The 72,089-nt window shown below is 36.9% G+C and overlaps 2 long non-coding RNA genes across 2 annotated transcripts; both read right to left on the bottom strand.

The window, feature by feature from the left end:
- Nucleotides 1–51,707: 51,707 nt before the first annotated feature.
- LOC129887612 (uncharacterized) lies at nt 51,708–54,038 on the bottom strand. The gene is made up of 3 exons (XR_008766444.1): nt 53,845–54,038; nt 52,937–52,987; nt 51,708–51,840 (listed from the first exon to the last, which is right to left on the bottom strand). It is a non-coding gene; the product is annotated as an uncharacterized LOC129887612 (long non-coding RNA).
- Nucleotides 54,039–59,839: 5,801 nt separating this feature from the next.
- Nucleotides 59,840–62,146, bottom strand: LOC129887607 (uncharacterized). Its single transcript, XR_008766443.1, has 3 exons — nt 61,953–62,146; nt 61,045–61,095; nt 59,840–59,948 (listed from the first exon to the last, which is right to left on the bottom strand). It is a non-coding gene; the product is annotated as an uncharacterized LOC129887607 (long non-coding RNA).
- Between the last annotated feature and the right edge of the window lie 9,943 nt (nt 62,147–72,089).

The raw sequence follows: 72,089 nt of genomic DNA, 5'->3' as shown, positions 1-72,089 counted from the left end.
TGAAAGAAAACAAAATTGGATCTAGTTTAATGGCTACGTGCACAAAAATATGTTTTGTCTCAACCTTAATTGTGAAGACAATAAACAATTTTTAGAATATTTGAAAAGAATAAGTAAATACTATAATTATTTTACCCAAAAATTATCTTTAAGGATAATTCTCTTGAACTATTTTACCTTTAAAAAAAAGAAGCATATAAATGATAAATTTGTAGTTAAGGTGCGCACATGAAATTTCCTTATTTGTTTTTGTTTGGTTTCTCAATAATATTGCTAGTATTCATTTTTGGTTCCCAATTCAAGGTGTGTTAAATTATTTTAACTTGAATCTCATTGCTAGAGATTTTTATAGGTAAGGTGCAATATCTATGCACAAAGCAAGTAATTTTATAGTAGTAACAAAAGTAACTAATTATGTCACGGTCTGTTTCATCGAGTAATGATGACACCTACTATAACTCACCAGTAAGTAAGTCAACCTACCTCCCGGAACTACAAGTGATAGGATTAAGGGTAGAAACAAAACAAAGATTAAACAATAAAAGAAAATAAAGGAACAAGGTGGAAGCAAACCAAAAATATATACAAACGAAAGATCCCTTTCAGAACCTGAAATTCATATGTACAGAAATACTACAAAATGAATATAAGTTCCAAAAGTGGACCATAGAAACAAGACTTGTCTCAAAACAAAAAGACTAGTCAAATATATACAAAGGGAGATAGGTAAATTCTAGACACCATCTGCTCATCCTCGTCTCTGAATCAGTATGCTCATAGCTGGTACTCGGGCCTGCATCACAAAAACAGATTTAAAGTGTAGTATAATTACAAAAACAACAAGTACCCAGTAGGTATCATAGGTCAACTGAGCAGCAAAAGTAAAATTAATACGAAATGCTAGAATTTAAATACAACATGAGACAAAGGGTGCGGTAATCTAACTGGAATGCACACGAGTGTACCAAACTACAAAGAACGAGAAAATAACTACCTAAACCCAACCGGACCCTATAAGCTCAGAGGGTACACTTGTATGCAATTTTAAGTAAAACCTGAATAGACCCCATAAGCTCGACAGGAAGATAGAAGAGTTAAGACCCAAAAGAGAACCTAGAGATATTTTCAAGATCACCACCACCTTCCACGGACTTGAACCAAATCAACTACGTGCCCGAGATTTCATTTCACGGTTGAAAAGGAGATAAGGACTTGAACCGAAGTGAAGAAGGAATCAAGGACTTTAACCAAGATTGGGATAGTTGAGGACTCTAACTAAGGCTGAAGATAGAGATGAACTCGAACAAAAATTGTAAATGGTCAAGGACTCTAACCAAACCTGAAGATAGTGATGGACTCTAACCAAGACTGCAAATGCCCGAGGAATCTAACCTAGGCTGAAGATAGCGATAGACTCTAACCAAACCTGCCGATAGCAATGGAATCTAACCAAGGTTGAAAAAATGAGGGATGAACTTTAACCACATCCCGTTGAAGTGAATTAGGGAAATTGAACCACGAATAAAGGAAAGTTGATGTGGGATTTCACTGGGTTGTTGTTGTTGAATAAAGGAAAGTTGACTTGATTTAGGATTAGCGGCAAGACGAGCGTCAATGGAAAAATTTAAACCGAGTACCATCAATAAATCACTCCAATTTCAAACCAATTCCAACCTGCATCGATGAGAGGCTTATAAAACAAGAACCAAGGACATCGTAAACGGCATAATGAGGGAATTGTGGATATAAGGTTCCAAGAGTTGGGTCACTACCTAACTAAGGGTCACACTATCAGACTCAAGTCTTCTATATCAGTATGCCAGTCTTTGGGAATCACTAGTCTATCCCTAGACTAAGACCAATCAAGCTCCAACAATAAACATAAGCCATAAATAAGGCGCACCATAAGATATAGATGATCAACTAATGCTACAAACAAGCTATTGCTGCCCAAAATACCCAAAAAAAGATCTAACACATGGACTCTATGGGCTAAGCATTATAACCTTCCAACTCACCATCAAATTCACACAAATCAACACACATTCACATATTCATGCTCACTCAAAGGAGAGGCAAGTCGTAGCCTACCTTTAGGACAATTGTGCACACTCCAAATCAAGTCGCCAGAGATTTTACCTTTCATACTGGTATGAACACTGCCATGCTATCAAAAATAGTTTCACAATATTAATACGGTCGTTTAGACACCAAATTCACTAAAAATAAAATGGACCAATTGTGGATTGAAAAATGGAAATTTATGACAGGCGTCTGGATTTCAAGAATTGACTTCGTGAAAATGTTCAATTCACATCCCTGAACATTTATTAAAAAATGGAACACAATTCGGGCACGGGATAATGGACATTAATGATATGCAAGAATTTACTATTCAAAGAATGCTAATTTAGGTAAAGTAGCCACTAAACGTTGAAAATTACCTCTATCGAAGCCTCCCCAACACTCTCTGACTGATCACCTACGTAACTCCAAAGTTTTCGAACATACAAAACTTTGAATCACAAAAAGCATACTTAAAACAAGAGACAAATAGAGTTGGAAATATTTGCAATAGAGCTGATCACGTCTCTAGTATTATTAAAACACTAGAAAATTTATTTCCGAAAATGCTACAGGAGCTTGTGAACGCGGAGTGGAGGAATTCGTATCTTCATGAACACAGAGGAGCCTTCGCGAATGCGTAAGGCAATTCTCTTGACCTCAGAAAACACGACAGTCTTCCGGTATATGTGAAAGCCTCCCCAACACTCTCCGACTAATCACCTATGTAGCCCTGAAGGTTTCAAGCGTACAAAGATTTGAATCACAGAAATCAAACTTAAAACAAAACACAAATCCAGTGGAAATATTTCCAATAGAGTTGTTCGCATATCTGGAGTTAATTAAAAGACCAAAAAATTATGTTTTGCGAATGCAAAAATAAGAGTTTGTGAACACGGAGTAGAGAAATACAGAAATTTATGAACATGAAGGAGCCTTTGAGAATTTGGAAGGCAATACTCCTGGCCTCCGCGAATGGGGCAACCTTCCCATGAACACAAAAGGCAACCATCCAACTCTCTATGAATGTGGCTAGGGTTCGAAGAATGCAAAGGTTAGTCCATTTGGCCTCTATGAACGCATCCCTCTACTCGTGAACGAGAAGGGTAAAAGTACCCTGCAACATCAGTTGCTGCAATGACTGATATTGCCAACTTCAACATCTCCAACGTGGTTCTTGAGATTCGTTCGAAACTCCGTAAGCACAAAAAACCTATGCTACCCCATCAAATATGTTCCAAACTCAATTATGGACTCAAAATTTCCATTCGAGGTCATCTTGATAAAAAGTACGCCCTACACCCATATGTCATACTTAGCTAATTTCAAAGAGGCCTTGAGATTAGGTAAAAAGCCTTGAAAAGTGCACGAAAGGTTGTTATAGACCAAAATCGACATTCTGGAGCTAACCGCACTTAAGCAATTTTTATCCAAACATATTTTCCAAGACTGTTGACCAAGGCCAAACTTAGGCCAAATCTTAAAAGGTAACACTCGTAATGATTCAAACTCGCACCGCAAGCCTTGGAGCTCGAGCCGACCATGCCACTAATCTAAAATTGTCAAGACCCAATTTTTCAAGTCATGATTGCACTTACCACAACCTCCGGTAGGTAAGCATAACCCAGAACTACAAGTAATGTGTATAAGGGGGGAAATACTAAACAGAACTAAAAAAAATCAAATAAACACTGAAATAATAAGAAGATTAATAAATATATACAAAATACACACAATGAAACCCTTCTAGGAAGTCACCAATATAGAGTTGCTACCAAAATAAAATGAGTACAAGTCCCAAAAGTAGACCAAAACTATATACAACAATAGCTAGTCTCAAAATTACAATAAGACAGGACATCCAAGCTAAAGGAGACATAAATGATCTAAAAATGGCAAGTGTTCACCCTGGTCTTTGAAACATTCTACAACATGCTCGATCTATCTGTGATGGTAGCTGGTGCTCGGTCCTGCATCACAAAAGTAGATGCAGAGTGTAGTATGAATACTAGATATAACGTACCTAGTAGACATCATAGGCCGACTTAGCAGGAAAAACAAAAACTAATATGAAAAAAAGGAGTAAGCCTAAACAAGAATCGTAACAATCATGTAAGGTAGGGAAGGTAAATACCCAAACGAATCAAAAGATAATATTTAGGAAGACTACAACTAACTACACCCAACTGGGCCCCATAAGCCAGTCAGGACACTCATACGCAAGTTTTAATAAAATTCGGGTGAACCGCCATATGCCCACCGGGTAAATAAAATAGCTATGTCTACAAAGGCTAGGAACTAAGAATATGTGATACCCCGGACTGAACAACCATATCATCCTCAAACCAAGAATCTCTAAAATTAGTTAACCATGAATGTTATAGAGGACGAGGCCGGGACTAGCCCCCGGATGCTCATCTGAATTCTTAATGTGGTCAAGGTCGGGATTAGGACCCAAATGCTCGCCACAAACCATTGGTACGATCAAAGCCAGGATTGGGACCTAGAGGCTAGCCATACTAACAAGCTGGTAGAGGCTGGGACTAGGACTTGGATGCTCCCCGATGGAATTTTAGAACAGAGAAGGGGACTAGTACCCAAATGCTCGTAGATGATTTAATCGATGGTGCTGAATATTCTCTTTTCCAACTGAATACTAATAACCATCGAGGATCTCTTCCACAATTAATCAATCTATATTTTTCCCAGGCCTCAACTGGAACCAAACAAACTGAACAAGAAGTATAGTATCAACGACATATATCAAAAGTTGCAATCATAGGAAATTATGGATAAGGTTGTTCAAAAGAGTAAGGTTACCGCCTAGCTAATTCCTAACTACTAGATACTAACCTGCTACGCCATTCTACTAGGACATAAGCCCATTAGAGCAACGCCGAGGCATCTAAAGCAAGTTCCACAACCTATAATAAGGCCAACATGTTCCACAATACCAAGTATATGAAATCAATGACACTTAAAGTATTAACATTTAACAGAATAGATCACATGCTCTCAATTACCCAAAAAACATGATAAAAGCCTAAAACATGATTTCTATAACTTAAGGTATATACATAAGCTACCCAACCCATATTCCATCTATCTCAATATGATTTCAGACCTTCCAACTCAATCTAAAGAAAGGAAAGTTGTAGCCTAACTGTAGGCTAAACACGCGCATTCCAAATTTCTTTGCTGGAACTTTTCCTTTTCGTACTACCTTGTAATACTGCCATGCTATCAAAAATAGGCTCAAAACATCAATATGCTCGTTATGACATTAAAATTATTGAATTCAGAGACAGGCCAATTTTAGAGTTAAAATCAAAATTGTGGGACACACTCTGTAAATCATAAAATTGACTCCAAGAACATGTCCTAAATGCTACGCCAAGCTTGTGTTCCCAAAAGGAACACAATTCACGCACTAAAACAGCCACAAACCAAACATGCATTAACAATCCCAAATTTAGGCTAAAGGCAAGGAAGGACAGCATTTCAGGACAGAGAATTACCACACATGAAGCTCCCACAATCCAAATAAGTCACACTATGATGTTCCTTGCAAAAACACCACAAATAAGCCCTAAAAATCGCTGAAAATGGAGCTAAAATGGTCGCGAAAAAGAACTCCAAAATTCATAACAATGTCAACTCGAAAATGCTAAAAATAGCAGCTAAATCCATAAATTTTTCTCACATAAAGCCTCCCTTTAAGATTTCGAGCTCACCAACGGATTCTTCACAAAATTTTCTTGAAGTTAAACATTTGAATCGCCAAATTTGAGCTAAAAATGAGGGATATATACAACAACAACAACCCAGTGAAATCCCACAACATGGGGTCTGGGGAGGGTAGAATGTACGCAGACCTTACTCCTACCAAAGTAGGACGGCTGTTTCCTGGAGACCCTCAGCTCAGTAAAAGCATAAATGCAAAAAAATGTTAGTTAAGAATAGAAAATTAAAAGCTTTATGAGAAAAACAACAAACAAATAAAGAATAGATAACAAATAAATACAAATAAATAAATACTAATAACAAATAACGATTAAATAAATAATGAAAGCGTCACAGGTAAAATTGAGTAATCAAAGCATAGAAAGTAATAAATAATAACAGAAATAATAGAAATCAGAAGTCAAAGCGCAAGAGATCGTAATGCACTACTACACCTATGAATAGAGAAGAATAACGAGACTATGAACTAGCCTTCTACCCTAATGTGGGTCCTCCACACCCTCCTATCTAAGGTCATGTCCTCCGTAAGCTGTAACTGCGCCATGTCCTGTCTAATCACCTCTCCCCAATACTTCTTCGGCCTACCCCTACCTCTTCTGTAACCATCCATGGCCAGCCTCTCACACCTCCGCACTGGGGCATCTGTGTCTCTCCTCTTCACATGTCCATACCATCTCAGTCGTATTTCCCGCATCTTGTCTTCCACCGAGGCTACTCCTACCTTGTCCCAAATAGCCTCATTTCTAATCCTGTCGCTCCTGGTGTGCCCACACATCTATCTCAGCATTCTCATCTCAGCAACTTTCATCTTTTGAATGTGAGAAGTCTTAACTGGCCAACACTCCGCCCCATACAGCATAGCCGGTCTAACCACCACTTTGTAGAACTTTCCCTTAAGTTTTGGTGGCACATTCTTGTCACATAGCACTCTGGAAGTGAGCCTCCATTTCATCCACCCTACCCCAATACGATGTGTGACATCATCGTCAATCTCCCCGCTGCCTTGCATGATAGACCCAAGATACTTGCAACTACTTCTCTTTTGGATGGCCTGAGCACCAAGCCTAACTTCAACGTCAACCTCCTGAGGTGTCTCACTGAACTTGCACTCTAAGTACTCTGTCTTTGTCTTACTCAACTTAAACCCTTTAGACTCCAAGGTATGTCTCTAATCCTCTAGCTTAGCGTTAACTCCGCGGCGAGTCTCATCGATCAGGACTATGTTATCTGCGAAAAGCATACACCATGGCACCGCACCTTGAATTTGTCGCGTCAATCCATCTATCACCAAGGCAAATAAAAAAGGACTAAGAGTTGATCCTTGATGCAACCCCATCACCACTGGGAAGTGCTCTGAGTCCCCTCCTACTGTCCTTACCCTGGTTTTGGCTCCCTCGTACATATCCTTGATCACCCTAATGTATGCCATAGGTATACCTTTAGCCTTCAAACATGTCCATAGTATTTCTCTTGGGACTTTATCATAAGCCTTTTCTAGGTCGATGAATACCATATGCAAGTCCCTCTCCCTCTCCCTATGCTGCTCCACCAGTCTCCTCATAAGATGGATGGCTTCTGTAGTTGAGCGTCCCGGCATAAATCCAAACTGGTTCTCTGAAATAGACACGTCTCTCCTCACCCTCATCTCTACCACTCTTTCCCACAGTTTCATAGTATGGCTTAGTAGCTTAATACCTCTATAGTTGTTGCAACTCTGGATATCCCCTTTGTTTTTGTATAGAGGGATCATTATGCTCGACCTTCATTCTTCGGGCATCGTTGCCGTTTTAAAGATGACATTAAATAACCTAGTCGACCACTCCAAACCTACCGAACTCATGCTCTTCCAAAATTCCCCAGGAATCTCGTCAGGTCCGGTTGCTCTTCCCCAGCGCATCCTACGAACGACACTCTTAACCTCCTCGGCCTTAATACTCCTGTAATACCCAAAATCGCAACGCCTCTCTGTATGTTCTAAATCTCCCAACACAAAGTCTCTGTCCCCTTCCTCATTCAAGAGTTTATGGAAATAGGACTGCCATCTCTGTTTAATGAGGGTCTCGTCTACCAATACTTTTCCATGCTCATCCTTAATGCACTTCACTTAGTCCACATCGTGTGCCCTTCTCTCCCGCGCCCTGGCTAGCCTGAACACTTTTCTATCCCCACTTTTCTCTTCTAGTTCAGCATAAAGGCGTTCAAAAGCTGTTGTTTTTGCCGTCGAAACCGCCGACTTCACCTCCTTTCTCGCTATTTTATAAAGTTCCCTATTCGTCCACTTCTCCACCTCATCTGTGCTTTCTATCAACTTTGCGTATGCCATCTTCTTTGCTTCCACCTTTTCTTGCACTTCTCCATTCCACCACCAGTCTCCTCGATGCCGACTATGGCTACCAGTTGAGACTCCCAACACTTCCCTTGCCACAGTCCTAATACAACTAGCCGTCCTATCCCACATACTGGTCGCATCCCCATTACTATCCCAGGACCCCATGGCCTTCAACTTCTCTCCCATCTCCAGGGCATTTGCAGTGGTCAAACTCCTCCATCTGATCCTAGATCGATCATCCCCGACCCTCTTATTCCTCATCATCTTGATCCCTAAATCCATCACCAAAAGCTTATGTCGGGTTGTAAGGTTGTCTATCGGAATGACCTTACAGTCTTTGCATAGACCTCTATCGACCTTCCTCAGGAGTAAAAAGTCTATCTGAGTCTTAGCCACCGAACTATGGAATGTTACCAAGTGGTCTTCCTTCTTTGGGAAACTTGAATTGGCTATGACCAACCCAAAAGCTCTTGCGAATTCCAAAAGTGAAAGGCCTCCTACATTTCTGACCCCATAGCCAAAGCCTCCATGCACATCATCATACCCTCCTGAAATAGACCCGATGTGCCCATTGAAATCCCCTCCCACGAAAAGCTTCTCAGTAGGTGGTATACCTCCCACTAACTCGTCCAAATCCTCCCAAAAGCGCCTTTTATCCTCCTCTCTTAAGCCCGCTTGTGGCGCATAAGCACTAATAATGTTGAATGTGCTCCCTTCAACGACCACCTTAATCGACATCATCCTATCGTTGACTCTCCTAACCTCCACTACCTGATCCCTTAGATCATTGTCTACTAAAATGCCTACCCCATTCCTATATCATCCTTGGAAATAATTTGCAAAGGTTGAAATGTGTGGCCTTTTATTGAAAGTAACAGGCCAAAAAATTGGCCTTCGCGAATGCGGCCTAAGTGGCCCACAAATGGAGAGGTTAAGAGGATTGACCTTCGCAAACGCGGTCTAAGGTCCACAAAAGCGAAGGCAAAGGGAGAAGACCTCCGCAAACGCGACCCAAGCCTCACGAAGGTAGAGAGTACCAGCCCAAGGCTCCGCGAAAGCGGCCTAGGGCCCGCGATCACAGAGAGCAATTCCTCATGCACCAACTATCAGCTGAAATGATGAAATTGACCAATGCGGCCTAGGGCCCGTGATCGCGGAGAGCAATTCCTCCTGCACTAGATATCATCTGAAATGTTGAAATTGACCAAGTTCAAATACTCTGACGGGGTACTCAAATTCATTTAGAATCCTGTTCGCGCAAATGCGATATGCTACCCCACTAAATTTGACATTTCAGACTCAATAGCGTAGTTGAAATTTTCATACGAGGTCATTACAACTAGAAGTAGTCTCACATCCAAATGTTATTTTGAGCCTAATTCCCCAACGGGCCTCAAGATTAGGCTAGAAGCCTCGAGAAGCGAAACGAAGGGTCGTTCTAGATCACGCTAGATATTTTGAAATTAACCGCACTGTCAGAATTTTCATCCAAGCGCATTTTCCAAGAATATTGACCAAAGTCAACCATAGACCAAATTTCAAAGGCAAAAGCGCCAAATGGCTCTAAACTCATACTGATTGCCTCGATACTCATGGCGACCATGCTTATAACCTAATTTGGTCATTTCGGAGCTGATGAAATCATTGAAATTTCATTTATAGGTCGTTTCTCTGAAGTTATGACCTAAGTAAAATTTTTAAGTTATAAAAGCTCCAAAATAAGGAAATGGGCCTAAAACCCAAACAAACGACCAGACGAATGAGCTACCGGTGCTAGTAGGTCATAAAGGACATAGGGTCGCTACAGAAACGCTTTAAACGACAAAACAGAAGCACTATAAGAAAAATGACCTGGAGGATTCTTACCAAAATGATCATTCTGAAGTTGATAAAACCATCAGAATTTTATTCTGAGGTTGTTTACTTGAATTTTTGACCAAAATCAACTATTCAAGTTTCAAAAATCCCAACACAGAAAAGTCGATATAAATTTCAAACAAACGATTAGGCAATCAAAAAATCAGTGTCGACAAGTCATAAGTGACTTGGAGTTGTTATAAAAATGCTTTAAACGACGAATGAAATGCAGTTACACAAAAATAACCTGGAGATTCATTACAAATTAACAATAAAATTTGAACTTTAATTTGACTGCATGATAAAGAACATGTATAGTAAAATATGATAGAAATAAATGAAGTTTTTTTCGCCCTTTTTTCTCTTTGAGAAAACTCTAAGGCACAAAGTCAATTTCTAAATAATGAGTTGCGAATTTCCATAGATACTAAAGATAGACATACACGCTAGGCTTAATTCACTAAGGGGGATTTGGTTTGGATACAAGTTATAATGGAATTAGTTATGTTGGATAAGTTATGCTGAGATAAGTTATGTTGGGATTAGTTATGTTGAGAGTAATTTTTGTTGCTTGTTTGGTTTGTCATATTCAAAATTATATTCATTACATAATTTCAAAGAATAAGTTGTGTATTTACAAAAATACCCTCCACCTTATTTAGTTTATTTTTACTTACATTTTCTTTGCAAGCTTTAATTATTCATTCTTTAAAATAATTTTTTCATCTTATTTAACTTAAATATCTTTGTGTATGCATTTTCATGATTGTACCGTGTGTTTTTAAAATTAAACTTTCATCTTATTTAACTTAAAATTAAAACTTCTATCGTATTGAGTTTTAAATATAATTTTCATCTTATTTAATTTAAAAATAAAACTTTTATCTTATTTAGATTAAAAATAAAACTTTCATCTTATTTAGCTTAAAAATAAAACTTTCATCTTACAACAACAACAACAACAACAACCCAGTGATTTCTCTTACAAAAATAAAACTTTCATCTTATTTAGCTTAAAAATAAAACTTTCATTTTAAGTTTATTAAAGTAAAATAAATTTTATTATTAAAATTATCTACATTTTAAAGTTATCTACGTTTTAACTGATATATAAAATATAATTTTTAAGTGAATAATAAACAATTTAATTAAAAATATGTAATTTTGTAATGAAGTGAATATTTTAAGAGAAATCAAAATATAAATAAACATAAGAATTAGATAAATAAATTCAACTTATAATATATTAATAAATAGAAATTGTATTTATAAAACATAATTTTTTAATAGAAAAATATGTTATCATAAAAATAACAATTAATTAAAATTGTGAATGTTATTATAAATGTTGTTAAAAATTATGTTAATATACATGAATATAAAAAATGGTGTATAAAAGAGAGTTTAAGGGGGTATTTTTGATATTTTATCTACTTTATCCCAGAGTAAGTTATCCTAGGATTACTAATCCACCCTCCCTAAGGGATAACTTATCTCAGTTCTAATTATTAATCCTGGAATATGTTATCCATTCTTTGCAACCAAACAATAAATTTAAAAGCACTTAAAAATTATCCCAAAATTAAACCCTACTATCCATCACACCAAACAATCCCTAAGAGCTATTATAATAAATAATACCTTTTCTAGAAAGTTTTCTATTTGCTGCTCAGTATTCTATAACATTTAGGACTCTTTTTGTCGGCTTATTTTCTTATTGTTGATTCTAATTTTTCCTTCATAGGTAACTAAGATGCTTTTTTAATTAAATATTAATATAATCACATTTAAGACATCTAGTAACACATAAATTTTATATTTGTTTCTATCAATATATTCATATTCAAATGAATTAGTTTTCTTATTGATGTCCAGGCAAAAAAATCATTGCTAGGACAATATATAAGTCAAATGAGGATATTAGAATTTTTTGATAAATTCTTTTCTTTTTGCTAAATCTTATAAACTTATTAGTTGCATATTCATGAAGTATACATATGTCAAAAACTTTTGATCGTATTATTTATGGGCTTGATAATAAAAAAAAATCGGCATTTGTTTACAAGTTATTTGAATAGATTGAAATTGATTATTTAACAATCTATTTTTATATGATCTTCTCTATTCTACATAATCCAATTATTTATCCAAGATAGTACTATATATTACTTTATTATGTGAACTTTTATAAGAATGTACACAACGATTATTATATAAGTTGATTAAAATGCACTACTGCATGAAATAAATTGTAGCAATATAACCTGAAAATTTTTAATTGAATTTTTATAGCCTTTTGAAAATTGTGTACAATTTTCATCACTGACTTTTAAAAATTACTGACACAGTTACAACGACTGGTACTACTTCAGCAGCAACGTTAATGCTTTCCAAAAAAAAAGAAAAATTCGATGTGATAATAATCAATGCCCTCTTTGGACCTCTTAGCTAAGGCTGTGGCTATGGATATAATTTCACTATGTAAGTATTTATTCTACTCTTCCACTTATGACGTCTATTGTGGGTAAAATATGTTATTAACTAATACACTATAAAAGATTAGCTATAAAAATTTCTTCATTAATCTGTTGTTAAATAGTTCATAACCAAACAAATTTTCTATGATCTATCGCTAAATAGGATTAACAAAGAAGTTTTTTGTTTAGTGACATAAATTATCGATAACTCATTCCTACTTTCTTATGTTTGTGATAACTAGTTATTTTATAATATTATTGTTATAATGAATATGCATGAAATTAACTATTCACATAATGCATGATATAATATAATTCTAATTGCTTGTTTCTCAAAATAATTATGCAGTTGTATGTGATGAACACAATGAGCTCGTAGCAAAAAAAGCTTTTGAAGAGGGGGCTTATCTTTACCTTAAACATCCAGTTGACACGGAGATTTTGAAATACTTATGGCAATTTGTATTGAGGAAACAAATACAAAGACAAAAAGCGAGAGAAGGATCAAATATAAAAAGAGATCAAATCAGGAATGTTGTTGATATTAGTAACATTAATATTTTTGGAGAAAATGGAGAATCTGGAGAGATGAAAGATATGTCTACTACTGAGGAACAAAAAAATGATATTCAAGAGGTTAAAAATAATGTGGGATCGAAAGCACAGATGAGATTGATGAAAGAGAAAGCCAAAGTAGTGGTATTAATATGATTATTAGGAAAAAGGCTTGCACATTTTGGAATGACGATCTTCATGCAAAATTCATGTAAGCTGTAGAAAAAATTGGTAAAGAAAGTAAGTTTACTTCACTATTAATTAAATATTTTGGCAATTCATTTATATGGAACAATATAAATAGTAAGACTTCATACATGTAGTTAATGTCAACTTATTTTATATTAAGGTATAATGATTGTTGTATTTACATGTACCCCAACTTGATTTAGAAATATTATAGTTATTAAATTAAACTTAATTTCTTATGGAATATGTAGAATGCCAGCCTAAAGAAATTCTTGAGGAGATGAAGGTGCTTGATCTTACCAGGATGCAAATTGCTAGCCATCTTCAGGTACATATCTAAAAAGATATTAATGGTAAATTATGTATCATTTGTATGTGTTTGCTACGAGAAAAATTAATTTTCAAAACAAAATCTTTTTTATAATGTTATTTTCTCGTATTTCGTTACTAGGTTTTTTTTTCTTGAAAAGTCTTTTCATCAGACACTAATGCGAGAAGTTATTTTTTCTACAACAATTATTATTTTAATTTTATATCAAAAGTAAATCAAAAATATTTAATTTGAATTACTTTAGCATATAAATATTTATACATTATTTTTATTATTTTATACCGAAAAATCTTATCAAAGCACTGACTAAAAGAGAATTAGTGCAAATTTTTGTTACTTGTTTAGTGATAGAAGTTAATTTTTCGTTTCTCACTTATATTATTTTGTAGTTCAATGAAATAATATTTTGTAGTTCACTTTTTAATTCATATCGATTCAAAAGATTTTTATCATTCACTAATTATCAAATATCAAAAATATTTTTTTATTAAAATGACTTTGATCATTTCAAACACACCTAAACAACAGTGAATTTAGATGATAAACATATTTATGTTTTAACTCTCTTTTTATTTTTATTTTTATTTTTATAACATCTCTTAGAGTTGTTGTCTCAACAATTGGAAACTTTCAGAAGAGCAAAAATCTACTCGTCACTCATCAGGCCACATATCGCCAAATAGTTCTCAACAAAAGAATACCTTTCAAAAAGTTGGGACAATTCCTTTTCTTCAAGCAAATGTACCAAATCTGCAACGTAACTCAAATCAAATCCAAAAGGTTCCGGAGTTTCCATTTCCACCTCTCAATATTAATAATAATTTTTTGGGAGAGAATTCAATTCAACAACTTTATCGCCCACAACTTCACGCTCAATCACACTGCCGCACCATTGACAATCCATTCAATAGCCCATTTGTGTCGACCCAAAATAATTTTAATGGTGGGCTGCAGCAACAACATGGACTATTATTTGGAATGCTAGGTTCACAAGAACTACAAAGATTAGTTATTGAGAACACTAGTTACAGACCTAACCTGGCGATCAACAGTGTCTATTATAATACTCAAAGTGATTACAACTTGAATCACAATGTGTCTCAAGGAGCAATATATTCAGGTAGCAAAAAAATATCTGGTACAAATACTGAAAATACGGCAATTCATGACAACACCTTGAATGCCAATGCAGACAATGCGACAACATATTTAGGTAGAGGAATGATAGCTGATACACATGATGGAAATACAACTATTGATGGATTGGGAGCAATAAATAAAAATTTTAAGCAAGATAGTAGTAAATCAAACATGCCTAATCCAAGCAATATTGTTGCTGCATCATATGGAAGTGATGTTAAAGAAAGTGATTCAAATAAGAAGTAAAATTGGGATGCATATTTTGATTTTGATAATATAGATCATCTCTCACAGAATCTTGAACCTCCGGGTACTCACCCACCTAATGAATAAGGCAGTGAGTTTGGTTATGTTTACTCTGATGATTAGGTTGTTACTTCTATCTAATTTGGTATTATATAAATTTCGTATTTTATTATTGATATACGGTAAAACAAGTATAAATTTTAAATTACTTTTTTGTATGATATATTCATATCAAACACGTATCAAATTTCATTTTCCCCGTGTTTGGTTTGTTTTAATATCTCGAATGTCCTTCGTCTAAATCAAATGAATCCTTAGCAAATTGGGTAGTGTTTGGATAAAAAGTTTTAGTATATATATATATATATATATATATATAAATATGAAGTACTTATTTTACTGAAGATAATGGTATCTTCTGTTGACTGAAAGCCGATTTATTTTCAATTTTTTTTGTCATACCTATAATATCTTCTGAATTTATCTTAAATCTAGCTACATATGCAGGTGGCCGCAATCGAGAATCAAGTTTTCAAGAATAGAAAAGCATTCAAGAAGTCTAATGCCATCAAGACTATCAATGACAACTATTATAAGTGCTCTTTCCAGTAACAAGTTGTTTTACCAAGTGGAAAGTTCATCTTCAATATTTTTAGAGACTATTTTGTTCGGTATGGATTGTTGGTTAATTTTTTTATTTTATTTTTTCATTTGTAACAACTGGCCAGTAGATTATAGTCTTTCATTAATTTATTTACTTGGCCTTATTGCTTTCTTTAGTATCGAACCATTTATTTTGCCATTTCATAACTTTTTGGTTGACTAATTATATATTATATATGGGATTAAACTTTTGTGGGACAAATTATTTGCATATCAATTTAGCATAATAATTTATGTATCGTTAACATCTGTGGGATACATTTTTATTATTGCACTCATATTGGCTTTCATGTCAGCTCTTTGTGGCTTTTCTTTGTTTTTGTTGCTCATTTATTCATTCACATTGATCACATTGCAAGTTTCAGCAATATATATCTTCATTGTAACTAACTTTCACAACATCCAGTCATTTTCACTTTTTGTAACAAGTAAGTACCATTGGGAGAAGCATACGCTAATATTTCACAATAAGTAACGTACCATTGGGAGAAGCATACGCTAATATTTCATAATATATTATATGGGACTGATATCGAAGGAAGTTATTGAAATGAAGGAATTAAAATGGTGATGCGTATTTGGTTTTCAATGTTGTGGATCACCTCTTCAAGAACTTGGACCTCCAAGTTTATATTTATCATGGTAGTGTGTTTAGTGAAGTTTATTGATGGCTTATATGAGTCCACCACAAGTCAGGGGATCAGGTCCCTTGACACAACCAGTTAACAAAATACTCAAATTAGATGCAAAAGGTAAAATGGCACACAATGTTTACATGGAAACCTCCTGCTCAAGGGAGAACAAAACTGCGGCCTGTTTCACAAGATTTCACCAACAACTTCACCTACAATTGTAATGACCCGTTAGGTCATTTTTTATGATATTCATACAATGACCATTTTACCCCTCCCGATAGTTGTCCTGAGTCATATCTGATCAGTTTATGATGTTGTTTAGGGATATTCTTTGAAAAGTTGTGATTTTTGGAAGTATTGAGTTAGGTTGTGAAATAGTGGGTTTTGGTATCTTTAATAGTTTTGAATCTCAAAATGGAATTCCATCGATTCCATTTGCTCTAAAATATGGAATTCTGTCTATGAAAGTTGTCGGAATCAGATTTTGGGTTGTTTCGGAGAATCGAGGTCTTAAATTGGAAAATTGATGAAGTTTTAGCCTTAGAGTGGACTTTGGTCAACATCCGTAGTTTGGACGCTCAAATTGGATTTTCATCTATTCTGTTGGATCTGAGTGAAAATTTTAGGACTAGATGAGGTATTGGTTGAATAATCAGAGGCCCAGAGCACGATTTGATGTTTTTGAGCCTTAAGTTAGTTTAGTGCCAGCTAAACAGGATCTGGGTTAAGGAGATCTCAAATTTAAATTCTGATGGTTCAATTAAGTCTGGAGCATTAAATTTAGTGGGGGTAACATATATGATTTGTGTTTACAGGGTTTCGAATGAATTCCGAGGGTCCATCTGGTGATTTTTCTGCTAAGTGATGTTTCTTGTGATTTTTATGTTGCAGGCCTTGCGATCAGGAGGGACTAATCGTGAAAGTGACCATCGCTTAAGCGAGGGACGACATTTAGGTGGGGGTTCTGAAAGCGACTGGTGGGTCTTGAAAGCGGGCATCGTGAAAGCGATCCTAGACCGCTTTAGTAAGGTATGAGAAGGCTTGGTCGGGGCTTAACCCCATTTCCTCTATTTTTGAGTTTGGGAATGAATCTTGAGGCAATATTTGAAGGTGGTTTTACTCGGAATTAATTGGGTAAGTAGTTTTGTCCTTAAAACTTCAATTTCCATCATCCATAATGTTCTTAACATCAAGAATTGAGTTTTTAAATTGCCAAATTTGAGTTTTTCAAAAACTTGAATTTTCAAAAGAAAAATGGTGATTATGAGTTGAATTCAACTATATTTTTGAAATGGTCTTCAGTAATGTATTCTAAAATTTTTGAGGAACATTTTCATTTATAAATTTCCAGATTTAAACCTCGTTTTTGAAATCAAATTTTTTAGTTATTTTGACCCTTTTGTCTGAAATTTGTGAATTTGGTGTTGTTAGGTACAAAATCTTATTGTGAATCATTATTTGATTAGATTGTGGTTCGTTAGATACTATTTGGAAGGGAAAGTCTCAAGTGGTTGATTGATCGTGATTTCATTAAGGCAAGTGAACTCCTAAAACTCCATAAATCTTGAGAATCCCCAAATTTCCTTTCTTGTATAGATTGGGGAGTAATGTGAATGAGGTGATGAATTAATTATTCACATGAATTGACCTTAACAAATGAACGGGTTATCAAAAAGGCAATGTATTGCTAAAATTGTAATTGAAAAGTGTGAAATGCCTTGACCTTGATATGGATGTCTATTTGATGTAATGCTTTGATAGCTTTATTATTATTGTGAATTTAATGAACTTGTCATTTCTTTGTGTGAATACGCCGATATGAATTTTATTCTTGAACACTGTGATGAGATGAAATGTGTGATGCCGAGGTTTTTTCTAGTGAGAATGTGATGCTGAGGTCATTTCCTGTGAGAGCGTGATGTTGAGGTCATTTATGTTGAGAGTATGATGTCGAGGTCATTTCCAGCAAATATGTAACGTCGAGTTCATTTTCTTCGAGAATGTGATTCTTAGGTTATTTCTAGCGAGAATGTGGTATCGAGTTCATTCTCAGTGAGAGTGTGATGTCGAGGTCATTTTTGGCGAGAGTGTGATGCCGAGGTCATTGGAGGAAAATGTGATTAATGCTCGTTTATTGATTGTGAATGGACATCCTTGAATATTTATGTGTGGTGTATTGATTCATGTGACTAATCTATATGGTACTTTGATTTCTAGATTTTGATGACTTAAATGTAATTGTGGAACTTATTTAAATTGTGTATTGTGAACTCTAGGTTGTGCTAATTTCTGTGCAGGTTGTTATTATGAAGGTTCGGTAGGGATGAAAGAAGTTTTTGAATTCTATTAGAATTGCCTAGTTTTATTAGTTTCTTGTTGAGTATCGTGTTGTTTGGTACTCACTCCTTTCTTCTACACTTATGTAGTTTTCATGCCCGGAAAGTGAGTTTGAGTCATTGTTTATCCTCAAAGGCTTCAAGGTGACTTTGAAAGTAGCTGATTGACGCTCGATGATTTCCCTTATCCCTTTTACTTATGCTTTATTCTATTTGAGATACAAAGAATTTGAGACTTGTGTTTATCTCTTATTTCGTATTTACTAGTGGCTTTTATGCATGACAACTAGATGTTTGGGGTTATTCTAGTTTGTTTTAGTCCGCTTTTATTTATTTGATCTATGTAGTATTTTTATATTATTTTCCATAATTATTGGGTTTATGTTGACTTGTCGTGGTTGAATAGGACAAGTGCCATCACACTCGGTTTTGGGTCATGGCAATTGTGAGCTGTGTTTTTTTTACAAACTCTTACAACTTATGAAGTAAACTCTTAATCTCTTCCCCTTATAACATCTATATTACAAGAAAAAAAATAACTCTATTGCCCACCACACCAAGTAACTCTAGCTAATATAGACTTCAACAATACACCACATCTAACTCTAGTCACCAACACAGATATCAAACATAAGAGAAGAAACAAGCAACAACTCTATTGCATCCACACATCAACTAACTCTAGTTGATATTCCTAGGAAACTCTACCCACAAAAATATCAAACCAATGGTGAAAAGAATCTTGACTAAAACATAGATGATTCGACTAACTCACCCTAGTTAATCTGGCTCAATCTAAAAACTTAGATAAGAAAATGATCTACTATCCTTTAAAATTTAGAAGTAGATTTACAATATAAGAACACAAGACAAAAAACTCAAACACAACTTTAGACAACATAGCTCTGGATCAGTTCCCTGTTGAGTATAAGCAATGTTCTTCCTTGAAATGGATTTTGCTTTGTGTATGAACTTGATTTACAAAATCTTAATTTTTCTTGTCACAACGTTCTCTTCATAAGAGAGAAAAAAACCTAGGAGCAATGTTATTGGTCGGGATAGCCTGTTGTGGAAGCACCTTTATTGCAGTGCCCAACAACTACTACAGCTTTTGCATCTTTATAGTTGTACTACACTTTCTTATACTACACAGGCATTACTCATACAACCGGGTTCCTCTATCGGGTCTCATAGTTGTTAGATCATTAAAATGCGATTTTAATATTTCCCCCTTTTTTGATGATGACAAACTCTATCAAGCTTGTTTCCCATTTTCAATTAATGTCTCTGCTTACATATTACCCCTATCATTATGCTTCCCCCTGTCTCTCATGTTCCTCCTTGCATCATTCCATGTACAATAGTTGTTTAATCATAAAAACCTAAAATATAATATTTTCCTCCCTTTTAATATTTCTTATCACAATGTTCTCTTCATAAGAGAGAAAAAAAACCTAGGAGCAACATCATTGGTCGAGACAGTCGGTTGTTGCAGTGCCTCTGCTACAGTTTCCACCAACTACTACAACTTTTGCATCTTTACAGTTGTACTCCACTTTCTTTTCCTGGAAAGATTATTCATGGGACCAAGTCGCTCTACCATTTTCCATAGTTAGTAAAATCATAAAAAAAATGAATGTAACACTTTTTCCCTTTTTGATGATGACAAATTATATCAATCTTATTTCGCCTTTTTGATTATTGTCACTGCTTACATATTACCCCCATCAGTATGCTTCCCCCCCTCCCCCCTCTCATGTCCCTCCTTACATCTTTCCTTGCAATTGTTTGTTAAATAATTAAAATTAAAAATACCAAAAATTTCCACCTTTTTGATGATAACAAACTTTTCCCTCTATCGACATTATCTTCCCCTTGTCATATGGATCAGATCCCTTGATATGAATTGGATACCTATCATTAATACTTCTTCTCCTTTTTGACATCAGAAAAAAGTTAAAAAAAATAAAATATTATGCATTCTCGGTAAATTAATGGCCACTAGGGCAATGCTAACACGAATGAACTAGTCAAATGCAAGAAAGGAAGAATAGTAGACTAAAAGGTAAATTTTCATTCATAGTTCAATAGAATAGCATCATAAATATTGCATAAACAAAAATGAATAGGAGAACTGATCAGTTATAAATATAGAGATAATAAAGAAATGTTGAGATTTGGAGTAAAAATCGGAGGACTAGGAGGAGGAAGGCGGAGTGGCAAGTGAATGAAGGACCATCTATACCAGTGCGAATCTTGTTTTCAACAGTTAAGGCATGAACTTCTGCCTTCAAATCAGTATTTTCTTTCTAAAAATTCTCATCACTATGTAGTCCCTAAGCCAGGCCTTGTTGCTATGTGGCTTTTAAATATACCAATTTCAGCATCACACCTTACATTGCAACGGTCATCTCCTCCAAATCTGCCTTCAACTTCTCTTGGTTTTTCGAAAATTCTTGATATCTTAGACTTTGCTTTGTTTCTCATTCTTACCTCAACACACTCATATTCAATGAGAGTGTTTAATAAGAAGGATTGATTTACTGTACCTATTATCCCTTTGCCAAATTACGTCTTATTGTGAGAAACAACCTTGTTCAAGAAATAACCATATGCCAATCCATGTCTGTCATCCCTTACATTCATCACCTTGTGCATAAGAGTCTTACTCATTTGATTCAAACTCTAAACTATCCATCCTTTTTTTCTGGCTGTTAGGATATTTGACCTAATCCCCTTTTTTGGGTTGTTCACTCTCAAACATACATTCAGTTACACTTGATAGGATGGGAACAGGTTGAGACTAGAGAGCTGCCTCTAAGAGAGAGTTTAAGACAACTAAATATAGAACTAATAAAACCTTAAAAGGCATCTTGGTGCACTAAAGCTCCCTCTATGTGCAGGGTTCAGGGAAGGGCCCAACCACAAGGGTCTATTGTACGCAGTCTTATCTTGCTTTTCTACCAGAGGCTATTTTTAAGGCTTGAACCCATGATCTCCTCGTCACATGATAACAATTTTACCAGTTACTCCAAATATAGAACTAATGAAATCTTGAAAGGAATAATTGCCATCTTTGGAGAAGAAGGAGTGGGGGGACATTTCAGGTGTGGAAAATATTAGAGGTGCATCCTTTTTCTAAGTTAGGGATGACGTAAGCGAGATGTCAGAGAAGGGTTTTTGGAAGTTGAAGAAAGTATCAACTAGAGGAGATTCCAAAGATGGGGACTTTTTTCAAGGGATGACTTAGGGAGTAGATGGTTGAGACATTGTACGAGCTTGCACCTAGTACTTGATGGTTTGTTTTTTTTGAATTTTTTTGAAATTATGTGACAAAGCCTTAGAGAGAAGGAGAAGACACATGGAAATTTTTATAAAGTTCTCAAAGTTATTTAAAAAGGCAATAAGTTTGATACTAACCTTTGAGGAAGGACCTTTTCCCTCTCCTGAACATTCAAAATATTTGCCTTGAGTCTGTCCTATCAACTCCTCTTCCTTAGATTAATCCCCCATGCATGTATACGTATATAAGGTATGAAGCTAAATTAGAAAAAATGAAACATATTACTAATAAGGATACAAATTCTCTAAGCATAGCAAAAATGAGGGTTGATAATATCAACTCGAGTATGACAATGCAACTTGATCAGCCCCAACTTCAGCCCATTTTTCTCAAACTGGTTCTTATTTAGATCCTTTATAAATATGTTTATTACTTGGTGTCTAATTTTTCAAAATCTCATGAAAATATTTCCCTTCTCAACATTATCCCTAAAAAATGATGTCTCACATCAATATGCTTAATTTTCTTATAGTGTATTGGTTTTTTGTCGATGTTTAGTGCACTATGCCTCAATGGTAGTAAGAGCCATTGAATTTTGTTTCTTTGTGCCCCGTGAGATAAAAGATGAACCTAGAGAATGATCCATTCCCAAGGTTCTCTTTCTATAAACCAGGTACCCTGCATAATCTGCATCTTCATTATTAGAATTTGTATCTTCATGTTAAACTTCATCATTTCCGTCAAAATTGTTTTGCCGACTAGGTTCCTCCTGAGGTTCCTCCTCAGGTTCCTTATGTTCATCGTTCTTTTCAAGATCATTAGTTTCTTGAGTAAGATTTTCACCAACAACTTCTTCAATTAGACTATCCCTCTATATTTGAATTCGCTCTTCAATTTTTGAATCGTCCTTGTCTATCAAATTCTTTGTTCCTCTAAATTCATCAAAGATAACATGGACATTTTCTTCAATGCATAGTGTCACTTTGTCGTAAACTCTGTAAACCTTGTTGGTAGATGAGTATTTTGATTAAGCATCTGTTTGTGACATAATATGTAGAGTTAACAGCGTCAACCCAGAAATTCTTTGGAAGATTAGTATCAATTGGCGTGGTTCTAGCAATGTAAATCAACACTCTGTGTTCTTCCTTTCAACCATGATGTTTTGTTAAGGAGTTATAGGAACTGAGAAGTTGTGTCATATTCCATGATCTATGTAGAAATTCTCCACCTTTGTTGTAATGACCTTGAAGGTCATTTTCGATATTACCGATAAAATTACTATTTATTACTATTTTACCCCTTCTTTTAGTTTTCCTGAATCACTTTTGTTTGGGTCTGAAAGTTAGTTTTTGAAAATCTTGTGAAAATTTAAGTTTTTGCTAAAGAAATGAGTTTTAAAGGTTTAAGTTGTCAAATTTTGAGTTTCAGAGTTATTTGGAGTTTGGAGTCTCAGAATGAAATTCCATCGATTCCATCAGTTCTGGATGTAGAAATTGGTATAGAAAGGGTTTTTGAACCAGATTTGGAGTTGAAACGTGAATTTTAGGTACGAAGTTAGAAATTGAGTCAAAGTTTGATTCAAGCTTGATTTTAGTCAACATTTGGGGTTTGGTTGTTCAGATTGGATTTCTGATTGTTCCCATAGTTTTGGAGGTGATTTTAACGCTAGAAATGACTTCGTTGTAATTTTCAGAGGCCTGAATTTGAATTCTGATAATTCCATTGAGTTTGGAAGATACAACTTAGTAGGATTTCATATATGGTTTGTGTATACGGGATTCCGAACGAATTCCGAGGGTCATTTTGGAGGTTTTTGAGACTTAGTGAAATATGAAGTTGATTTGTTCTGGTGCTCTCGCTTAGACGAAGGGGTTGTCACTTTTGCAACCTCCGCTTTAGGGAAGACCCTTTGCAAAAGCGAAAGCATGGACTTTTTGCGGACCTCGCTAAAGCGAAGGGTGTGTTACGAAAGCGACCTTCGCTTAAGCGAACACTCTGTTGCTAAAGCGAAGTTTGAGATTTTTTTGGGCTTCACATAAGTAAACTCAGTGTCGCTTAAGCGACAACTTAGAGGTTTTTGGTTTGGGTTTAAGATATTTCATCATTTTTATCAATTCAAAGCTTGGGTTGGGCGAATTCTTCAAACTTTTTCACCACAAAACTATTGGGTAAGCAAATTTCAACCTATATTTTTTGATTTACATTAATTAAATGATGATTTTAACCATAAAATGGGTGATTTGAATTCAAGATTTTCTTTTTTTTTGGGGGGGGGGGTTGCCTAATTCAAAATTTTATTAAAAATGAGGATTTTGAACTTATTTTAACCTTCTTTTTGAAATGATTTTCACCATTAGATTCATGACTACTTGAATCTAAAAATATTAAGATTTCGAGTTCATTTTCTGACTTGGGATGTTTTTTTGCTATTTTTCCCTTTTCACCCTAACTGATTGATTTTAGTGTCATTGGCTTGGAAATATAATTGTGAGTCTATATTTAATTATATTATGGTGATTTGGATTATCGTCGGTGGGGAAAAGCTTTAATTTTGGATTGATCATGACTTTAGCTAAGGTAAGTGGATTTCTAACCTTTGTTATGTATGTTTAACCTTGTAGCTTCCTATATGAGTAGATTAGGGTGTATTTGGTTATTAGATTGAGATTCATTTATATGATATGAAGTATAATCGTGGAATTCAGATATGGCAAATTGTCTAAATGTTGTGAATTATGAGATATTGACTTATTGTGTGATTGTGGACTCATCACTTGCGCATAAATTTATCTATTATGGCTGAGAAAGCAATATGAGTAAGGTACTAGCTATTGGGACTGAGGTTTCTACCAGTTGAGGTAATTTTCCAAGGTCTTTTTCAGCGGATATTATGGACGATGTCTTTTATGGGGAATAATATGTCCAAGGTCTCTTTTGAAAATGATTATTGATAGATGGTCCATGCAAGGTCCCCACAGGTTTCAGTTTGAAGTGATTAGTGGATGTGTATAGTAGGACAAACAAGCATCACGATTATTTGAGATTGCATTTGCATCTATTTCATTCTATGGTTGTATATTATTGAGATTTCCTATGTATGGTTGAGTTTGGTGATGATAACCTATATGTATTGTCTACTTGTGAATTTTCTGGTATTTTGAGATAATTGTTGTATAAATGGTATAGACAAGGTTATCTAACTGCAAGTATAGTTATGGCGGTATGTGGTTATGATGTCAGGAGTACCTATATTCTGTATCGCTTTATTTAGGGTTTAGTTTCCATTTGTAGAGTGTCATGTTGTTGGTTCTCAACCCTTGCATCTATACTTTTATAAGATATGAGTCTCGTGCCTCCTTCTCTTAGAATTCTATTGATTGGACCGAGTTTTTGGATGTGTGAGAGGTAGCAATTTGTCTTCTCTGGCAGACTCTCAATGCCATTTACTTTATGCTTTGTTCTACTTGAGAACTGAGACATATAGACTCGTACCTTTTTCATTTCTATTTAGATAGTGACTTGTACATATGGCACCAAGTCTTGGCTGATTTAGATTTTTCTTCTGCTTTTATTTTAGTTTATTGACTTATACTCTTATGTTGACTTGCCTTTTGTTGGTTAGGCAAGTGCCATCACATCCATTTTTAGGTCTTGAAAAATTTGCATCAGAGCCCCAAGTTCTTAGGTCTCACTTGTCTACAAGCCCAGTTTAGTAAAGCCTTGAGGATCTGTGTGGAGACATCCATTACTCATCTTCAAGGGGCTATGCAGACTAGTAGGAATCCTCTTTTTACTTCATTCAATTCTATCGTGTATGGGTTCTTGTAAAAGTGTTGTGTTATCACGTGTTCTTTTGGCAGATGGCTAGGACTAGAACATCAAGTTTTACTGGAAGAAAAGAGCAAGCCCCCGAGATTGCTGTTGAGATCCCAGCTCAAAGTATAGGTCAAGGCAGGGCTAAAAGGCATACCAGGTACATCATAAACCCAAGTGAGGGTCCAGGTCCTTGGCCAGTGGCAGGCTCTCAAGGCTTAGAGATAGGCGGGATAGCCGTTGGTAGTTCCTATAGTTGAGATTCCTCCAGCACCAGTAGTTGAGTGTCAGGATGCACCAGTAGATGTATTGATGGAGGATGAGCAGCGCCGGTATGAGAAGTTTAGGAAGATGGACCCACCTCAATTTCAGGTGGGAAGACTAAGGACGCATATAAGTTTTTGACTACTTGCAGGGAGTTGCTTGAGACAATATGGCTGGCTGAGTCCCATGTTGTTCGTTATGTTACTCTTTAGGATAGTGGACCAGTTAGAGAGTTGTGGAGGACATATTTAGCATCTCTACCGGTCGGGTCTCCACTAGTGACTTGGGAGACGTTCACCAGTGCCTTTTATGATCATTTTGTCCCTTAAAGTGTAAGAAAGGAGAGTTGCACTAGGTTTGAGAGCCTGAGGTAGGATAGGATGTCCGTTTCTGAGTATGAGGGTTTTTTTTGTCAACTAGCCAGATATGTTACCGATATCATCTTTAATGAGATCGAGAGGGTTTGCCATTTCATGATAGGTTTGACTTATTCTATCAGACAGTCTATATTTTGGGTATCTAAAAATAGAGACTCCTTTCACTCTGAGGTTATTGCCACCAAAGAGGTGGAGTTGATAGAGAGGGAGGTATTTGGGGACCACAAGAGGGCCCATTCATCTGGTCAGTACTCTGGTGTCTCATCTGGATGCAAAGGTGTTGCATGTGGTAGTGGTTCTTTCCAGTGCCATGGGCTTAGTACATCCTTACTAGGTATCTGAGGGCGAATAGGGTCATCGTGGTTCATATAGTGTGGGTTAGAGTTCATCAGTTTTAGAGTAGAGTCATGTGGGCTGGGATGGTTATAGTATTATTCCTATTTCTTCGTAGCTACTTCTCTATGAAAACTCATTTTGTTCTACACCATTCTTATATAGTAGCGCCAATTAGAGGTTCGACACCCCTATCTAGAGGTTCTACCTCACTAACCCGGGTTTGTGGCAGAGGTCAGTTCAATAGAGGTGGTCATACCAGAGTAGGGGAGCTGGTGTTTCCCCAGTACATCAAGGTCATAGAGGAGTTTCCCAGATAGATGGTGGATGGGGAGCTCATTTTATGCCTTTCCAGGTAGACCCGAGGCTGAGGCCTTTGATGTAGTCATCATAGATACTATTCTGACATGTCATCGCACCGTATCTGTATTGTTTAATCTTGTCTCTACCTATTAATAAGTGTTTGCATATTTCTCTTATAGGTTGGACTTGCCATGTGATCTTATTCACTTGCCCATGCATGTTTCTACTCTAGTAGGAGAGCCTTTAGTAGTGGATCGGGTGTTCCAATCTTGTCTTGTAACCTTGGAAGGTAATAAGATGTGGGTGTATATGATTATTCTTGATATGGTTGACTGTGATGTTATTTTAGGTATGGACTGGTTATGTCTATATCATGTTATTCTTGATTATTTTGCCAAGACTATGACCTTAGCTATGCCTGGTAGGCTGCGGATACAATGGAAGGGTTTAAGTGGTTCTTATCCTAATAAGGTTATTTCTTATATTTGATACCAATGATTTATCAATAGGGGTTGTTTGACGTATTTGGCATTTATTGGTGACATTTTTATTGAGTTGCCTTTTATGGAGTCTATTCCTATAGTTCGAGAGTTTATGGATGTGTTCCCTACTAATCTTCTAGGGGTTCCACCTGATAGGGATATTGATTTGACTATGGACCTTAAGTCTGAAACTAAGCCCATTTCTATTTCTTCTTATAGTATGGCTATAACTTAGTTGAAGGAGCTAAAGGAGCAGCTTTAGGATTTGTTGAGCAAAGGGTTTATTCGCCCTAGTGTTTCACCTTAGGGTGCCCCAATCTTATTTGTGAAAAAGAAGGATGGGTGAATGAGGATGTGTATCGACTATAGACTTTTGAACAAGGTGACTGTCAAGAACAAGCACCCTTTTCCCCGTATCGATGATTTGTTTGATCATCTCCAAGGAGAGGCCTTATTCTCTAAGATTACTTTGACATTCGTGTATTATCAGTTTAGGATTCGACCTGGAGATATTCCTAAGACCGCCTTACATACCAAATATGGTGGCCACTATGAGTTTCTTGCTATGTCTTTTGGGTTGATTAATGCCCCAACATAGTTTATGGAGCTAATGAATGGAGTGTTTCATCCGTATATAGATTCATTTGTGATTGTCTTCAGTGATGATATCTTGGTTTACTCAAAGACTAAGGCAGATCATATGGAACACTTGAAGATTGTGCTCCAGAAGCTAAGGGATAAGAAGCTTTATGCCAAGTTCTCCAAGTATGAGTTTTTCTTAAGTTCGGTGGTGTTCTTAGGGCATGTCGTGTCCAAGGAATGTACTAGAGTCAATTCGACTAAGATTAAGGCAGTTCAAGGATGAACTAGACACAACTTAGCTTCAGAGATTCATAGTTTTGTGGGTTTGGTGGGATATTATCGCTACTTTGTTCAGGGCTTCACTATGATAGCAACTCCTTTGACTAGGCTCACTCAAAAAAATATAATATTTTATTTGTCTAATGAGTGTGAGGAGAGCTTCCAAAAGCTCAAGGTATTATTGACTATAGTGCCATTGTTGACCTTACCTAAGGATTGTATGTTCTTCATCGTGTATTGTGATGCATTGGGAGTGAGTTTAAGTTGAGTGTTCATACAAAAGGGAAAGGTGATTTCCTATGCTTCGAGACAATTGAAGACTCATGAAAAGAATTATCCCACCCATGACTTAGAGTTGGCAACAGTTTTCTTTGTCTTGAAGTTATGGCGGTGTTATTTGTACATATTTCATTGTGAGATATTGACCAATCATCGAAGTCTATAATACATCTTCAGCCAACGGGACTTGAAATTTGAGGTAAAGAAGGTGGATTGAGCTTTTAATGGATTATGACATGACTAATATATATCACCCCGGGAAGGCTAATATGGTGGCCGATGTATTGAATAGGAAGACTTCTTGCATAGGAAGTCTTACATCTATTCGAGCTGAGAAGCTATCCTTGGCTCAAGATGTTCAAAGATTGGCCAATAGGTTCATGAGATTGCAGCTTTCTAATAAGGGTCGAGTACTTGCTTTCATAGAGACTCACTTTTGTTTGACAGATTAGATCTATGAGAGACAGTTTGAGGATCAGAAATTGTGTTCCATTCGAGACAAGGTGATGAGAGGTGGAGCTAAGGAAGCAGTACTTGATTCAAATGGTGTTTTGAGGATCCTGAGTTATATTTATATGCCCAAGGTGGGAGATTTGATCAGATTGATATTTGAAGAGGCCCATTGAACTTGATATTCTATCCATCCCGGGGAAGCAAAGATGTATCACAACTTGAGTCAGCACTATTAGTGGTATGGTTTGAAGAAGGAAATCATCGATCTTGTGTCCAAGTATTTTGCATGCCAGCAGTCTAAGTGTGAGTATCAGAAGCCCTGGCTGAGTTGTAGAGGATGCCCATTCCTACTTAGAAGTTCAAGAGGATCACTATGGATTTTGTGGTAGGTTTTCCCACTATCGTGGGAACATATGACTTCATTTGGGTTATGGTCGACTGATCAACCAAGGCTGCTTATTTAATTATGGTTAAGGTTAATTTCACGATGCAGAGGTTGGCTCAAATATGTATAATTTCAGAATAGAGAGGTTGGCTCAAATATGTATAACCTCCTTCCACATTGGTTAGGTACTCGATTGGATCTGAGCACAACATTCCACCCTTAGAGGGATAGACAGTCTAAGAGGAATATTCAGGTACATGAGGATATGCTATGGGCATGTGTGATAGATTTTGGCACTCGGTGGGATTATCATTTTCCTTTAACGGAGTTCGCTTACAACAAACTATTCTAGTATCTAGATGGCTAGAGATGTAGGTATCCCTTGTATGGCTAGAGATGTAGGTCACCCATTGGATGGTTTGATTTTATGGTGGTGGATTGCCTAGACATTTATTTTCTCAGAGATGCCATGGAGCGGGTTCGGTTGATTCAGGGTAGGTTTTTGACACCTCAGAGTCCCTAAAAGAGCTATGTTGATAGACAAGCTCAACATGTGTTGTTCATAGTTAGTGACCATGTATGTTTGAGGATCTCACCCTTGAAGGGTGTTAAGAGATTCGGGAAGAAGGGAAAGCTCAGACCTAGGTATATTGTTCCTTTTGAGATCCTACATAGAGTGGGAGAGGTGTCCTACAGATTTGCCTAGCCACCCAGTCTATCTGCTGTACATTTAGTATTCCATGATTCTATGATACAACATTATATCCCAGATAAGTCTCATGTGATTCCCCTTAACTCCATTGAAATGAGCCCAGATTTGAACTATGAGGACGAACCAGTGGCTATTCTGGACATACAGGTCAAAAAGTTGACGACTAAGGAGATAACTTCGGTGAAGGTTCAGTGGCGGCATCGATCCATTGGAGAAGCTACTAGGGAGTTAGAGTCAAATATGCAGGACCGTTACCCCCATCCTTTTGAGACTCCTAGTATGTCCCTTACTTTATATTCGAGGAGGAATATGGTTTTTATTAGTGGATGATGTAATGACCCTAAAGGTCATTTTTGACATTTTCAACAAAATTACCATTTTACCTCTTTCGTTAGTTTCCCTGAGTCACTTTTGGTTGGGTCTGAAAGTTGGTTTTTGGAAATCTTGTGAAAAGTTGAGGTTCTTTTAAAGAAATGAGTTTTAAAGGCTTAATATGTCAAATTTTGAGTTTTGGAATCATTTGGAGTTTCAAGTCTCGGAATGAAATCCGTTGATTCCATCAGTTCTAAAATTTGGAAATTGGTCTAGGAAAGTTGTCCGAACCAGATTCGGAGTTGAAACATGGATTTTTGGTCCAAAGTTCGAAATTGAGTTAAAGTTTGATTCAAGTTTGACTTTGGTCAAAATTTGGAGTTTGGGTTTTCGGATTGGATTTCCGATGTTTCAATGATTTCGGAAGGTGTTTCTAGTGCTAGAAATAATTTCATTGTAATTTTCAGAGATTCCGAGGGTATTTTTGATATTTTAAGTATAGAAACGAGTTTAGTTGCGAGTTATCAGATTTTGGGCCAATGATGCATCGAATTTGAATTTCAATTATTTCACTAAGTCTAGAACATCGAACTTAGTAGGGTTGCATATATGGTTTGTGTACACGGGATTCCGAACCAATTTTGAGGGTCATTTTTTATTTATTTCAGACTTGGTAAAATTTGAGGTTACTGTGTTCTTGTGCCCTAGCTTAAGCAAAGGGGGTGTCGCTTTAGTGACCTCCTCTTTAGCGGAGACCCTTCGCTTTTTTGTGGGCCTCACTAAAGTGAAGGTTGTGTTGTAAAAGCGACCTTCGCTTAAGTGAACACTCTATCGCTAAAGTGGAGGCTGAAGTTTTTTTTGGGCTTCGATTAAGTGAACCCAATGTCGCTTAAGCGACTTCTGAGAGGGGGTTTGGCCGGGTTTAAGCCATTTCACCATTTTTATCATTTCAAAGCTTGAGTTAGGCGAATTCTTCAAAGTTTTTCATGACAAAACTATTGGGTAAACTAATTTCAACCGATATCTTCAATTTACATTGATTAAATAATGATTTTAACCCCAAAATGGGTGATTTGAATTGGAGATTTTGGGGTTTCTTGACTAATCTGAAATTTTATTAAGAATGGGGATTGTGAACTCATTTTATCCTCGTTTTTGAAATGGTTTTCACTATTATATTCCTGATTACTTGAAGAATAATTTCATCTAAAATATTCAAATTTTGAGTTCATTTTCCGATGTGGATTTTTGACTATTTTAACCTTTTCACCCTAATTGATTGACTTTTGTGTCATTAACTTGGAAATGTGAGGGTGAGTCTATGTTAAATTAGATTGTGGTGATTTGGAGTATCGTCGAAAAGAAAAAGTTTTTATATTGGATTGATCGTGACTTTAGCTAAGGCTAGCAGATTTCTAACTTTGTTAAGTATGTTGAACCTTGTAGCTTCCTATATGAGTGGATTAGGGTGTATTGGGTTATTAGATTGAGATTGATTTATATGATATGAAGTATGATCGTTGAATTAGGATATGGGAAATTGTCTAAATGTTGTGAATTATGAGATATTGATTTATTGGGTAATTGTAGACTTTATAATATTATATGTGAACGTTCATTCTATTTTCACTCATTACTTGTGGATATATTTATCTGTGATGGTTGAGAAAGAGATACGAGTGAGATATTAGATATTAGGAGTGAGGTTTCTACCGATCGAGGTGATTTGCCATGGTCTTTTTCGGCAGCCGGGGTCCTTTTTGGTGGATATTATAGCCAAGGGCATTTCTGGCAAATATTATGGCCGAGGTCTCTTCCAGCGATGATAATTTATACATGATCCATGTGAGGGCCTCATTGGTTCCTATCTTAGGTGATCAGTGGATGTATATCATAAGACAAACATGCATCACGATTTTTGACATTGCATTTGGATCTATTTCATTTTGTTGTTGTATATGATTGAGATTTCCTATGTATGCTTGAGTATGGTGATGAGAACGTATATTTATTGTCTACTTGCGAACTATCCGATATTTCTAAAATAATTGTTGTATAAATTGTATAGAATGGGTTTTTTGAGTGCAGGTGTGTAGTTCTCGGTGCATCCCGCTCTTACCATTCTATTGATTGGAACGAGCATCTAGACGTGTGAGAGGTAGCAGTTTGTCTTATCCGACAGACTCTCTCCGCCTATTTACTTTATGCTTTGTTCTACTTAAGGACTGAGACATATAGACTTGTACCTTTTTCATATCTGTTAAGATACTGACTTGTACATGTGATACAAGGTCTTGGGTGGTTTAGACTTTTCTTCCGCTTATCCTTATATATGTATGTCTATATATATCTTGTTAAACTTTACTCTTTCGCTTTTATTTCAAATTATTGACTTCCTGACTCTGAGGCCAACTTGCGTTTGTTGGATTAGGTAAAGGCATCATACCCATTTTTGGGTCGTGACATTTGTATTTTCGACTTTTGATCCATGGGCAGTCCTAATCCCTGTAATTTTACTGTTCAACTTCACCCGAATCTACTTGGTAAAAAATCACCAGGACTTCAAAAGTTTCATCTTTAGACCTTAGAGATGTGGCCCAAATTAATCTTGATAGGTCATTAATAATAACTAGGATATATTTCTTTCCTCCTCTACTTTGATCCTTTACAAGTCTACATAAGTCCATGTGAAGTCACTCAACAAACCTGGATGTGCTGATTTGCTTCTTTTTCTGGAAAGAAAACTTGGTTTGTTTTCCCTGGACACATGCATCACATATTTTTTCATTTTTCAAATTTAATCTGTGGTACACCACGAACCAAGTCCCTTGAACCAGTTTGTTGAGAAGAAAGACACTGCCATGTCTAAGTCTTCGATGGCATAAATTAGCACTCTAACTTTGTGCACTAAGACATGTAAGGTTATCACCAATAACTAAGTTCATTTCAGCCACATACATATCCTTGCACCTTCTTATAGTCAGGATCACATTTAAAGAAAAAAGGTTTTTAACAATGCAACAATCTGAAAGAAATCTGACTTCAACCCACTGACATAGTACATATATTCAATAGCGTGTTCAAGAGATCTTCTAATCTTTCCTACACACAGAATTTATTCCTTCTTCCCATTTCCAAAAAAAGAGACACCTCCACGTTGAAGTGCCTTCAGTCAGAAGAAGTTTTTAGTTTTTTTCCATCCATGTGCCGGGATCATTTACTATACATAAATCAACAATGGGTACTTCTACTGGAGTTTTCTAGGACCTGGTCCCTCCAATTGATTTTGTCACCACCAGTTTTAACATAATCCTTCTAATTAACCTTGTGCATTAGACAATCTCTACTAAAATGACTAGGTTTGCCACAATTGTTGACCAAGATCATTTCAATTTAATGGCTTGCTTGCACTTCCTCTTCTTATAAAACCTCAATTTATTCTTACCACTTTATGAAATCTTCGGGTAAGATAGTCCATATATTAATCTTCCTTACTAGACTCACTATGAGAGGCCTTGAGTGCCAGAGTTTTCTCTTTTCTCAAATCTTTCTTAGAGTGCTCTTGTTGCTTGTTCATCTCATGAGTTTGGAGATTTCCAATCAACCCATCCATGGTAAGAGTTTTCGGATCCCTTTCCTCTATGATGGCATCAACTTTACTTTTACAAGATTTGGGAAGAATTATTATAATCATTCTTACTAGCTTACTTGGATGAATTGCCTAACCCAGACAATGCAACTCATTAATGATGGAGGTAAGCCTTGTATGCATTTTCTGGATGGTTTCACCCTCCTTCATAGTGAATGTCTCGTATTGTGTGGTAAGAATATCCATCTTAGACTCTATCACCTAACTTGTTCCTTCATGGGATATTTTCAAACAATCCCAAATCTCCTTTGAAGACTCACAATCCAAGATTCAGTTGTACTCATCAGATCCTATCCCGCACACCAACAATTTCTTTTCTTTATAACTCTTCTCAATCATTTTTCTATCTGATTTGTTGTACTCTATTCGTGTTTTAGGAATAACACTGGTGCTTTCTCATTTGTTGTCTTCTTTTATATCCACATGTGCTACATCAAGAATGATGTACAAAAGCTCACTATCTTCAGCCATAATGAAGTCATGCATCCTAGTCTTCCACTACCCATAAGGGGGATCAAGTGGTTCACTGACCTTCTTCCACATTTGGTGGGGCAGCCATCTTAGAAGGATCCTCTCTAGGTGTTAACCTTATGGAGAGTTCAATATATGATACCAATTGATGGCTTATATGATTCCACCACAAGGTAGGGGACTAGGTCCCTTGACACTACCAGTTAACAGAATACTCAAGTTAGATGCAGAAGGTAAAATAATATACAATGTTTACGTAAAAACCTCCTTGTTCAAGGGAGAAAAAATCCACAACTAATAATTCTCAAATGACACTTCTTACGATTCAGAGTATAGGTGATCATTAGCAATATAAACCCAACGTGTGAGGTTAGGGTCGAATCTCACAAGGAACGATTAAGAATAGTCTTCAATTATGAAGTAATAACGTGCTCCAAACTATTGTAGCATAAAAACATGCAGATTGTAAAATAAAATAAATCTATAAATTTCATGATCAAAATTATGAGAGTTAGCAAGATTCTATACTAAAATAATTTTGCCAATTTGATTTATAACAAGTTGACAAAGGCTTCTAGGGGAGTTCCAAAGTTGAAATTGAGTGTCTAATAAGGGTAAATACACAACTCAACATCATTAATTCTCAATGAATAGACAAAAGTTAATCAATCATATGAGATAGAATCTATTGATCACTATTTGTTTCTATATGCAAGCACTTTCAAGCCTAAACATTCAAACTAATAAAACTAACCGATCCTTAGCAAAACTAGCTCTCATGAGAGAGATTACAATTGATAAACAAGAATCAATGGCTATTTGATAATTTGGTCACTTTACATTATAATTTCTAGCTGATAATGAAGATCTAACATAGAAATATATTTGTAACCATAATTCATAATTGATTCCACACCAAATTAGCAAAACCCATTTAAAATTAATAATTTATGAGCTGTAACAAAAATCCAAATGTAGAACAACAATCTAACTCAATAGCACCTCCCTAGAAGAAGGGGATTTAGCCACACATTACAGAAACTAAATGAACTATAATAGAGTAATTATCATCCATTTGATTCAGCAAAGCTTGAAATCCAAAATCCAAAGACCAAGGTAAAATCTCTAAAACAAATTCCCAAAACTCCCAAATAACTTCCCAATTTTTGTCTCTAAGTCTTAGCAGTGAAAAAAACGTTCCTCATTTCCTTTGAAAAATCTATTTATACGAGTGATAAACACAAGGAAATATTGACCCTTGGAACCATTTTGGCGACGTTAGTCGCTCATCGAAGTGGTTGGCATATCATTGATTTGTCCTTTCTCTTGCCTACTGGAACATTTCTCCTTCAGTTCATGATCTCTAATTAGGCGAGCTCGATCTCTCTTGCCAATGCATTTGGTCAGTCGCCATTTTTACCTCTCATAAGGTTCTTCATTCGCTTTTTTTCCTGAGTCTCTAATATATTAGGTGAGCTTAGACATGCTCGCCTTTTCTATCCATGAATTGCTGATTTGCTTGCTTACTCACCATTTTGATGTCCTTTCAATTCCCTTTCTTTCAATGGAGTTTAAGCGGTCGTGATATAACTTGCCCAAATAACTTTGGTGAATCGCCGAAATCCGCCTTCCTCTCCAAATGGTTCAGCCTTAAGTCTGATGCATTCGGCGCAGTTTTGATTCCTTTGGCGACCCGCGTAAAGATCTTTGTGATCTTCAGCTTCGGTTTTTTGCTCAATTTTTTCCTCTTTTACTTCTTTTTATCGATTTTCATGAGGCTGATCTTGAGTCGCCATCCAAGCGCGAATACCTTTATTTAAGAGAATATTATGTTTAACTCATGATTGATCTTCACACCTTTCACCTGCAAATAAACACTTTGGAGTTAGTTTTGGACACAATAAAGGCAAATAAGACACTAATTTCTTGTGTTTTGAGATATAAATGAGTCCAAATTCCCGACTCATCAACACCACCAACTTAAACTTTTACTTGTACTCAAGTAAATCAATAAGCTAATCTATTCAACACCAAAGACTACAAATAGTGCTACATGAGACTCAACACAAGAAGTGCACATGAGGTTTAAATTATCTCGCAATGTTCAATCGTGCACTCAAGGCGTTAAATGATGATTGATCAATTCCCAACGCAAGTTCATGCTTTGAATTGTTCGCTCCCAAGTGTAAATTTATGTCCAATGCTCAAACTAGAATGCCCTCACGTCAAAGGAAATGATTCCATTCCACACTCTCAATATGTATATCACATGTTATAGCATCAGAATCACATACTACTCTTGCACTCAGAACAACAAAAATATGTGTAATTCCACCTATAGACTAGCCCTTATTTTTCAATCAATCAATTAATCAGATCATGCAAGATCAAGAAGTAATTTAAGGCTTGTAATGGGGCTAACTGCAAGGTATGTTCATTCTGGTTTTAGTGACTTAGTTTTTCCAAGAGCATGGATAAATTTTGTAAGCATCACCCATTTTACTTTATTTTCCTCTTTTGGCATCACAGACCACCCCTTTTTCATTCATGTCACTCTTGTTATTTTTTCCTTATTCATTTGGACTCCTTTCTTTGTATTTTTTTATTTGAAAAGACCAACTTGAGGTGCATTTACTTCTCTCCTTTATATAATGGCATATGTAGGTGTTCCATTTCCTTCTATGAATCATCCAATGGTAACCAAAACAAACTGTTTTACCATTTTCCTTCTCAATTTTACCACAACCCTAACTTAGGCTTTAGGCCTAAGTTGGCTATTCAACATATCCAATGCTCTAAAGAGTTTATGGGTAGGTAGAGATAAGGTATTTCGAAGGTTGATTTTACCTTTTAGGCATGAGTTGTATACAAAGAAAATGTTAGGCTCAAAGGGTGACAAATTGGTTTCACACGCTCACAAAGGGATCACAATAGATTAGTGCTAATTTGGGCTTATTCATCTAAATTAAGCCTAAAATTATTTCCCTCAATCACCAATCAAAATCAACTAGACTAATAGGGCAAGTTCTAGGTGTCCTCATGCATGTCTTTCAGGCAGACCTCATCACTCATTGCATAACAATTATGAGCATCGAATATAACTTTACAAAATCAGCTCATATGTGTAAATCATTACACGACACACACTTGAAATACGATCAGTCATAACAAGATTCCAAGAGTTCACACAAGATTTATGCGTTCTCTTTGCCTTATTAGATTCATACAAAATATATCGTTCATCACAAGCACTATTCAAGTCATCAATATTGATCAAAACCGATTCTCGAATATGCAAATGAACACTGGACACAACCATAGTAATTTAAGTAGAGGTGAAAACCAAATGTTTTCAAAACTAAATATATATAAACTACTGAATTAACAAAATATTATTTATAAACCAAAATGAAACAAAAACTATTGGTTTTAGGTACCTAGGTACCCTCAACCTACCAAAATAAATAAGTAGTATCCTCAATGTGAAAAGTAAAACAAAAAGTAAAAGAGAGAGAAAAATGTCCCCCTATAAGCCTGAAGAGAACTTTGTATTGTAGCAGCGTCCTTAACTAGGGTATCAGTGCCCGGTGGCTCACTCATGTTAGTAGACGGCGGGTGTGGCACAATAGAAGGCACCTGAGATGGCGTCTCAGAAGAAGGATCAGTACTAGGCCGAGTGGAATTAGCAAGATAACTTTCCACGGCTGCCTGTAACCGCCATCCTCGAAATCGTCTAGGCCTTCATAGGTATCCTCAACCCGTAACTCAACTGACTACAAGTCCTCCTCATCAGTCTCAAAAAGCTCTTCATCATCAACACCAACCACAGAATTGTTATAACCTGTATTTTGTGCATTTGGACATTTAAGGATAATTGTAATAAGTTAAGGACAATTCTATGTTTTGATCTTGGTTGATACGTAAGTTGGTTATAAAAATTTTAGATGTGGAAATATTAAAAAAGTCTAAGGGCAAAATTGGAATTTCAAAAATAAATTAGTTAGTTTCATGAATTACAAAAAGAAATATATGGACTAAGTGATTGCGCTTGGAAAAAAAAAGAACAAGAGAGGCCCAACCATGCCTTGGTCCATAAAAAGGACCCAAGACCATGTAATTTATCTATGTGTTAAATGAATAAAAGGGCCACTTAGTCATCAACTTCATGGAACTTTCAAGAAAAGTTGAGAAAGGAGAATAACAAAAGAAAGAAGGAAAAAAAAGAAGAGAAAATCCGGCCATAGCTAGGGATTTTTATCCCTTGAAATCTTGTTTCAAAAATTATTTTCTTCTAGTATTTCCACTAATTCAAGGGTCCTCTATAACGTGGTGAAGTTATTTCGGAAGATAAGATGCTTGTTCATCAATTTAACACCTTGGTCAAGTGAAGAAGTTAGGAGGAAAAGGTAAGAATTAATCCTTTTTTATTATATTATGAAGACTTGCTTGCATTGTAGTATGTAGAGATGGGTAGAATTTATGGAAATATGGAAGTTTACATCGTGGTTGTACATATGTGTATATGGCCGTGTATATGTATGTTTATATAGGCATGATGAATTAATTTTATGCGGTATTCTACTTGTGGTTATTATGGACTTTATGTTAGAAATGGGAGTTGAATGAATTCTATTAAAGTTGGAAATTGATTGTAGGAAATTATGTCATTTTTATTTTATGATATTATGGAAATGAAATTGTTAGAGTGTGGATTGTTAAACGACAGATGTTTAAATTATTTCCTTGAGTCCCATAATATATTTTGAAATATAAGAATGATTTCAGAAAGACCATTTTGACATAGACCATCATGACATCTGAAAGACATACACTATGATTACCGCTCAATTTCTCTTATATGATTTTCATCGAAATTATGCTATCGATTCTCTATAAATGTTATATATTTTATATTGCATTTAATTTCTCACTACTCCACTCATGGATGCCTCAATGCTGATTTCACTGAGCTCGAGCTATGATATGTTATTCACGCATATTTCTCTATATTGTTCGCCGTGCCCCGACGTGAGGGGGCAGATATGACATATACATGGTTTATGGTGTATGTTGTGCGATTTACACATATGCTAATGTCTGGTGATATGATATGATATGGCTATCTGATATGATATGATATGATCTGTTACGGAAATGTTCCCTACTATGAAGTATGTTATGCTATGGCGCTGGTGATGGGAGGGAGACTACATTTTATTCACCAAGTCCCCTAATGGGGCCGGATATGACATATGTTTTTCCACATATATCATCTGGGTTTGTGATAAGCATTTTTATTTTCTTGGTATTTCGCTCATTTTCTACACATTCTATTCTAGTTATCACTTTATTTATTACAGTTCATGCTTTACATAGTCAGTACATTTTCCATACCGACCCCCTTGCTCAAGGGCTGCATTACATGCCCATAGGTACAGATGCTCGATTTGCCGATCCGCTTGCCTAGGATATCCATTTTGTTATTTGACTGTGCTCCCTTATCCGGAGCTTTATTTTGGTATTAACTTTTCTGTTGCATAGTTGTACACGTTGGTTAGTGGTATGATGGGGCCCTATCCCATCATATGATTATGCTATCATTTTGTAGAGGTTTGTAGAAATGTATTTGTGGGTTCTGTATATATGTTAGGAATTTGTGTTCCATGATGGCATTATCGGCTTTGTGTGTTGCATTTGTTTTCGTGTGCTATCTAATGACCTTATGTGATTTCTATATTTATATATTCTGATAATATGCTAATTTGGGCTAAGGGTACGTATGGGTGTCCAAATCAGGCACGAGTCACAGCCTACGATGTTGGGTTATGACAAAAGTGGTATCAGAGCGGTTTGGTCCTCAAAATATCTATAGACTGTGTCTAGTAGAGTCTTATTTATTGGTGTGTGGTGCACCACATCTATAAACAGGATGCTACAAGACATTTAGGATGTTACCTTTCTTTCTTTTCTTAGATTGTGCGATAGAGCTGTCTATCAGGATAATTCCTCCCCAGTAGACTACTATGTGTGTGGCCATACCTATAAAGGAAGCTTGTTTTTGACGTCCTTTCTTGCAGGTGGGTATAAGATGTGGTGGAAAATGAAGAGACCAGCTCTAGAAAGTAGAGAGGGTGCAGAGAAGGCCCTTAGGGTACACATGGGGCCTCAGGCTCCAAGACCAAGCAAGTAGAGCCCTAGTTATTCGATTGAGATTGATCCCTCCGAAGACCCTGATTATGTTATGGAGACCAATCCCTCAGAAAGCCCAAGGACAGGTTCCCCAGAGCATCTGATAATCAGGGAAGTGGTTCCAAAAGCCACGCCAGTAGTTCTAATGACTGAGCACTATGTCAGGCCAGCTCCTATGGTTAGTTTTACGATATATTCGAGACCTCTATCTTGGTCGTTGGTGAACTAAGAATTACCTGGTTATCTAGGTCTTCTAGATTTAAGCGAGAAAGATGACGAGGGGAAGATAAGCAAATGGAAACCAGATAGAGATGGGGAGCATACGTCACCTCCTAAGTCACTGGGTCAAACTGGGGACTGATCGTCTACAGGTATAGGGGAGTGATAAGTATAGTTTTGCAGGCTATATGGGGCAAATTGTCATTTTTTGTTTCGGCTTAGGGTAGGAAACCTTGTGTGGCTGTGATATGAGATGCTATAAACGTATGTATATATTGGCATTATGAGGTATTATGGATATGATATGGTATGATATGGATGTATATATACGTTGGCTTTGCATGACATTGTTGGTATTTCCTAAATGCAGGTTTGGGATAGTAAGGAATATAGAGAAAACTCTGCCAAAATTTTCTAGAATCAAAAAAAGAAATGAAATATAAGTTTATCATACAACTTGGAAGTCAATACCGACTACCCCTATTAGGATGAACTAAAGTTGTAGGGGTACCCTTTGTGATTGTTGGTAAAAGGGCCCCATGTTTACTTAGGAAGTTTTATGTCAGAGTAAAATTCTTGTTAGAGGAACAAGTGGTATGCACTGGGATGAAGATAGTGTTATAGCAGTGCTAGAAACATGAGTCACTAGAGTACAAGTACTTCCGAATGGAGAAATAGAAATGATTATGAGCGCTAGATAATAACTGATGGGGAAGAAAGGTATGTGTCTCTAGATAAACTACTACATTAATTATATAACTCAAGTACCAGTACTTAGACTAGATTGGTTACTAGTTATCGAGAATTCTAAGCACCTCATAGTTGTTTTAAGGTTTGTTACAGGGGAAACCTAAAGTATAGATGATCTAACAGAAGGTGTAAATATGGTGCAATAGGTTAAATGTGTTGGAACAGAATTATATACGTATGAACTGTTGAAAATAAACAGAGGATGACATGGGTACACCTTAAAGGAGGGAAGTGGACAAGAGAAATACAAGTGTGAGATGAAGTCAACTGACACTATCACATGTTAACAGAAACGCTTAAACTTCAAGCAACATCCCATGCTGGCATGAGGTAGCAAGGGCTGAAGGCCAGCAATAAATGGATAGAAGCCATTATATCTGAGACCATACAGAGAACTATTAGCAGCAACCCTAATAGATGGGTGCATACAAAAAGGGGTGAACACAATAAGAAAGTAAGACTGAGCAATCTAAGGACTATGTAAAAAGTAGTAAGGCCATGGTTGAGTAAAGATTAAGGTATGGCAATAGAGTTGTTGGCCGCTGAGATGTGACGTACAGGTAGCAAGGCAAAATAATAGAAAATCTCCTACGGTAGATAATGAGGAGATCAAGAAGTACCCGAAGAAACGAAAAGAAAAGGGTAAACATAATAACGTTAGTGAGAGCGACTTCTAGTATGAAGGTTATATGTAAAGCAATACGAGCAGGAGTAGCTGGTTGCTAGAAAATGGCGCACTAGTATGCCAAAGTTCTGCAACACTATACAAGTAATGATAGACAAAATACAGAATGGCTATGAAGGTTATTGTGTGAGGAAACTTCAGCACTACTCGGTAGCTAATCCTGATGGGTAAAAATAGCAAAATCCAAAAGGTAAGAGTACCCATTGATGTCATTTAACGAAAGAAAGAAGTAATACAAGAGGTCGAAGATTCCACAACACAACCTTGGCTATAAGACTCATTTTGCACTCCATGGACGGATGATTTTATATGGAATGTCATTCGCAGATTAACAATATCATCCTGTGTTCCTTCAATCAAGGACTACCTTCTTAGCCAAGATTATGTGAAATTATAGATCAAGAGAGTTGTGATACTTTACGGAGTTCCCATAAATATTGTCTTAGACGAAGGAGTCCGAGTTATAGCTAACTACGGAAGATCAACCTATGAAGAGATTGGGAAGACAGATAGGTCTTCGTACACCATTGTACCCTCATACCGACGAACAGACTAAGTTGACTAGCTAAATTCTAGAAGATATGTTGTGGACGAAGGACGTAGCTTCCATGAAGGTGTTTTGGCGAAATGAGAATCGCGAAGAAATGTCCTGGAAAGTTGAAAAGGAAATGAAACACAAGTATCCGTACCTATTCCTTATGTCTACATGTAATTCCAATTTCTGAAACTCTTAAGTTGATGAAAGTATATGTTATTTCAATAGAAAGGAATTTTCCCTATAATCTGTGTAAGATTTTGAAGAAGGTTTTATTTAACATTCGAGGACAAATGTTCTAAAGGGGGAAATGATGTTATTACTCATATTTTGCCCATTTGGACATTTTGGGATAATTGTAATAAGTTAAGGGCAATGCTATGTTTTGATCTTGGTTGATACATAAGTTGGTTATGAAAATTTTGTATGTGGAAATATTGGAAAAGGCTAAGCGCAAAATTGGAATTTCAAAAATAAATTTAGTTAGTTTCATGAATTACAAAAAGAAATATATGGACTAAGTGATAGGGCTTGGAAAAAAAGAAAGAATAAGAGAGGCCCAACCATGCCATGGTCCATAAAAAGGACCAAAGCCCATATAATTTATCCATGTGTTAAATGAATAAAAGGGCCACTTAGTCATCAACTCCATGGAACTTTCAAGAATAGTTGAGAAAAGAAAAGAACAAAAGAAAGAAGGAAAAAAAAGAAGAGAAAATTCGGCCATAGCTAGGGATTTTTATCCCGTGAAATCTTGTTCAAGAAATTATTTTCTTCTAGTATTTCCACTAATTCAAAGGTCCTCTATAACGTGGTAAAGTTATTTCGGAAGATAGGACACTTGTTTCATCGATTTAACACCTTGGTCAAGTGAAGAAGTTAGGTGAAAAAGGTAAGAATTAATCCCTTTTATGATGTTATGAAGGCTTGTTTACGTTGTAGTATGTAGAGATGGGTAGAATTTGTGGAAATATAGAAGTTTGCATGGTGGTTATACATATGTGTATATGTCCGTATATATGTATGGTTATATAGGCAATATATATTAATTTTATGCAGTATTCTACTTGTGGTTATTATGGACTTTATGTTGGAAATGGGAGTTGAATGAATTCAGTTAAAGTTGGAAATTGATTGTAGGAAATTATGTCATTTTAGTATGATTTTATGATATTATGGAAATGAAATTGTTAGAGTGTGGATTGTTATGGTTGACTATGGACTTGAAAGTAGAAAATGCATCGTGATAGTTTTGTTGCATATATACAGATTTCGGGTGAGATATGGAATGGCTGAATTGATTGTTGATGTTATTGGTATTATTGTTGGTATGGTTGTTGACATTTTGGCCTATTTGAAATCTCGGGGATGGTGTATGTATAGGGGAGGCGCTGCCCGAATTTCTATAGACAAGTATTGGCTAGAATTGAATTCTTAAAGCCTTATAGTTAATATTTGGTAAATATGACCAATTGTAGATTTTGGAGGAAACATGATTTGAATTTGAACAAGCGTGAAACAGCAATAAGGTATGTAAAGCTTTACCTTTCCTTCTCTTAGCATGTCCTAAGTGTAATAGATTTGGATACGAGCCTCGAGGAAGACTCTACTCTTCGGAATCTATGCCTAAAACTTGCATAAATAGGACCCGACTACCTTAAAACTCTTATAAGTAAAGTCATGATGTTTACCGTATGTAATTTGTGTATGTCACCTCATTTGGCCGGGGTGGATCCACTATTCCCGAATTTTCCTTTATTATTCCATTTGACTTATTTTTGCGTAGAATTCAAAAGAAACTCTTTGCTACTCCGCCAACTACTAAACGACAAATGTTTTAATTATTTTCTTAAGTCCCAAATATATTTTGAAATATGAGAATGATTTCAGAAAGACCATTTTGACATAGACCATCATGACATCTGAATGACATACACTATGATTACCGCTCAATTTCTCTTATATAATTTATCATCAGAGTTATGCTATCGAGTCTCTGTAAATGTTATATATTTCATATTGTATTTAGTTTCTCACTACTCCACTCATGGATGTCTCAATGCTATTTTCACTAAGCTCGAGCTAGGATATGTTATTCACGAATACTTCTCTACATTGTTCGCCGTGCCCCGATGTGAGGGGGCAGGTATGACATGTACATGGGTTATGGTGTATGTTGTTCCGTGTACACATATGCTGATGTCGGATGATATGATATGATATGGCCATCTGATATGATATGATATGATCTCTTATGGAGATGTTCCCTACTCTATAGTATGTTATGTTGTGGCGCCGGTGATGGGAGGGCGACTACCTTTTATTCACCAAGTCCCCTAATGGGCCTGAATATGACATTTGTTTTTCCCCATGTATCATCTGGGTTTGTGATAAGAAATTTTATTTTCTGGGTATTTCGCTCATTTTCTGCACATTTTGTTCTAGTTATGACTTTATTTATTACATTCCATGCTTTACATATTCAGTACATTTTTCATACTGACCCCCTTTCCTCAGGGGATGTATTACATGCCCGCAGGTACAGATGCTCGATTTGTCGATATGCTTACCTAGGACATCCATTTTGCTGTTTGACAGTGCTTCCTTATTCGGAGCCCTATTTTGGTACTAACTTTTCTATTGCATAGTTATACACGTTGGTCAGGGGTACGATGGGGCCCTGTCCTATCATATGATTATGCTATCATTCTGTAGAGGTCAGTAGAAATGTATTTATGGGTTCTGTATATGTGTTTGGATTTTGTGTTCCATGAGGCCTTATTGGCTTTATGTGTTACATCTATTTTTGTGTGCTATCTAATGACCTTATTTGATTTCTATATTTATCTATTATTATAATATACTAATTTGGGCTGAGGGTACGTATGGGTGTCCAACTCGGGCACGAGTCGCGGCCTATAGTATTGGATCATGATAAAAGTGGTATCAGAGCAGTTTGGTCCTCAAAATGTCTAATGACCATGTCTAGTAGAGTCTTATTTATCGGTGTGTGGTGCACCACATCTATAAAAAGGAGGCTACAGGACATTTAAGATGTTACCTTTCTTTCTTCTCTTAGATCGTGTAATAGAGCTGTCTATCAAGATAATCCCTCTCTAGCAGACTACTATTTGTGCGGCCATACCTATAAAAGAAACTTGTTTTTGACCTCCTTTCTTGTAGGTGGGTATATGATATGGTGGAAAATAAAGAGACCAGCTCTAGAAAGTAGAGAGGGTGCGGAGAATCCCCCCAGGGTACATATGGGGCCTCAGGCTTTAGGACCAAGTAGGCGGAGCCCCAGTTATTCGATTGAGATTGATCCCTCCAAAAACCTTGATTATGTTATGGAGACCGATCCCTCGGAAGGGCAAATGATAGGTTCCCCAGAGTATCTGATGATCAGGGAAGTGGTTCCGAAAGCCACGCTAGTGGTTCTAATGACCGAGCACTATGTCAGGCCAGCTCCTACAATTAGTGTTATGACATATTCGATCCCTTTATCTTGGTCATCGGTGAACTAAGATTTACATGGTTATCTAGGTCTTCTAGATTCAAGCGAGAAAGATGAAGAGGGGAAGACAAGCAAATAGAAACCAGATAGAGACGGGGAGCATACTTCACTTCCTAAGTCATCGGGTCGAACTGGGGACTGATCGACTACAGGTATAGGAGAGTGAGAAGTATAGTTTTGCAAGCTATATGGGGTAAATTGTCATTTTTTATTTCGGCTTATGGTAAGAAGCCCTATGTGACTATGATATGAGATGCTATAAACATATGTATATATTGGCCCTGTAAGTCATTATGGATGTGATATGGTATGATATGGATGTATATATACGTTGGCTTTACATTGTATTATTTGTATATCCTGAATCCAGGTTTGGGATAATAAGGAATATAGAGTAAACTCTGCTAAAATTTTCTAGAATGAAAAAAAGAAATAAACTATAAGTTTATCATACGGCTTGGAAGTCAATACCGAGTACCCCTATTAGGATGAACTAAAGTTGTAGGGGTACCTTTTGTGATTGTTGGTAAGAGGGCCCCATGTTTACTTAGGAAGTTTTATGTCGGAGTAAAACTCTTGTTAGAGGAACAAGTGGTATGCACTGGGATGAATATAGTGTTATAGCAGTGCTAGAAACACGAGTCACTAGAGTACAAGTACTTCCGAATGGAGAAATAGAAATGATTATGAGCGCTAGATAATAACTGATGGGGAAGAAAGGAATGTGGCTCTGGATAAACTACTACATTAATTATATAACTCAAGTACCAGTACTTAGACTAGATTGGGTACTAGTTATCGAGAATTCTAAGCACCTCATAGTTGTTTTAAGGTTTGTTATAGGGGCAACCTAAAGTATAGATGATCTAATTGAAGGTGTAAATATGGTGCAGTAGGTCAAATGTGTTGGAACAAAATTATATGCGTATGAACAGCTGAAAATAAATAGAGGATGACATGGGTACACCTTAAAGGAGGGAATTGGACAAGAGAAATACAAGTGTGAGATAAAGTCAACTGACACTATCATATGTTAATAGGAACGCTTAAACTTCAAGCAAGATCCCATAGCTAGGGATTTTTATCCCTTGAAATCTTGTTCAAAAAATTATTTTCTTCTAGTATTTCCACTAATTCAAGGACCCTCTATAACGTGGTGAAGTTATTTTGGAAGATAGGACACTTGTTTCATCAATTTAACACCTTGGTCAAGTGAAGAAGTTAGGTGAAAAAGGTAAGAATTAATCCCTTTTATGATGTTATGAAGGCTTGTTTACGTTGTAGTATGTAGAGATGGGTAGAATTTGTGGAAATATAGAAGTTTGCATGGTGTTTATACATATGTGTATATGGCCGTGTATATGTATGGTTATATAGGCAAGATGAATTAATTTTATGCAGTATTCTACTTGTGGTTATTATGGACTTTATGTTGGAAATGGGAGTTGAATGAATTTTGTTAAAGTTGGAAATTGATTGGAGGAAATTATGTCATTTTAGTATGATTTTATGATATTATGGAAATGAAATTGTTAGAGTGTGGATTGTTGTGGTTAACAAGGGATTTGAAAGTAGAAAATACGTCATGATGGTTTTGTTGCATATATAGAGATTTCAGGTGAGATGTGGAATGAGTGAATTGATTATTGATGTTATTGGTATTATTATTGGTATGGTTGTTGACGTTTTGGCCGAGTTGAAATCTTGGGGATGGTGTATGTATAGGGGAGACGCTGCCCGAATTTCTGTAGACAAGTATTGGCTAGAATTGAATTCTTAAAGCCTTATAGTTAATATTTGGTAAATGTGACCAATTGTAGATTTTGGAGGAAGCATCATTTGAATTTGTATAAGAGTGAAAGAGCAATAAGGTATGTAAAGCTTTACCTTTCCTTCTCTTGGCATGTCCTAAGTGTAATAGGTTTGGATACGAGCCTCGATGATGTTTACCGTATTTCATTTGTGTATGTCACCTCATTTGGCCGAGGTGGATCCACTATTCCCGAATTTTCCTTTATTATTCCATTTGACTTTTTTTTGCGTAGAATTCAAAGGAAACTCTTTGCTACTCCTCCAACTACTAAACGACAAATGTTTTAATTATTTTCTTGAGTCCCAAATATATTTTGAAATATGAGAATGATTTCAGAAAGACCATTTTGACATAGACCATCATGACATCTGAAAGACATACACTATGATTACCGCTCAATTTCTCTTATATAATTTGTCATCAGAATTTTGCTATCGAGTTTCTATAAATGTTATATATTTCATATTATATTTAGTTTTTCACTACTCCACTCATGGATGCCTAAATGCTTTTTTCACAGAACCCGAGTCAGGATATGTTATTCATGCATACTTCTCTACATTGTTCACCGTGCCCCGATGTGAGGGGGCAAGTATGACATGTACATGGTTTATGGTGTATGTTGTGCCATGTACACATATAATGATGTCTGATTATATGATATGATATGACCATCTGATATGATATGATATGATCTCTAATGGAGATGTTCCCTACTCTAAAATATGTTATATTGTGGCGCTGGTGATGGGAGGGAGACTACGTTTTATTCACCAAGTCCCCTAATGGGGCCTGATATGACATATGTTTTTCTGCATGTATTATCTGGGTTTGTGATAAGCATTTTTATTTTCTGGGTATTTTGCTCATTTTCTGCACATTTTATTTTAGTTATGACTTTATTTATTACAATCCATGCTTTACATATTCAGTACATTTTCCATACTGACCCCCTTTCATCAGGGGATGTGTTACATGCCCGCAGGTATAGACGCTCGATTTGTCGATATGATTGCCTAGGACATCCATTCTACTGTTTGATAGTGCTCTCTTATCTAGAGCCCTATTTTGGTACTAAATTTTCTGTTGCATAGTTGTACACGTTGGTCAGGGGTACGATGGGGCCCTATCCTATCATATGATTATGCTATCATTCTGTAGAGGTCTGTAGAAATGTATTTATGGGTTCTGTATATGTGTTTAGATTTTGTGTTCCATGAAGGCCTTATCGGCTTTGTGTGTTGCATCTATTTTCGTGCGCTATCTAATGACCTTATTTGATTTCTATATTTATCTATTATTATAATATGCTAATTTGGGCTAAGGGTATATATGGGTGTCAAACTTGGGCACGAGTTGCAGCCTACAGTGTTGGTATCAGAGCGGTTTGATCCTCAAAATGTCTATAGACCGTGTCTAGTAGAGTCTTATTTATCGATGTGTGGTGCACCATATCCTTAAACAGGAGGCTATAGGATATTTAGGATGTTACCTTTCTTTCTTGTCTTAGATCGTGCGATAGAGCTGTTTATCAGGATAATCCCTCTCTAGCAGACTACTGTTTATGCGGCCATACCTATAAAAGAAGCTTGTTTTTGACCTCCTTTCTTGCAGGTGGGTACAAGATGTGGTGGAAAATGAAGAGACCAGCTCTAGAAAGTAGAGGGGGTGCAGAAAAGGCCCCCAGGGTACATATGGGGCCTCAGGCTTTAGGACCAAGTAGGCGGACCCAGTTATTCGATTGAGATTGATCCCTCCGAAGACCCTGATTATGTTATGGAGACCGATCCCTCGGAAGGCCGAATGACAGGTTCCCCAGAGCATCTGATGATCAAGGAAGTGGTTCCGAAAGCCATGCTAGTAGTTCTAATGACCGAGCACTATGTCAGGACAGCTCCTATAAATAGTGTTACGACATATTTGAGCCCTCTATCTTGGTCGTCGGTGAACTAAGATTTACCTGGTTATCTAGGTCTTCTGGATTCAAGCGAGTAAAATGACGAGGGGAAGATAAGCAAATGGAAACTATATTGAAACGGGGAGCATACTTTACCTCCTAGGTCACCGGGTCGAACTGGGGACTGATCGACTACAGGTATAGGGGATTGATATGTATAATTTTGCAAGCTATATGGGGAAAATTGTCATTTTTTGTTTCGGCTTAAGGTTGGAAGCCCTGTGTAGATGTGATATGGTGTGACATGGATATATATATACGTTGTCCTTGCATGGCATTATTGGTATTTCCTGAATGCAGGTTTGGGATAGTAAGGAATATAGAAGAAACTCTGCCGAAAATTTCTAGAATAAAAAGAAGAAATGAGCTATAAGTTTATCATGTCTTGGAAGTCAATACCGAGTACCCCTATTAGGATGAACTAAAGTTGTAGGGGGTACCCTTTGTAATTTTTGGTAAGAGGACCCCATGTTTACTTAGGAAGTTTTATGTTGGAGTAAAACTCTTGTTAGAGAAACAAGTGGTATGCACGGGGATGAAGATAGTGTTATAGCAGAGCTAGAAACACGAGTCACTGGAGTACAAGTACTTCCGAATGGAGAAATGGAAATGATTATGAGCGCTAGCTAATCACTGGTGGGGAATAAAGGAATGTGTCTCTGGATAAACTACTACATTAATTATATAACTTGAGTACTAGTACTTGGAATAGATTGGGTACTAGTTATCGAGAATTCTAAGAACCCCATGGTTGTATTAAGGTTTCTTACAGGGGTAACCTAAAGTATAGATAATCTAACAGAAGGTGTAAATATGGTGCAGTAGGTCAAATGTGTTAGAACAGAATTATATGCGTATGAACAGTTAAAAATAAATAGAGGATGACATGGGTACACCTTAAAGGGGGGAAATGGACAAGAGAAATACAAGTGTGAGATGAAGTCAACTGACACTATCACATGTTAACAGGAATGCTTAAACTTCAAGTGAGATCCCATGCTAGCACGAGGTAGCAAGGGCTAAAAGCCAGCAATAAATGGATAGAAGCCATGATATCTGAGATCATGCGGAGAACCATTAGCAGCAACCCTAATGGATGGGTGCATACAAAAAGGGGTGAACACAATAAGAGAGTAAGACTGAGCAATCTAAGGACCATGTAAAAAGTAGTAAGGCCATGGTTGAGTAAAGATTAAGGTATGGCAACAGAGTTGTTGGCTGCTGAGATATGACATACAGGTAGTGTCACGACCCAACCCCGTAGGCCGTGACTGGTGCCCGAGTTGGGCACCCAAACGTACCCTTATCCCAAATTAGTCTATTTTTTTTCGAATAAACAAATATATTGATTAGTAGAAATTGCTAAATATATTATAAAAGTAAATATACGCACGAGAGTTGAAAGGCTGTCACAAAACACACAAAAATCCAAACCCCACGACATAACTGTCTACAGACCTCTACAGATGATAGCATAGTCATAAGACGGGACAGGACCCCGTCGTACCCCTGACCAATATATACAAATATACAGAGATAGAGTCAGTACCAAAATACAAGCTCCGAACAAAGGAGCACTGTCAATAACACAGCAGATGTCCTAAACAGGCGGCTCAGCACAACGAACGTCGGTACCTGCGGGCATGTAACGCAGCCCCCGAAGAAAGGGGGTCAGTACGAAAAATGTACTGAATATGTAAAGCATGCACGGTAATATATAAAATCATAATCTGAATAGTATGTGCAAAACATGAAATCAATATTTAGAATTTCAAAATGCTTATCAAAATCTCAAATCATATATGTACAGACATATGCCATATCCGGCCCCATTAGGGACTCGGTGAACAAAGTGTGGTTGCCCTCCCATCATCGGCACCACGGCACAGCATAACACCAGAGTAGGGAATATCTCCCTAACAAATCATATCATATCAGATGGCCATATCAAATCATATCATATCATATCATATCACAAACATATATGTACATGGCACAGCATAACTCCGTGGCATAATATTTACCACCCCATGGTACATGTCATACCTGCCCCCTCACGTCGGGACACGGCGAATAATGCAGAGAAATACGCACGAAAACATATCCTGGCCCAGGCTCAGTGAAAGAAGCATTGAGGCATCCACGAGTGGAGTAATGAGAAACTAAATGCAATTTAAATTACAAAACATTTATACAGACTCGATGGTATAATTTCGATAACAAATCATAAAAGGAACCTTGAATAATAATAATAGTACAAGTACTTCCAATATCACAATAGTTTACGTAAAAATATTATTTTCCGAATCGTCTCCGTACTTCTAAATATATTATGGAAATTAACGGAATAATTATTCATATAATATTAGGAAGCATAGCAAAGAGTTTCTTTCAAATTCTTCCTACCGTAATTCAAACGGAATAACGAAGAAAAATTCGGAATAGTGGGGCCCACCTCGGACAAATGAGGTGGCGTATACAAATCACGTGCGTTAGACTTCATAACATTATTTAGAAGAGTTTCAAGGTATTCGGAATTCATTTGTGAAAAAATCTAGAAGTTTAGACAATTTTTCCAAAACTATTCATAATTACCTAATTCAATTCCATTGAATAGAAAAGGGAAATTTTCGAACGTCGATTACGAAGAGTAGAGTGATCCCCGAGTTTCGTATTCAAACCTATTACATCTAGGACATGCCAAGAGAAGAAAATGTAAAGCTTTACATACCTTTTTGACGTTTTACGATTGTCCAAATTCAATTCTCGTTTCCTCCAAAATCTACAATTGGTCACATTTACCAATTACTATTCATAAGACTTTAAGAATTCAATTTTCCAATACTTGTCTACAAAAATTTCGGTAGCATCTCCCCTATATATATAGCAACCCCGAGATTACAACTCGGCCACAATATCAACAACCAAGCCAACAACAACACAAATTTCATCAATAATCAATTTAAACACACCATAATATAAATTGGTGTAATTTTCCAATTAGTGCAACAACTTTCAACCAAACTTTGCATTTCCAAATAAATATGAATATCTCATATCCATAATTAGTTTCAACTCATTCCAACATAAGTGAAAAATATTCCAAGTAAGCTATCCAATTTTTTTTTCAATTCCATACTTCACTTAAAAATTCCATAAATACAATAAAAATATTAAAAACTCATTTTCTTTCTTCAACTTCACAACCAACAACAACAATCCATACTTTTAATAACTTACCTCCATCTTCTTATAATATAACACTCAAATTATATAATTTCTACAAACTAGTTTAATACCAAATACACCATTTAAGTTTCCCTATTTTCCAAAAATTACAACAACAACTAGCAAGCTATGCAACCTTAATTTTTTCCATCTCATCACTTAACTCTTATTTCCAATTTCAATTAATCTCATCCAACTTTCATTTTCAACACCAAATAATTAACATAACCACCATCCAAATACTACACAAAAATACTACACAAAATTTACATAATTCTTACTCATATAAGAACATGTATACATGGCATCATATTACCATGAAAACTTCCATATTTTCATAAATTCCATACACCTCCACATACTACAACATACACAAAACTTCATAACATAATAAAATGAATCAATTCTTACCTTTTTCTTCTAACTTCTTCACTTCCAAATCAATGAAAAAATCTCCAAACTTCCAAAACAACTACACCATGTTGTAGAGCACCCTTGACTTAGTAGGAATACTAGAAAATTATAATTTTTGGGGATGAAATTTGGAGAGTTAATATTACTCTCTCATGGCCGATTTTCTCTCATCTTTTTTCCTCAAATTTTTCTTCTTCTAATTCTCTCAAAATGTCTAGAAATCTCTAGGATTTTATGACTAAGAGGTTTCCATGTGAAATTACCATTTTGCCCCTCACCTTTCCTAAAAATTCCAAGTTGAAATTCCACCTTTGCCCTTAACCTTTTATAGTATTTCCACATGTGAAATTCCAATTTTACCCCTAACCTTTTATGATATTTCCACATGAGAAATTCCAATTTTGCCCTTTAACTTTTCCAATAATTCCACCTCCCAACTTAATCAATAGAAACTTGTATATAACAAGACCAAGCATAGTCTTACCCTTGACTTGTTACAAGTATTCCCAACATGTCCTTAGGTGCAAAGTACGGGTTATAACATTCTTCCCCCCTTTTGAACATTCGTCCTCGAATGTTAAATTGATCTTATAGGTTTATAAATACAGCTGTTTCACATAATTTATTATACAACCAATATAGGTAATAAGGAACTTAAGTTACCTGTGGATGCAGAAAACAACTGAGGATATTTTTTCTTCATTTCTTCCTCCGCCTCCCAAGTCATTTCTTCTCGGTTGTTGTTGTGCCACAATACTTTGACAGATGCCACATCTTTGGTGCGTAACCTCCTTACCTGACGATCTAAAATAGCCACCGACTGTTCCTCATAGGATAGCTCCTCGGTCACCTGAATGCCCTCTACAAGAAATACTCTAGAAGGATCGCCAACGAATTTACGAAGCATAGACACGTGGAACACCGGATGTACTGCTTCTAAATCAGCTGGTAGGTCCAATTCATAGGCAACCTTGCCTACTTTACGGACAATCTGATAAGGCCCGATGTATCTCGGACTAAGTTTCCCTTTTCTGCCGAATCTCATGACGCCCTTCATAGGTGACACCTTCAAGAATACCCAGTCATCCACTTGGAACTCTAAAGGTCGACGCCGGTTGTCAGCATATGCTTTCTGTCTACTTTGAGCTGCCAATAATCGTTCTTGGATAAGCTTCACCTTCTCAACTGCCTGCTGAATCAGATCTGGGCCAATTAACTTAGTTTCACCCACATCGAACCAGCCTATAGGTGACCTACATTTTCTGCCATACAGTGCCTCATACGGTGCCATCTGAATACTAGAGTGATAACTATTATTATAAGCAAATTCAACAAGTGGTAGATGGTCATCCCAGCTACCCCTGAAATCAATAACACAAGCCCACAACATATCTTCCAGCGTCTGAATAGTGCGCTCGGCTTGCCCGTCAGACTGAGGATGGAATGCTGTACTAAGGCTCACCTGGGTCCCTAATCCCGCCTGAAAAGATCTCCATAAATTTGCTGTAAACTGGGCACCTCTGTTAGTGATAATAGACACAGGAACTCCGTGGAGCTTTACTATCTCCTTAATATATAACCTGGCATAATCCTCAGCTGAATATGTGATCCTAACCGGAAGGAAATGGGCTGACTTAGTCAACCTATCGACAATAACCCATATCGAATCGTACTTCCGTGGGGTGCGAGGTAAACCTGTAATAAAATCCATATTAATCATCTCCCACTTCCACGTTGGAATTTCCATCTCCTGTAATAACCCACCTGGTTTCTGGTGTTCAATTTTGACCTGCTGACAGTTTGGACATTGGGCCACGAACTCAGCAACATCTTTTTTCATACCATCCCACCAGAATAAACATCTAAGGTCATGGTACATTTTTGTTGTACCCGAATGAATAGAATATCGGGCATGATATGCCTCACCCATAACTTGTTGCCGTAGCCCAGCAACATCAGGTACGCACAACCTGTCCCTGTATAATAATACTCCATTAGATGTAATACCAAAAGGGGTCTTCTCTTTGTCCATACCTGTATCTCGATACTGTGCCAAAATAGGGTCTTCATATTGACGTCGCTTTATTTCTTCTATAATGGAAGATTCAGCAACATCTCGAACTAAAATCCCATTATCTCCCGATTCAGCCAACCGAACTCCAAGACTGGCCAATTGACCAATTTCACGAACTATTTCCTTCTTTTCTGCTGGAACATTTATCAAGCTACCCAAGGACTTACGGCTGAGTGCATCTGCTACGACGTTGGCCTTTCCTGGATGATATAGAATATCAACATCATAGTCTTTTAAGAACTCCAGCCATCTCCTCTGCCGCAAATTCAAGTCTTTCTGTTTAAGAATATACTAGAGACTCTTGTGATCTATATATATATCAACATGAACACCATATAAATAGTGCCTCCATATCTTCAGAGCATGAATCACTGCTGCTAGTTCTAGATCATGAGTAGGATAATTTCTTTCATGCTTTTTAAGTTGCCGGGAAGCGTAAGCTATAACTTTCCCGTGCTGCATCAATACACAACCTATTCCCACACCTGAAGCATCACAATAAATAACATACCCATCCGGTCCTTCTGGAAGAGTTAGAACAGGAGCTGTAGTCAACTTCTCTTTCAATAACTGAAAGCTTCGTTCACAGGCCTCAGTCCACTGGAACTTAGCTCCCTTCTGAGTTAATCTTGTCAGTGGTGCTGACATAGAAGCAAATTTCTCTACAAATCTCCTGTAATAACCTGCTAATCCCAGGAAACTACGTACCTCGGTAGGTGTCGTCGGCCTAGGCCAGTTCTTTACAGCCTCGATCTTCTGTGTATCTACCCGAATACCTTCAGCGCCGACAATATGTCCCAAAAATGCTACAGAGGTCAACCAAAATTCACATTTAGAAAATTTAGCATATAATTTCTGGTGTCGGAGTACTGTAAGTACTGCTCTCAGATGATCTGCATGCTCCTCTTTTGATCGGGAATAAATTAGAATATCATCAATAAACACAATCACGAACATATCTAGGAATGGTCTGAATACCCGATTCATCAGGTCCATAAATACCGCTGGAGCATTTGTCAACCCAAAAGACATCACTCTAAACTCGTAATGACCATATCGAGTCCGGAATGCTGTCTTTGGAATATCAGATTCTCTTACCCGCACCTGATGATAACCCGATCGCAAGTCTATTTTTGAAAACCACTTGGCACCCTGCAACTGATCAAACAAATCATCAATCCTGGGGAGGGGGTATTTATTCTTTATAGTTACCTTATTCAACTGTCTGTAATCAATACACATCCGTAGTGACCCATCTTTCTTCTTCACAAATAATACCGGAGCTCCCCAAGGTGAAGTACTAGGTCTGATGAAGCCTTTTTCTAGCAAATCTTTCAATTGCTCCTTCAGTTCCTTTAATTCTGCAGGTGCCATTCTATATGGGGGAATAGATATCGGATGGATATCTGGCAGCACATCTATGGTAAAGTCTATCTCCCATTCGGGAGGAAGGCCTGGAAGATCATCTGGGAATACATCTACAAATTTATTAACAACTGGAACTGACTGAATAGTTGGCGCTTCAGCCTGCAAATTCTGCACGCGAACCAGGTGATAAATACAACCTTTTCTGATCATCTTCCTCGCCTTAAGGTAAGAAATAAACTTCCCTCTCGGAGATGCTGTATTACCTGCCCATTCTATCACTGGTTCTCCTGGAAATTGAAGATAAACTACCTTCCGTTGACAGTCAACACTAGCATAACAGGAAGATAGCCAATCCATTCCCATAATCACATCAAATTCAGTCATCTCCAATTCTATTAGGTCTGCTTTAGTGCAATGATCACATATAATTACTGAGCAACTTTTATATACTCGCCTTGCTATAATAGAATCTCCTACAGGAGTAGCTACCTCAAACGGTTCTATCGGTTCGGGATTTACACCAATCTTATCAGCAATCATCGGAGTAATATATGATAATGTAGAGCCTGGATCTATTAATGCATATACAATCTGGGAAAAGATCAATAATGTACCTGTGATCACATCTGGAGACGCCTCTTGATCCTGTCGGGTGGCCAAGGCATAGGTGCGGTTCGAAGGGCCGCTAGAACCAGAAATTCCACCCCGGCCTCTACCACGGCCTGCTGGTGTAGACACACCCTACCCCGTAGGACACATAGCTACCGAAGAAGATGATGACCCAGCAAATGATCCTGTAGGCCGAGCTGCTCCACCTGAATCACCCTTATTCGGGCAATCCTTCATCGTATGGCCTTGACGACCACAAACAAAACAAGCTCCTGTAGCACGATAACACTCTCCCGGATGGTACCTACCACAATAAGAACACGGGGGCCTGGGTGGCCGCATCTGACCAGAACCTCTGTCTAACTGCGAACCGGAAGCCCTAGAGCTCAAACCAGCTCCCGAATATCCTGTGCCACCTGATCTCCTGCCTGAGGATAGTAAAGGCATACTCCGTGCTGGCTGGGTGGACTGTCTGCTACCCTGCTGCTGGAATGGCCTACTTCGGAACTCTCCGAAATATCCAGCTGACCTGGCCCTCTTGGGCTGACTTCTGCTAAAATCTCGGTCGGACTGGTGTCCTCTATGTCTGTCCTCCATGCCCTGAGCATATGCCTGAATACGGGCGATGTCCATCCCTGGCTGAGCAGCCATCACCAAACAACTATCCACCAGGTAACGATCTAGGCCTATCACATATCTGTGCATCCTGTCTGTCATGTCAGCTACCAGAGCAGGTGCATGTCGAGCCAATGAGTCGAACTCCAAACTATACTCGCGAACACTGCGGCCTCGCTGTCTTAACTGTAAAAATCTGTCCACTCTGGCTCTACGCATCTCAGGAGGCAGGAAATGACTGATAAATGCCTCTGTAAACTCATCCCATACTGCTGGAGAAGCTAGTCTACCCCTGGACAACTCCCAGGACTCAAACCAGTTAGCAGCTACCTCGTGCAATCTATATGAAGCCAACTCAACTGACTCAGTTGCAGAAGCTTTAATCAGACGTAAAGTGTGCTGCATCTCTCTAACAAACTCCTGGGGGTCCTCTTCGGGCTTTGTCCCGAAGAACTCTGGAGGGTTACAAGTCAGAAACTCACGAGCCCTCGAACTATCAGACTTGTGTACCGGATCTCTACTTAAACCGCGTCTGTGTTCCTGTCCAGCCACCAACCTGGTCAACAACTGCACCGCATCCTGCATAGCCCTGCCTTCCGCTCCTGACTGTGGAGCTAGAGGTTCGGGTGCTGGAGCTCCAAATACTGGTGAATCTGCCCTCTGATCTTCAGCTGGGGCTGCCCTAATTTCTGGTGGGGTCGCAGAACTGGCTGTCGGGGGCACAGTCTCCATCTCAGGCTGAGGTCGGGCCCTAGTAACTCTATGGACCTGACTAACCTCGCCTGGAGCCACTGATTTACCCTTCTGGGCAGTCGTCACTTTTCTCGGAGGCATTTCTGAAAATCATAATAATCGTTTCGCTAGGAGAGAATCATCCTAATAATATAGCTCTATCGCACGATCTAAGACAAGAAGAAAAAGTAATATCCTAAATGTCCTGTAGCCTCCTGCTTATAGATGTGGTGCACAACACACCGATAAATAATACTCTACTAGACACGGTCTGTAGACATTCTGAGGACCCAACCGCTCTGATACCACTTTTGTCACGACCCAACCCTATATGCCGTGACTGGTGCCCGAGTTGGGCACCCAAACGTACCCTTATCCCAAATTAGTCTATTTTTTTCGAATAAACAAATATATTGATTAGTAGAAATTGCTAAATATATTATAAAAGTAAATATACGCACGAGAGTTGAAAGGCTGTCACAAAACACACAAAAATCCAAACCCCACGACATAACTGTCTACAGACCTCTACAGATGATAGCATAGTCATAAGACGGGACAGGACCCCGTCGTACCCCTGACCAATATATACAAATATACAGAGATAGAGTCAGTACCAAAATACAAGCTCCGAACAAAGAAGCACTGTCAATAACACAGCAGATGTCCTAAACAGGCGGCTCAGCACAACGAACGTCGGTACCTGCGGGCATGTAACGCAGCCCCCAAAGAAAGGGGGTCAGTACGAAAAATGTACTGAATATGTAAAGCATGCACGGTAATATATAAAATCATAATCTGAATAGTATGTGCAAAACATGAAATCAATATTTAGAATTTCAAAATACTTATCAAAATCTCAAATCATATATGTACAGACATATGCCATATCCGGCCCCATTAGGGACTCGGTGAACAAAGTGTGGTTGCCCTCCCATCATCGGCACCACGGCACAGCATAACACCAGAGTAGGGAATATCTCCCTAACAAATCATATCATATCAGATGGCCATATCAAATCATATCATATCATATCATATCACAAACATATATGTACATGGCACAGCATAACTCCGTGGCATAATATTTACCACCCCATGGTACATGTCATACCTGCCCCCTCACGTCGGGACACGGCGAATAATGCAGAGAAATACGCACGAAAACATATCCTGGCCCAGGCTCAGTGAAAGAAGCATTGAGGCATCCACGAGTGGAGTAATGAGAAACTAAATGCAATTTAAATTACAAAACATTTATACAGACTCGATGGTATAATTTCGATAACAAATCATAAAAGGAAACTTGAATAATAATAATAGTACAAGTACTTCCAATATCACAATAGTTTACGTAAAAATAGTATTTTCCGAATCGTCTCCGTACTTCTAAATATATTATGGAAATTAACGGAATAATTATTCATATAATATTAGGAAGCATAGCAAAGAGTTTCTTTCAAATTCTTCCTACCGTAATTCAAACGGAATAACGAAGAAAAATTCGGAATAGTGGGGCCTACCTTGGACAAATGAGGTGGCGTATACAAATCACGTGCGTTAGACTTCATAACATTATTTAGAAGAGTTTCAAGGTATTCGGAATTCATTTGTGAAAAAATCTAGAAGTTTAGACAATTTTTCCAAAACTATTCATAATTACCTAATTCAATTCCATTGAATAGAAAAGGGAAATTTTCGAACGTCGATTCCGAAGAGTAGAGTGATCCCCGAGTTTCGTATTCAATCCTATTACATCTAGGACATGCCAAGAGAAGAAAATGTAAAGCTTTACATACCTTTTTGACGTTTTACGATTGTCCAAATTCAATTCTCGTTTCCTCCAAAATCTACAATTGGTCACATTTACCAATTACTATTCATAAGACTTTAAGAATTCAATTTTCCAATACTTGTCTACAAAAATTTCGGCAGCATCTCCCCTATATATATAGCAACCCCGAGATTACAACTCGGCCACAATATCAACAACCAAGCCAACAACAACACCAATTTCATCAATAATCAATTTAAACACACCATAATATAAATTGGTGTAATTTTCCAATTAGTGCAACAACTTTCAACCAAACTTTGCATTTCCAAATAAATATGAATATCTCATATCCATAATTAGTTTCAACTCATTCCAACATAAGTGAAAAATATTCCAAGTAAGCTATCCAATTTTTTTTTCAATTCCATACTTCACTTAAAAATTCCATAAATACAATAAAAATATTAAAAACTCATTTTCTTTCTTCAACTTCACAACCAACAACAACAATCCATACTTTTAATAACTTACCTCCATCTTCTTATAATATAACACTCAAATTATATAATTTCTACAAACTAGTTTAATACCAAATACACCATTTAAGTTTCCCTATTTTCCAAAAATTACAACAACAACTAGCAAGCTATGCAACCTTAATTTTTTCCATCTCATCACTTAACTCTTATTTCCAATTTCAATTAATCTCATCCAACTTTCATTTTCAACACCAAATAATTAACATAACCACCATCCAAATACTACACAAAAATACTACACAAAATTTACATAATTCTTACTCATATAAGAACATGTATACATGGCATCATATTACCATGAAAACTTCCATATTTTCATAAATTCCATACACCTCCACATACTACAACATACACAAAACTTCATAACATAATAAAATGAATCAATTCTTACCTTTTTCTTCTAACTTCTTCACTTCCAAATCAATGAAAAAATCTCCAAACTTCCAAAACAACTACACCATGTTGTAGAGCACCCTTGACTTAGTAGGAATACTAGAAAATTATAATTTTTGGGGATGAAATTTGGAGAGTTAATATTACTCTCTCATGGCCGATTTTCTCTCATCTTTTTTCCTCAAATTTTTCTTCTTCTAATTCTCTCAAAATATCTAGAAATCTCTAGGATTTTATGACTAAGAGGTTTCCATGTGAAATTACCATTTTGCCCCTCACCTTTCCTAAAAATTCCAAGTTGAAATTCCACCTTTGCCCTTAACCTTTTATAGTATTTCCACATGTGAAATTCCAATTTTACCCCTAACCTTTTATGATATTTCCACATGAGAAATTCCAATTTTGCCCTTTAACTTTTCCAATAATTCCACCTCCCAACTTAATCAATAGAAACTTGTATATAACAAGACCAAGCATAGTCTTACCCTTGACTTGTTACAAGTATTCCCAACATGTCCTTAGGTGCAAAGTACGGGTTATAACAGGTAGCAAGGCGAAAGAATAGAAAATCCCCTAAGGTAGGGAATGAGGAGATCAAGAAGTACCCGAAGAAAGGAAAAGAAAAAGGTAGGATAGAATAACGTTAGCGCGAGCGACTCTAGTGTGAAGGTTATATATAAAGCAAGATGAGCAGGAGTATCTGGTTATTAGGAAATGGCGCACAAGTTTGCCAAAGTTCTGCAACACTATACTAGTAATGATAGAAAAAACACAGAATGTCTATGAAGGTTATTGTGTGAGAAAACTTCAGCACTACTCTGTAGCTAACCATGATGGGCAAAAATAACAAAATCCAAAAGGTAATAGTACCAGTTGATGTCATTTAAAGAAGGCAAGAGGTAATACACGAGGTCGAAGATTCCACAACACGACCTTGGCTATAAGACTCATTTTGCACTCCATGGATGGATTATTTTATATGGAATGTCATTTACAGATTAACAATATCAGCCCGTGTTCCTTCAATCAAGGACTACCTGTTCAGCTGAGATTGTGTGAAATTATAGATCAAGATAGTTGTGATACTTTACGGATTTCCCATAACTATTGTCTCAGACGAAGGAGTTCTAGTTACAGCTAACTACGGAAGATCAACCCATGAAGATATATGGAAGATAGATAGGTCTTCATACACCATTGTACCCTCATACCGACGAACAGACTAAGTTGACTAGCTAAATTCTAGAAGACATGTTGCGGACAAAGGACGTAGCTTCCATCAAGGTATTGTGGAAAAATGAGAATCGCGAAGAAATGACCTAGAAAGCTGAAGAGGAAATAAAACACAAGTATCCATACCTATTCCTTATGTCTACATGTAATTCCAACTTCTGAAACTCTTAAGTTGAGGAAAGTATGTGTTATTGCAATAGAAAGAAATTTGCCCTATAGTTTGTGTACGATTTTGAAGAAGGTTTTATTTAACATTCGAGGACGAATGTTCTAAAGGGGGGAAGGATGTTATAACTCATATTTTATGCATTTGGATATTTTGGGATAATTATAATAAGTTAAGGACAATGCTATGTTTTGATCTTGGTTGATATATAAGTTGGTTATGAAAATTTTAGATGTGAAAATATTGGAAAAGGCTAAGCGCAAAATTGGAATTTCAAAAAACAATTTAGTTAGTTTCATGAATTACAAAAAGAAATATATGGACTAAGTGATTGGGCTTGAAAAAAAGAAAGAACAACAGAGGCCCAACCATGCCATGGTCCATAAAAAGGACCCAAGCCCATGTAATTTATCCATGTGTTAAATGAATAAAAGGGACACTTAGTCATCAACTCCATGGAACTTTCAAGAAAAGTTGAGAAAAGAGAAGAAAAAAAGAAAGAGGGAAAAAAAGAAGAGAAAATTCGGCCATAGCTAGGGATTTTTATCCCTTGAAATCTTGTTCAAGAAATTATTTTCTTCTAGTATTTCCACTAATTCAAAGGTCCTCTATAACGTGGTAAAGTTATTTCGGAAGATAGGACACTTGTTTCATCGATTTAACACCTTGGTCAAGTGAAGAAGTTAGGTGAAAAAGGTAAGAATTAATCCCTTTTATGATGTTATGAAGGCTTGTTTACGTTGTAGTATGTAGAGATGGGTAGAATTTGTGGAAATATAGAAGTTTGCATGGTGTTTATACATATGTGTATATGGCCATATATATGTATGGTTATATAGGCAATATAAATTAATTTTATGCAGTATTCTACTTGTGATTATTATGGAGTTTATGTTGGAAATGGGAGTTGAATGAATTCAGTTAAAGTTGGAAATTGATTGTAGGAAATTATGTCATTTTAGTATGATTTTATGATATTATGGAAATGAAATTGTTAGAGTGTGGATTGTTATAGTTGACTATGGACTTGAAATTAGAAAATGCATCGTGATAGTTTTGTTGCATATATACAGATTTCGGGTGAGATATGGAAAGGCTGAATTGATTGTTGATGTTATTGGTATTATTGTTGGTATGGTTGTTGACATTTTGGCCTATTTGAAATCTCGGGGATTGTGTATGTATAGGGGAGATGCTGCCCGAATTTCTGTAGACAAGTATTGGCTAGAATTGAATTCTTAAAGCCTTATAGTTAATATTTGGTAAATATGACCAATTGTAGATTTTGGAGAAAACATGATTTGAATTTGGAAAAGCGTGAAAGAGCAATAAGGTATGTAAAGCTTTACCTTTCCTTATCTTGGTATGTCCTAAGTGTAATAGGTTTGGATACGAGCTTCGGAGATGACTCTACTCTTCGGAATCTATGCCTAAATTTTCCTCTTTTTTATTTAGTAGAATTGAGCTACATATTTGTGAATAGTGTGAGAAATTATCTACATATCTAGAACATGCACAAATAGGACCCGACTACCTTAAAACTCTTATAAGTAACATCATGAAGTTTACCACATATAATTTGTGTACGTCATCTCATTTGGCCGAGGTGGGTCCACTATTCTCGAATTTTCCTTTATTATTCCATTTGACTTATTTTTGAGTAGAATTCATAGGAAACTCTTTGCTACTCCTCCAACTACTAAACGACATATGTTTTAATTATTTCCTTGAGTCCCATAATATATTTTGAAATATAAGAACGATTTCAGAGAGACAATTTTGACGTAGACCATTATGACATATGAAAGACATACACTATGATTACCTCTCAATTTCTCTTATATGATTTGTCATCGCAGTTATGCTATCGAGTCTCTGTAAATGTTATATATTTCATATTGCATTTAGTTTCTCACTACTCCACTCATAGATGCCTCAATGCTTTTTTCACTGAGCTCGGGCTAGGATATGTTATTCACGTGTTCTTCTCTGCATTATTCACCGTACTCCGACGTAAGGGGGCAGGTATGACATTTACATGGGTTATGGTGTATATTTTACCATGTACACATATGCTGATGTCTAATGATATGATATGATATGGCCATCTAATATGATATGATATGATCTATTACGGAGATATTCCCTATTCTGGAGTATCTTGTGCTGTGGCACCGGTAATGGGAGGGTGACCACATTTTATTCACCAAGTCTCCTAATGGGACCGGATATGACATATGTTTTTTCGCATGCATCATTTGGGTTTGTGATAAGCATTTTGATTTTGGTGGTATTTCGCTCATTTTCTACACATTTTGTTCTAGTTATGACTTTATTTATTATAGTCCATGGTTTATATATTCAGTACATTTTTCATACTGACCCCCCTTTCCTCGAGGGCTACATTACATACTTGTAGGTACAGATGCTCGATTTTCCAATCCACTTGCCTAGGACATCCACTCTGCTGTTTGACAGTGCTCCTTTATCTGGAGCCCTATTTTGGTACTAACTTTTCTATTGCAAATTTATACACGTTGGTCAGGGGTATGATGGACCCTATCCCATCATATGATTATGCTATCATTATGTAGAGGTATATAGATATGTATTTGTAGGTTCTGTATATGTGTTGGTCTTTTGTGTTCCGTGACAGCCTTATCGGCTTTGTGTGTTGCATCTATTTTCGTGCGCTATTTAATGACCTTATTTGATTTCTATATTTATCTATTCTGCTAATATGTTAATTTGGGCTAAGGGTACATATAGATGTCCAACTCGGGCACAAGTCGCGGCCTACGGTGTTGGGTCATAACAACAATCAACTTCAATCTTAGTACTTGGAGGAACATCATCAGCAACAACATGCACAGACATGACTAAGGGAACTGGAGGATTAGCAGCATGAACAGTACCACATGAAAGAGAAGGCTCAGAACTAGGTCTCTTGGGAGTGTTAGAAATATATGTGGACCTCAACTCGTCCTTATCCCTTTACAGCCTAGCAATATTAGTTCGAATGGACTCTAAATCAATAGTGGGGCCCTCAACTTTTTCACGCTCCTCAACTCGAGCAGTGAGAGTGGCTAGCTTTTTAGCTATCTCAGTCAATATAACCCGCTGGCCTGCTACCTCTACTCAAAACGGTAAAAGAGTAGCCTCAATAACAGTGGAGATCATAGAAGGGACAACGTTCTCCAATCTCGACGTCCTCACATTAGACGAATAAGCGAGACTACCCATTTTATAAATCATTGCCTGTGTCAATGGAGGCTGAGGTGTAGAACCAGCTATAGGAGCTATAGAAGCAGATAGGTAGAAGATGAACCCGACATATTAGAAGCAGGAGGCATTGTGCAAGTCTCCAAAGACTCTGTATCAACAACCGGCATAGTGTTAACCGATGGAGGCCTTCTCCTAGCCTTAACATCAGGAAAATAATCTGCCTTAATCCGGTGAATGTCAATAGATGATGTGGGTGCCACTGTCACATATGTAGACTCAATAAAAGTACCCCTACACGCTTACACAAGTCAATAATCAGAATAGGGAAAGGCAGCGATGTCTGCTGCTGCTTCACCCTCAAGAAGATCTCTCTTACAATAATAAACCCTAATTTGAGGCCCTCTCTAGCCATGATGCTCCCCAACAATCCAGCTTTAGGATACAACAAGATATATTCATTCTAACTAGGTATTAACATAATACTGATAAAACCAAACCAATACCTAGTAGCCACATTTATATCCTTCTTTTCAATCATAGCCCCGACTTCAATCCACATAGGAGTAATATCTAAAATCAATGGGGCTAGACATCCTTTTAAATCATCTAAAGTGCATGTTTTGAGTTTGTGCGCTAGAGAATGATGAGTCTGTTAAGTGTAGACCAAAGAATCATTTATATAGGTTTGACTACATTTCAACTCTTTTCCCCAAACAGTCACAACTTCCAGTGGCCTAGCTGTAATCGCCTTTTTCTTGCCCTCTGGAAGGGCATTTGCCTAAGCTTCATAGAATTCATGAACCCAAGAAGGAACATTTAATTTGGCATGTAAAAAAAGGCAAGTGAAAGCGAAGAATGGTGAGTCACATAAGCATGTCAGTGAGACATAAGTAGCTTACCGAATAGTTAAAAAAGAATTGGCATGTGAGGTCAAAAAGGGCGAGTAAACTCGTCCTTTTACAACTCACGAAACACCTAGGCGAACTCATTTGAGCTCTCAAAACAACCCACAACCACAAATTTCCAATTTTTTTGAGTAAAACTCTCCCCCACAAACATTTCAGCAATATCCAAATACAATTTGCACAAAATTAATGGAACCCTCCATTACCCAACAACATAATAACTCCACTACAATTCAAAACTAAGCAATTAACCATGAATTTGACAAAAAATGCCCTTATGAATGTCGTCATTAATCTATCATTGGAAAAAATCAGGAATTCATGGAGTTGGGGTTACTCAGACTTCACCCCCAAATGGGATATTAAACCTACGTCCTAGAATTTAACATTGATAGATCCCAACATGCAATTTAGGCCAAAGTTGTCAACATGATTCTCAATAAGTAAACAATTATAAATTTGAACATTCACCAAAAATATGACTTGATATCCTCATGACCAATCAAGATACAATTAGGAACATCTAAGCCTAACATAATAATAAAAGCAATACCAATTATGATCCAAGAAAACACACCTGTAAAATGTGATAATGAGGAACAAGATAAAGATAGCTGAGAGCCCAAGTGCAATCCACACATATGCGAAAGTTATTGAAAATCAAAAGAAAGGAAATCTACTAAAATAAAGGAAATAGGGGAGGTGAACAGTGTGAGAAAATGAAGGAGCGAAATTTGAAGGTTGGAAATTTAAAAGAAAAAGGGCCCTTTTAATTCCAGGTGTCCGTTCAACTCGATGTGTAACAACGAACGTTGCCAATAGGATCAGCGAGTTTTCAATCATGGTAGAGCTCGCTAAATGAGCCCTAATACTTTGGTTCTTAGTTTAGTGAGTTGGAGAGGACGATGGGGCTTTCCAATAAGGGTAGGCGAGTCACTGAATTGCACTCCATATCGCCAATAATTATAGAATACCTAGAGACTTAAAGGTTATTTAGAGGTTCGGAAGGTGATCCCATACGGACTCGCCATGGTACTTCGGTGAGTCACCAAGTGGGACTGTGGCTTGCCTAAAGGATTAGAACCTCTAGGGATAAGTTGGCCATATTAATGCCTAACAGGCGATCCCAAATGGGCTTTCCTACCAGGTTTGGCGACACGCCAATTAGGCCCTGTTACTCGCTTACTGAGACACTTCAATTGAGTCCAGCTTCATCCTAAACAATGAACAAACAATTATTGAAAAAACTAAAACTTGGGTTGCCTCATAAAATACAAGTTAGTTAATGTTGTGGCACGACGTGGACATGCATTCAAGCATCGTCCAAATACACCACTTCAATCATTCAAAGACTAGGGCATTCACCAAAATATAACTTGAGACGCTGCCCATTAACTTTAAATATCGACCCATCTTTGTTTTCAACCTCAATAGCACCATTTGCAAACACATGAACGACTTTAAAGGGCCTAGACCATTTAGACTTTAATTCCAGAGAAATAATCAGAGACGAGAGTTGAAAAGCAATACAAAATCACGAACTCTAAAATGCCATTTCAAGATATGAGCATCATGCCATTTTTGCATCTTTGCCTTGTAGATAGCTGAACTTGCATAAGATCGGAGCCTGAATTCCTCTAGAGCGTGAAGTTGGTCAACTCAATCTTTGGATGCAGACTCCCAATTTAAGTTTATTCATTTCAAGGCCCAAAGAGCCTTATGTTCCAGTTCAACTAGTAAGTGACATGCTTTTCCAAACACCAATTGGTATGGGGACATGCCAATCCGTGTCTTGTAAGAAGTTCGATAGGCCCATAAGGCATCCTCTAACTTTCAGAACCAATCCGATCTATTGCTATTCACCATATTTGCCAAGATCACTTTAATTTGCTGATTGGACATTTCGACTTGCCTAATTGTTCGTGGATGGTAGGCTATGGCAACCTTGTGAGTGACACCATACTTTCTCAATAGGGATGCGAACATGCGGTTGCAAAAATGAGATCCCCATCACTAAAGATAGCATGGGGAGTGCCAAATATTGTGAAGATACATCTCTTGAGAAATTGAACCACGCTTCGACCTTCATTGTTAGGTAAGGCCACCACTTTTATCCATTTTGACACATAATCAACAGCCACGAGAATATACTTGTTCCCATATGAACAAACAAAAGGGCCCATAAAGTTGATACCCCACACTTTGAATAATTCAACTTCCAAAATTGAGTTAAGAGGTAACTCATGTCGTCTAGACACCCTGCCTTACCTTTGAAAATGATCACAATTTTTCACAAACACATTAGCATCATGATACAATGAAGGACAATAGTATCCACTTTGTAATACCACAGCGGCAATCCTGATCCCTCTATGATGGCCACCAATTGGTGATGAATGACAAACATTAAGGATTGCTTCAATTTCTACCTTCGAAACACATCTCCAAATCATGTGATCTGCACATTCTCTGAAAAATTAAGGTTCATCCCAATAGTATTTCTTTGCATCGAATAGGAACCATTTTCATTTGTGAGAACTCAAATTATATAGGATAATCCCACGCGTAATGAAATTGGCAAAATTTGCATACCATGGAAGTGAAGTATGGGAAATCCTCATTACAAATTCATACAAAAAGGCTTCCTCAATCTCTTGGTCTTCAGAAACAACCACTTTTGATTCTAGTCATGAGAAATGATTGGCTACTTGATATTCACACCTTTTACGATCTTTCACCTCAAAGTAGAATTCTTACAACAGTAACACCCAATGGTTCAACCGAGGTTTAGCATCTTTCTGTGCTATTTATAACGGATTACATCATGATCAATATGAACCACTATCTTCATACCCAAGAAATAAGCACAAAACGTTTTGAATGCATAAACAACCGCTAACAACTCTTGCTCAGTAACAGTGTAGTTCTTTTGGGATACATTCAACGTCTTGCTAGCATAATAGATAGGGTGAAATAAATTTTCCTTTCTCAGGCCAAGAACAACCCATAATGCCACACCACTTGTATTACACATAAGTTCAAAATGAATAATCCAATATGGAGCCACAATAATAGGAGATGAAATAAGCTTCTCTTTCAAGCGCAAGAAGGTGTTGATACAATCGTCATCAAACTCGAACACACTATCTTTTTAAAGCAGCTTGCACAATGGATAGGCTACTTTAGATAAATCTTTGATAAACCTTTTATATAATTCGACATGTCCCAAAGAACTCTGGACACCCTTTAGTGACATAGGCGGAGGCAAACGTGCAATAATTTCCACTTTCGCTTGGTCTACTTGAATACCATGTCTTGAATTTTTTTGGCCTAATACGATACCTTCTTTCACCTTAAAGTATCACTTCTCCCAATTCAGCATGGGGTTAGTTTTAACATATCATTTCAACACTTGACTAAGATGTTCAAGGCATACATCAAATGTTTCCCCACCACTGAGAAATCATCCATGAAGACTTCTATGGTATCTTGTACCATGTCGGCAAAAATAGATAGCATACACCTTTGAAAAGTCATGGGGGCATTTCATAACCTAAAAGGCATCCTCCTAAAAGCAAAAGTCTCATATGTGCACATGAATATTGTCTTCAATTGATCCTTAGGGGCAATAGAAATTTGATTATACTCAGAGTACCTATCTAAAAAGCAATACCAAGCCCGACCTATAAGACGATCCAACATTTGGTCCATAAAAGGCATAGGGAAATGGTCTTCTCCATTTAAGCATTCAGCTTATGATAATCCATGCATACCCTCCAACCAGTGACCAATCATATTGATACAAGATCATTCTTTTCATTTGGCACGACAGTCATGCCATCTTTTTGAGGAACATATTGCACTAGGCTAACCCATTTGCTATCGGCAATGGGGTACACAACATTCATATCAAGCCATTTGATTATTTCTTTCTTCACCACTTCATGCATTGGAGGGTTTAATCTCCCTTGGTGCTCCATACAAGGCTTTCTATCATTGGCCAGCTGAATCTTATATGTATATATACCGGGAGGAATGCCTATAATATCGGCAAGTTTCCACCCAATGGCTTTGATAAATTTATGTAACACACTCACAAGAGCATGTACTTGTTCCTCGACCAAATCAACAATTATTATGATGGGAAAAGTAGAATTTTCCCCTAAGAACATATATTTAAGATGAGATGGAAGTAACTTAAGCTTAAGCTTGGGTGGTTCATCTATCGAAGGCTTGGGGGTGGTGAGTCCCTATTTTTCAGATCAATCTATAACCGCACAGGGTTTTTCATAGTCGAGCATTTCTTCCCTATCATTGTTCAGCTATATTGCCATTTACGACTCCCCAACATTAGAAACTTCTTGTACACTTCCCACAACTTCATCCACAATATCGATCATAGAGATGAAATGAATATCACTAGGTTGTTTCATTGACTTACAAAAAATAAAAGTAACTATTTACCTAAAATTTCAATTCACCACTCTCCACATCAACCAAAGCTCATTTGGTATCCAAGAATGGCCTACTAAGGATAATGGGCACCTATGCATCAATCTCACAATCAAGAATTACAAAATCTGTAGGAAAAATAAATTTTCAACCT

This window comes from Solanum dulcamara, chromosome 1 (genome assembly GCF_947179165.1).
Source record: "Solanum dulcamara chromosome 1, daSolDulc1.2, whole genome shotgun sequence".
Classification (NCBI taxonomy): Eukaryota; Viridiplantae; Streptophyta; class Magnoliopsida; order Solanales; family Solanaceae; genus Solanum; species Solanum dulcamara.
Note: the sequence above shows the minus strand (reverse complement) of the source record. Positions and strands in the feature narration are given on the sequence as shown.